The sequence below is a fragment of the Phascolarctos cinereus genome, unplaced genomic scaffold (assembly GCF_003287225.1).
Source record: "Phascolarctos cinereus isolate Bilbo 61053 unplaced genomic scaffold, phaCin_HiC Scaffold_2;HRSCAF=192, whole genome shotgun sequence".
NCBI lineage: Eukaryota > Metazoa > Chordata > Mammalia > Diprotodontia > Phascolarctidae > Phascolarctos > Phascolarctos cinereus.
The window spans coordinates 24,287,475-24,343,538 of NW_027555625.1; the positions used below are offsets into that span (position 1 = coordinate 24,287,475).

The 56,064-nt window shown below is 41.0% G+C and overlaps 2 protein-coding genes across 2 annotated transcripts in view; one reads left to right on the forward strand and one right to left on the reverse strand.

Moving 5' to 3' along the window:
* The first annotated feature begins 12,053 nt into the window (after positions 1-12,053).
* On the forward strand, positions 12,054-30,401 carry LOC110218378 (zinc-alpha-2-glycoprotein-like). Its single transcript, XM_078149109.1, has 6 exons — positions 12,054-12,346; positions 26,473-26,733; positions 27,486-27,740; positions 28,694-28,972; positions 29,680-29,794; positions 30,344-30,401. Exons 1-6 carry the CDS (start codon positions 12,265-12,267, stop codon positions 30,399-30,401), a joined length of 1,050 nt encoding a protein of 349 aa, XP_078005235.1. The 5' UTR covers positions 12,054-12,264.
* Positions 30,402-52,492: 22,091 nt separating this feature from the next.
* The window catches only part of LOC110218350 (zinc-alpha-2-glycoprotein-like), a 7,683-nt gene continuing 4,111 nt past the window's right edge, over positions 52,493-56,064 (reverse strand). Inside the window, exons 4-6 of the mRNA XM_021001006.2 lie at positions 54,270-54,548; positions 53,060-53,179; positions 52,493-52,604 (exon numbers count right to left, since the gene is read on the reverse strand). Of these exons, the coding sequence (XP_020856665.2) occupies positions 52,522-52,604; positions 53,060-53,179; positions 54,270-54,548 (482 nt within the window). The 3' untranslated portion in view covers positions 52,493-52,521. The remainder of the gene's footprint in view (positions 52,605-53,059; positions 53,180-54,269; positions 54,549-56,064) is intronic.

Sequence of the window (56,064 nt, forward strand, 5' to 3'; positions counted from 1 at the left end):
TTGGGTACAGGATTGAATAAGTAAATAATTTAGGTAGTATTGTCTTTTTTTTTTATCACATTGGCCTATTTTGTCCATGAAAAATTAATGTTTTTCCAGTTATTTAGCTATGTCTTTATTTCTTCAGAGTGTTTTATAGTTATATCCATATTGTGCCTGGAGAATCTTGGTAGTTACACTCCCAAATATTTTATTGCTTCTGTAATTGTTTTGAATGGGATTTCTCCTTCTAGTTCCTTTTGCTGGATTTTGTTGGTTATATTTAGAAATCTTAATGGTTTTGATGGATTTATCTTCATGATATCTGACAATTTTGCTAAAGTTCTTAATTATTTCAATTAATTTTTATTAGGTTCTCAGCATGTTGTCTGCAAAAAGCTACAGCTTTGTTTTGTCTCTGCTTTTGCTTATTCCATCCATTTCCTTTTCTTGACTTTTTGCTAAAGCTAACATTCCTAGCACTCTCAAATAGTAATGATGATAGTGAATATTCTTGATTTGTCTCTCATCTTATTGGAAAGGCATCTAACTTTTAATTTCACTTTAATTTTTATTTTTTTTAGGCAATTAGGGTTTAGTGACTTGCCCAGGGTCACATAGCTAGGAAGTGTCTGAGGTCACATTTGAACTCAGGTCCCCTTGATAGGGCTGGTGCTCTATCCACTGTGCCATCTAGCTGCCCCAGCACCTAACTTTTTTCAATTACATGAGTTTGCCCTTGCATTTAGATAATTGCTACTTACTATATTAAGGAAAGGTCCATTTAATCCTATGATTTCTGGATTTTAAATAAAAATGAGTGTCGGTTTTTGTCGAAAACCTTTTCAGCACCTATTGGTATAGTAATGTTTTGATTATTTATATTATTGACATAATTTCTTTTATTTGTATTCTTCCATATATTGAACTAACCCTCGATTCCTAGTATAAATCTACCACGGTAATAGCGTATGATCTTTTTAATATGTTGTTGTAGTTCACTTGCTAATATTTTAGTTTACAATTTTCAACCACCGTTCATTAAGGAGATTAGTCTGTATTTTCTTTTTGTAGTTTGTCACTTCCTGAAACAACTGAACAACAGCAGGTTTAGCTACCAGGACCACAGTTAACCATAAAAAGAGATTGGAACAATGATTAAAAATATTACTGCAAACAGCCTATTTATTACTGGAATTCATTGTTCTTTGAGTGTTTGATAGAATCAACTTGAGATACATCTGATCCTAGAGTTTTTTCCCTTTTGGGAGTTCATTTATGGCTTGTTCAATTAATTTTTATGATGCAGAGTTATTTAAAATATCTATTTACAGCTATTTTCTCAAAGTGAGCAGTCTTTTCAATTTGCTCACTAATAATTAACCTGAAAATGACCTTAGAAGAAGCTATAATGAAGAATGAAGGGAAGGTGGTTTCAATAAAGTTTCTTATTGAAATTATAAAGGGGAAAAATTCATGAAATGTTAGCATGCAAGTATGTGGTTATAGGTAGCTATACTTTAAAAGAAAACTATATTTAATTTGCTTTTGATTTTTAATGTCTTTTAAAATCCTTATACATTCTTTTCATCCTTAAGAAGGCATAAAACAAGCTATCCTTTATGGAAATGTTTCTTCTTTTTTGGAAAGAAATCTCTCCAAAAGGGGATTTCAGCATGCAATAAGTGATACATGGATCCTATCCCATCAAGGGTCTGGTTCATCACTTCTACAGGTAGAAATTTACACATCAATAGCACCTTGAACTGTGAACTTGAACCCTGAGCTGTGGATCATAGCAGTTGAATAAGGCATTGGCTAAAAGGTCAGTCGAGAGCACAACTTGGTCAAGGACCCAATCAGCATCATTTCATGACTTTCTCCAGTGGCACTGGATAGTCCCAGAGTAGGAACAGAGAGAGTAGGGGCTATCCAGTTTGGGGATTCTAAGGCAAGCTTAGTTGAAGGTCAAGGGAGAGAAAGTAGTGGAAAGAATCCTGAAATAATGATGGTCATAACCAACATGTTCCAGTCCTGGTTCTAACACCATATGACCGTGCCACGTGACCTTGACCAGGTGATTTGACCTCTTTGAACTTTAGTTTGCCAGTCTGTGGAATAGAGATGTTGATACTTATGCTATCTACCTTCCAAGGGTTGATGTGAGAAAAATGTGATGAAACTAAAGTAATCGTGCCTGTATTTGCCTCTCCAAGAAGAATCTTTCAGAGGTTTCTCCATTTAGCTATACCTTCTTTATGCTTTCTGGTTATGGAATTGTGATCAAGGAAAGATGAGAGGCAATTGCCATAGAGAAAAGGACACTGGTCATGGAGCCAGAGTCCTGACTATGTCACTTACCACACTTATGGCCCTGGTAAGTCCCTTACTATCTCTGAGTCCTCCTTGATACTTTCTCCTCTCTAGGTTTTCAGGACACTACTCTGCCTGGTTCTCTTCCTGCCTATTTGACCTCAGATTCTGGATTGCTGGATTCTTCTCCAGATTATGTGATCTAACATCAGGCATCCCACAGGGGTCTGTCCTGGGTCTTCTTCTCTTCTCCCTCTATGCTACTTCCCTTGGTGATCTCAGCAGCTCCCCTGGATTTAATTACCATCTCTATGCTGATGATTGTCAGATCTATCTTTCTTGCCCTAATCTCTCTACTGACCTCCAATCTCACGTCTCCAACTGTCTTTCAGACATTTAAAATTGGATGTCCAGTAGACATCTTCAACTCAATATGTCCCAAACAGAAGCCTGCTGATTTTACCTTTGTAATATCTTTTGAATATGTCCCCTTCTATCCTCTGGCACTGCCACCATTCACTAGAGTACAGGCCACTCCTGGATTATTTCAATAGGTGTTGGTGTCCACCTGCCCACCTCAGATTTCTCACTACTGCAATCCATACTTCATTCAGCCACTAACGCAGATCTGATCATATCATCTACTTCACTTAATAAACTCCAGCATCTTCCTATTGTACCCAAGAGCAAATACAAACTCCTTTGCTTGCATTCAAAACCTTTAATAACCCAGCCCCCTCCTACCTTTCCAGTCTTCTTACACCTTATTCCTCAACATATATTCTTTGATTCAGTGACACTGGCCTCCTGGCTGTCTGAAAACAAGACATTCCATTTTCTCTGGCTGTCCCTCATGCCTGGAACATACTCCCAAGTAGAGGAGCTACTGGATGGCAATTCAAGGGTGGTAGTAGAGACCAATGCTTCAGATCACAAACCAACTACCCATGTCTATTCCATGTAACTCTTATCCTTGCCCTTCTATAAATCCTACAAGGAATGTGCCGAAGGGGACCTTCCTTTACTTCTCTTGACAGCGGACACCATTGGATTACATAGTTAGCCATTTTATGTTCCTAACTGTTTGTATATCAAAGGATCTGGAGGTGGAAGTAACCTCAGAGTCCAACCCCCTCAGTTTACAGAGGAGGAAACTGAGGCCCAGGGGGGTTATATGATGGATTATTTTTTTGAATCACATACATCTTCAGTCAGATATGTTCTTAAAGACATTCCTTGTGTTGCTTCTCCTGCATAATCCTTCATTTCTAATGTGTTGCAATCTGTTCCTCCCAACCCATGAAACAGAGTGGCAAAGAATTATTACATATTTGGAAGGAAGGAGGGAAAGAAGCATTTATATGGCACCTGTTATGTGCCAGGCATCGTGCTAAGTGCTTTACAAATATTATCCCAGGGGCAGCTAGGTAGTTGAGTGGATAGAGCTCCAGTCTTGGAGTCAGGAGGACTTGAGTTCAAATCCGTCCTCAGACGCTTGATACTTACTGTGTGACCCTGGGCAAGTCACTTAATTCTGATTGCCTCACCAAAAAAAAAAAATAAATAAAAAAGCAAAACAAATAAATATTATCCCATTTAATCCTCACAACAGCCTTGGGAGGTAAGTGCTATGATTATTATCCCCATCTTACATTTGAGGAAACTGAGACAAACCAGAAGTTAAGTGTCTTGTTCAGGATCACACAGTTAGTGTCTTTGGCTACATTGGAACTCAGTTCTTCCTGACTCCAGGCTCGGCACTTTATCCACTGAATTAAAAGAAAATAATAAATTGCAAATGAGAAGGACAAAAACCCATCATTAAGTACTAATTTTTTTGGGAGGGGTAATATTGTATGGCAATGATCCATGGGATACCACTCTCTGAAGAACTGAAATTGAAGCTCACCCAGTGGGTAGTGGTTGGGATCTGGTTGCAGTACTCCCTCATGGACTCAGTATCCCACTCACCACAGCAAGTTTTTCACAAATTTTAATGTTTCTTCAAACCTTTCATGGCTCTCCCTCCTCTGATCCTCTCAGCTGAGAGAGAACCTTGCCTCATATTTTACAGAGAAAATAATTGAGACTATTTGTCCAAGCTCCCTTTTTTTCCTTCCTCCTCATCTTCTGGGTGACTTCCACCTATATCTCCTCCTTCATCCCTGTCTCACTGGAAGAGGTGGCCCTTCTCCTTGCCAACACAAACCCCTCCATACACAAGTGACCCCATTCTGTCTCACCTTCTCCAGCACATTTCCCCCTCTATCATCTGAACTCTCTTCAATTTCTCCCTGTCTGCTGGATGCTTCCCTCCTGCCCAGAAGCCCATATCTTTCCCATCTTCAAAAAACCCCCACTTGATCTGTCCATTCTCATTTGCTATCATCCTATACCTTTCTTCCCTTTCGTATTAGAAGAGTACTCACATCCAGTCCACTGGGAAATTCCAGATGTTTTCCTGAGGACTCAGCTGAAGGGAGGGAGTAGTAATTCATTTCTAATATTATTATCTTGACCAACACCAAGAACCTCCAAGTTGGCACAGTTTTCAATGTCCACAAGAGGAAAACTATGGCCCAGGGTGGCTGCCTCATTTATCTGACTGTACCATTATCTTCTGCATTTTCTGAGTCGCCTAAAAGTATGGGTGCCCCTTCAATATGATTGCTTTCTGTACCTCTAGAGTAGACATAATCTGAGAAGGGGAGGCAGGAAAAATCTAGAATGATTTTCTGTTAGGGACTAATAAAAAACCCCCTACATTTCATGCACATACACATATCACTACAAATATTATATGATGACACCCAGTTCTGCAACCTTTCCACCATTTTCCAGATATTAAACTTTCAATTTACTAAGTACTAAAGAGGGCTGATATACATGAGTGGCATGCTGATTTATGCTGCCTTGTCTCCATACTATAATCCATTTATTTGGTACAAATGGGGCAGGTGTACTCTGATTCAATTTAATTCAACACTTATTAAACACTTACCAGGCACATATTATGCAGAGAATACAAAAAAAAAATCCCCGTTTTTAAGGAGTTCCCATTCTACTGCATATTTGAGGCTGGAGAGAGATGAAAGAGAAGGAGCCCTGAAAGCTTCTCCTTCTTTGCAATTAAATATGCATCCACAGAGTTTGAAAGAGTTCTTGTAGGTGGTTGGTGCTTTGATTCACAAGAAATCAAAAACAGAAGTTAAGTGAGGAGAAGTGAGAACCGTGAAGCTCCAAATGGGAAAGAAGTAAAAATAGGCTAAAATAAAAGACATCCAAAGAAAGGGGAAAGTACCCACATGTACAAAATATTTGTAGCACCTCTTTTTTGTGGTGGCTAAGAACTGGAATACAAAGGGATGCCCATCAATTGGGGAATGGCTAAACAAGCTGTGGTATATGATTATGATGGAATATTATTATGCTGTAAGAAAAGACAGGCAGGGTGATTTCAGAAAAAGCTGGAAAACCTTACATGAACTGATGCATAGTGAAGTGAACAGAACCAGGAGAATGTTGTACATTGTAGTAGCAATATTGATCAATGAAGAAACGTGAATGACAGCTATTTTTAGCAATGCGATGATCCAAGACAACCCCAAAATACTAATGATGAAGCATACTATCAACCTCCAGAGAAAGAACTGATATTGATTGAATACAGACCAAAGCATGCTATTTTTCACTTTCTTTTTTTCCAATTTTTTCTTTTATTTAAGCCTTGTACAAAATGACTAATGTGAAAATGCACGTGTATAACTTTTATCTGATTGCTTACTGTCTCAGGGAGGGAGGAGAGGAAGGAGGGATAGAATTTGGAACTCAAAACTTTAAATGAAAATGTTTAAAAAATTAAAAATAAATAAACCTCTCTCTCTCTCTCTCTCTCTCTCTCTCTCTCTCTCTCTCTCTCTCTCTCTCTCTCTCCCTCTCTCTCCCTTGTACAAAAAAGCAATGTAAAATACCATCTGGAATCTTAGAAATGACAATGATATTTTTTCTGGGAGATGTTTGGAACCTTCTTATTACTCTCATATGCCCCTTTTTGTTTTTATACTTGTCTCCTCTAACTGTAAGGGCCCATGTGACCAGGTCAAATATTCAGTTAATGTTGTGGCTCCCTATTACCTTTAGGACCAAATACTATAAAGTCCTCTGTTTGTCTTTAAAATCCTTCCTAATTTTTTCAGTCTTCTTAAACTTTATACTCCCCATCCTTCAATCCATTGACACAAGCTACATTGCTGTTCTCCTACAGGACACTCCACTTCCAGACTTGAAATATTTTCCTGGCTTGTCTCCCATGCCTGGAACTCTATGACTCCCGATTTGTGTCCCGGTTTCCTTGGTTTCCTTCAAGTCCCAGATGAAATTCCACCTTCTACAAGACCCCTTTCCTGACCCCCCCCGCAATGCTCATGCCTTCTTTCTGTTGGTTCTCTCCAATTTATCCTGCATAGATTTTGTTTGCACTTTGTCTCCCCACTTAAACTGTGACCTCCCTGAAAGGAGGGATTGTCTTTGTCCTTTCTTTGTTTCCCTAATGCTTGGCACACAGTAGACATTTAATGCTCGTTGGCTTGACTTGACATTACATATGAGGAATTAGGCAGGGGAAGTGAAGTAGAGAATGTCATCAGAGAAATGTATGGTGGAATTGAAAAGGTGAACTGTCCATGAATAGAGAAGAAGGGTTAGCCAATGGACAACCCATGAATTCCATTGGTATACTTGGTAAAGGTAGGAGTCTATTAATTACACTAGCCCACTTCAAAGTAATTATCTTTGTCAGGTGAGAATACTTCTTGATCCGCCAACCAACCAATCAGAACAAGGCTTGGACTATCTTCTTGAATTAATTAAAGCTATTTGAACTAAGGCAGACTTGATAGCAACCTCATAAAACCAGATCCCTAAGATCCTTGGGGATTAGAATGGGTGCCAAACCATCAGGGGAGAACTCTCTAGGTGTCCCCATGTGAAGGAATCTCTTGGAGAGGATTAAAAGCAATGACTCAGCTTTGGCCAAGACCTTCCCTCCTACCCTTGGTTGGAGGATTTGAACTTTTAATTGGGCATTTCAACAGCATGCCCAGGATAACGGAAGTTGCAAGGACTATTTCAGGAGCTAAGGACAGAATGGGTTCAGATTCAAGGCTCTACAAAGAGCCAAATAGAAAAGCTACATCATACTTAAGGGAAATATCTTGAGTACTTTAGCAAAAAGACTTCCATGTGCTATAAATTAATCCTTTGCCACGTGTGTTCTCTGGGACTTGTGGGAGAACATATCACGGACTTCTGTTGGGTTGTTTTGTACTAGTCATTCTTACTACAAAACTATAGTAAATACTCCTTCCGAAAAGGTGATTAAGATTGACTAATTGATGTCAACTGATAGTCTTGGGAGAAGTACCCTCATGGGGGCCTATGTGCCATAGTATTAACAAGACAATTCCCCACTTCTTAGGGTGCTCTTAGGGTCCTGAGAGGACATAGTGGTGGTGCTCTGGGGACCTGAATCAGTGATAGTGGGGATTATAATAGTCACCCAATTATGTGCCACATATGGGAGCTTGTCTAGGGTAACTGTGGGACCTTTTGCACTTGTGAAAACCCACTGGAGAGGTTCTGTGCTTGGAAAGCTTTATTTTGAGATTCATTAGATAAAAATAGCATATTTTGCTTTCTTTTGTTGTAGAATGTAATTGAACAGTCTGTTTTCTGGTGTATTTCTATAGAAGTCAGAGCAGTTTCTTTGTCATAACTTTTACTTATTTGAATGAATAGGTTACTAATATTATATCGTATTACTGAATCTTTTAGAAGTATTGATTTTGAGGTTGAGATGAGAAGTATGGATTTTGAAATGATGATACACTAGAGTTGAAAGTGAGTTGGGATAGTTGCCTCAGACCCTGTGCTACACATGCAAACAAAAAGAAGAATATTAGAAGCACCTCTCTGCTGCCCCTTCCCTCTTCCAGCACAGTGATGGACTTTGATGATAGATTTATGAGATGAGTCCCATGTGATGGGCAACCATTGGCTGCAATCTGTACCACTGGAGGGAATACCAATGTTAATGATCAACTGGACCGATAGATTGGAGGAGGTTCTGGTCTTTGATTTACCACTTACTAGTTGTGTGACCTTGTATAAGTCCTTTAACTTTTGAGCCTCAGTTTCTTTTTCTGTAATAGTGGGACAATAATGCCCACCTCATCTACCTTATATGGATTTTTTGAGGATCAGATGAGGTAACAGATGAGCTAGGTCTTAGACAGCTCTTACATTTTATACAAATGGAAGGCATTATTTCTCACAAGGTGCCTGGGAGGTTTGCGTCACACTTTAAGAGTTTGTAGTTTCTGGTAACACCCACGTCCTTCCTTAGAGAGCTCTCCTAGGAGCTATCAAATGACCAGTGATGTGAGGATAGCCATCCTTTCTGGGAGATATGAGTCAAGGACATAGGCATGAAGGTCACAACCTGACCGCTGGTTGGTGGCTGACGGGAGGAGAACCACAGTGGGGGAGAATGATCTATTCAGAAATTGACAGAAAACTTCCAAGTAAGCAATGGCAATAGCTTATGAGAGGAAGTGGTTTAGCAGGGACAAACCCAGACATCCAGAGATGTGTGTGCTTTCAAGGAGGGCATGCACTAAGGGGCTGGCTCATGCCTCCTTCATCAGACTGGGAGCTCATTAAGGATGAGGACCATGACCTCATCATTATACCTGGAGATCTCCAAGAATGGGGGTTCTGTAACTCTTCCATCAGCCCAGCAGCTTTGACTATTTCTCTTCAGGTGAAATTGTAACACAGGGCAAAACATCAAATAGTTTCCTCAGGTTGCCTAACTTTGGCAGCATAGAAAACAAATAATACTGAATTTCGAATTAGTTGACCTGATTTCAAATTCAGCTCTAACATTTACTACTATGTAACCTTGGGCAAGTCACTTACCCTCTCTGGGCCTCAGTTTCCTTGTCTAGGAAATGAAATGATCAGGCTGGATGTTGTTTGAGGTAATTTCTAGCTCTAAAAGCTCTGATCCTTGGAAGGCTCACACCTCCATCTCTTTAGGGAGAATGCTTGGTATTATTCATATGAATAAAAGGAAAAGATGTAAATTCCAAGTTGGTAGCTCTTCACAGTTGCATCAGACTTTCAAAAACATATGTCTATAGAAAAAATGTGCCTATTTCTGAAAATTATCTCTGTTCTCTCTGTGTGTTTTTAGGTTTAAAGAAGATGGTGACTGGAACATAGCAGAACAGCTATTTCCTGCACCTCAAGTCTATTTCTATTTCTCAGAACTAAATGATGCCCCAAATAATTTCATTTTCTGAGGCAATGTGAAGAAATTTTATCTTTAGGTTTGACAACGAAAATATTGGCATGAAAGGGGACAGCAGCTGTTTTGAAATGCAAGGTTTATTTTTGCTCAGTTTAAAAGAACATATGGACCCACTAATCGTTGAAGGTTGGGGTTCTCAAGCACATATGAGTTAATAGCTCATCATATCAAAGAATCATAGAACAATTTGAGCTGGAAAGGTCTTCAGTAGCCACCCAGCCATGACCTCCAAAGAAATCATCACCACGATGAATCTGAAAAGTAGTTATCTAGCCAGCCTCTGCTAGAAGAGCACCATTGGAAGGGGAATCTACTCTCTCTTCTGGCAGTTCGTTCCAGAGAACTAGCATCGCTGTGGTGAGGGCTTGCAAAGCCCTTTTCAGGGCTGTGCATCCATCTTTGATGTCCACCCAATTAACCCAACTCTCACCTAGGGCTCCAAGAAGCTGTAGTATGCACAGCAGCTACACCCTGGTAAACTACCTCAGCACAGGGGCTAAACCAGGTTGAGAGTAACAGATAGGCCTCAAACCCATTTAGCAGGATGTCTACCTCAAACATGTGTAGACTTTCATCAATGAAATGGGCAGATAAGAGCAATTTGTTCCAATGGCCGTGAAGGCAGCTGAAGCAGGCTCTGTGGAGTGCTCAGGGCTTAGTCAGACATCAAAAATGTCAAGGTCATCTACTGCATCCTGTGTCATCACCAGTCATTTTGACTTTTGTCTTGCCACTGGACTTTGACGACTTGAGAAGAGAGAATGAACCTGACAACTTTGTGCAACACTGGTGTATGTTGGGATATTTACTGAAACGATACAACAAGAATAGAAGTGCAAATACATTCCTCTGAACCAGGGCACCTTCTCCCCTCTACCACCTTGGTCTCTGCTCACACTTAAAAAAGTTGTTACAAATATTTCCACCATTAGGTTCCTGCACAGGTGCAGTGTAACTGATGCCTGAGGACACAGGTCTTGGCTGTTGGATTGGTCCACTGTTGGCCTGGTCAAGGGAGTCACTCTTTCTTGGCCACTGGACCTCTGGTGGCTATTCCAATCTTTTAAAACTCACAAGATTACAATCTGGCCTACTCCATCTCAGATACATATTCATCTAAGACCAGGAAAGAAGAAACACAGCAGGAGCAGATGAAATAATAGTTCCATATGCTCAATGCCAATTGCTGGCTTGGGTGGAAAGAGTAGGCCCCTGGCATTGCTTCTCTGTTAGCCAGGAGGCTTACAGCTGTTTTTGGCTACCAGGGAAGAGAGAGCAATTTAACTTCTTTTCCAATGCATGCTTAGTTCTGGCTGAGCAGCCAGTTAAAAGGCTTTTCATCACCTTGCAGCAAACAGACAGCTAATAGTCACAGAATACCTGCAAATGTTATAAGGATGGGCATCCCCATGGGCTAGATCCCATTACAACAGTACACTTTTAAAGGCTGGAAGCAGCTGAGTGAGACCTTGGGTTTAAGATCTCTGACCTAGTCTAGCCCTTCTCTCCCTCCTCCCCTCCCTCTTTCTTTTCCTTTCTCCTTTCCTTCCTTCCTTCCTCCCTTCTTTGTTTCTTTCTCTTTCTTTTTTTCTCACTGGAAGTATAGTTGCCACTCATAGACCTGAAGCCACTGTTGACTCCCATAGAAACATTGACCTACTCTGTTTGTATACTGAAATGATTTGCCCCTTCTTAGGCAGCCAGGTGGCTCCCCTCCCCCTGCCCACTACTAGGAGGGTCACTATAATGGTACCAGGCTTATTGCAAGCATCGTATTGACTTTAGTCCTATTGTAGCTCAGAACTCCTGAGCTCAAGTGATCCACCAGCTTCATTGAGGATTACAACCATGTACCATGATATGCAGCCCTTCATTTTTAAGACAGGGAAATAAAAACCCAGAGAATTCAAGTGACATAGTCAAGGTTAATCAGCTTGGCAAAACCAAGCTACCTGACTTCCAATTCATGTGACTTTCACACAAGGACCATTTCCACCTACATCCTGACCTAGTCCTTCACTCTCCACTCCTTCTCCCATACTTGATACTTTCTCAATACATTGGAGTGAATCTGAATAAGTTGAGGGGAATCATAGTTCCTAGAAACAACTCTAAAAATGCCCACTCTTCACTCTGGGCCTCTCTAACAGTGGTTGCATAGAATTTTGGAGTTAAATATCCCTACCATGGAACTCCTTTCACTTCCACCTTCATGTCCTCTCGCTGAGGTACCAGTTCTGCTTGGCAACAGTGGCCTAGTTCATTAATGATTTGATGGCAAAGACCAGGATGAGCCAATGTCAGTTGGGGTGGGGGAGGTGATGGGAGTTCATGTGTGTATATAAGGACCTGTTTTCCATCAGGGCTTTGAGTAGGATACAAGGTATACTTTTTGGAGGAGAGCCTGGAACCTCTCACGCATTGATTTTTCTTTCTCAAACATAACTAGATCCCTCCTTTGCTTGCAAGGTAGGTATTGGCATTGCTGATTCTGGCTCCCATGGAGCCCTGGGTCTGGAGGGGGTCATAATCTCAGAAATGGAAATCTCTTGACAGGGGGCAAGTTCAGCAGCCTGGACGGAGGCTGGCGACCATTCAGGATGGAGACTCAATGGAAGAGGCAGTCCTTCTCATTCTGGCTGCTCATTCTGGGGATATTTGTTCCGACAAAGACCCAGGCAGGTGAGTCTGAAGGATTAGGGGTAAGAAGAGGGTTGAGAATGTGGAGCTCCCATTTTCTAGGCTTCTTAACTTTTTTTTTCCCTGGCTTTGATCCTTTCGGTGAAAGGTCTAGTGAAGTCTATAGACCTCTCTCAGAAGAATACTTTTAAATGCAAAAAGTAAAATGTATAGAACTACAAAGGAAACCCATTATACTGAAATTTAGTCATCAAAATATATAAAGAACAGGTTCACAAACCCCAGGTTAAGAACTCGTGGTAGAAGATAGAGTATAGGAAGTCCTGAGTACAAATTCTGCTGCAGACCCCTACTATCTGTGTGACCCTGGACAAGTCATGTAACACCTTAATCTCTTTGCTCATTTGTAAAATGGAGATGATAGAAAGCTGGCTTCAAAGTCAGGAAAATATGTCCCTTTGACACATACTGCCTGCATTATCCTGGTCAAGTCAGTTAACCTCTTAATGATCAGGTTACAAATGGTAGGTAGAGAATGTGCTGCTCTACATTAGTAGAGGGAGTTGTGAGTTCCCTATGTCAAAGAAATCATGAACTCACGATCTGGTACAAAAATTAAAAAAAAAAAGCAATAGGGAAAATAATATCTGGAGACCTTAACACAGTTGTTCGGAGGCCCAAATGAGAGAATTTTTGGAAAGTTCTTTCCCAACCTTAAAGCCCTCTATAAATATCAGTTGTTATTTTAATGCCCTGATCTATCCTCCAGTGCGAGATCTGTCTAGCCTGATTTCTGCTGTCTTCTCTCTGGCTCACTTTCCTTTACTACAAACTAATCAGTAAACTAGCATTTATTAAGCATTTACTTTGCCCTTCAGACCTGGTGCTTAGTGTTGGACCTGCAAACAAAGACAAAAAACTCAAAAATAGTCCCTGCCTTCAAGGGGCTTACATTCTGATCACCATTCTTCTTCAAAGTCTACCTCCATTGGATTCCTGACCTTTCTCCACTCTGTTCTCAGGTCTTTTTTCTTACCTATTCTCTTCCTGAAAATGCATCATGGGCATCTAATTCAAGGACACAAACTCTATTCTGGGGTGAGGGAAACTAAAGTTATAGTCTTTATATAGATGAGGTAAAGGCAGCATCATCATATAATTCCCATTCTCACTAACAGACTTTTCTTCTAGCCCTAGGCCTTGAGGTGACAGTCTTCTCTTTACTGGTTACTCTGTTTGCATCATCTAGGTTCTTTTCTTAGCTTCTGAGGTTCCTGGAGAAGCAATGTTCCCTTCTGTTTGGAGCCCAGATTCACTCTCTTAGCTTCAGGTCAAAACAGCTCTTTTTGAAGCCACTTGAGTCACAAATATCTTTAGACCCTGTCCCCTTACACTCCTTGAGCTGGCTCTTCTCTTTTCTCAGCATACAGTAACCACCAGCTCATTTCCCCTGAATTAAGCCTCCAGTCTCCATCAGTGCCTCCTTGGCTTTCCCCAGCTCTCCCATCTCTCTTCTCTCTGTTTTATAATTCCACAATAATTTCTTTTTCATCATAATTTAATTATTTTGTTCTTCTGCTTCCACTTCGTACCAGGAATCACTCTGGCCCCATTTCCTTCTTGTAAAGTTTCCCCAAACCCTTATCTGTTGGGCATATATTTCATTTAACTTTTCAGTACTCTGGACAACTCTCCAAGAATATGAGTTGAAGAGAAGGTGCTGACTTGCACTGGTAGAGGGTTATCCAGGTCAATGAAATCATAGGTCCAGGCTCTAGCCCCTATCTCAACTCCATTGGACAGTGCCCAGCACAGAGTAGAAGCTTCATAAATGATTGATTCTCATCATACTTGCTGAATGTTGTGGTTAAATGCTACATCATGACTTGGCAGCATTAACTTACTTAGATACTATACTGGCTTCCCCTTTTTCTTTTAATTGAATTTAATAAAATTTATAATAAAGAATAAATTTCAATCAGTCAACCAACCAATAAGCATTTAGTAAGCACCCACTATGTGCTAGATGCTGGGTATACAAGGACAAAATTTAAATAGTTCCTAACCTCAAGGGACTTATGTTCTAAAGGGGTATCAACTGTATAAAGATATAGGTCCCATGCAATGGCAGAGTAGATACAAGATCATCTCAGAGAGGAAGGAATTAGGAGCTAGGGTGTGGGGAAAGAAAGGAGAACTGAGAAATATCTCTTTTCCCAAAAGGGAGAAGCCCCAGAAGGGGCTGATTGAGTTGAGTCTAGAAGGACTTAAAATTAGAAAACAGATTTTAAGAGGAGATGAGAAAGGAGAGAAGTGGAATCAGAAGAAAGAGAAAGGAGAGGTAGCAAAGAGCTGGGGAAAGTCAAAGATGTACTAATGGAGACTGGGGGCTCAACTCAGAGAAAATGACTTGTAGGCATGGGGTACAGCCAATGCAAAGACATGGAGGTAGGAGATAGAACATTATGTGAAAACAAATTGGCAAGTATGGGTGGACCACAGACAGTAACAGATAAGAAGGCTGGGAAGGGGGCAGCTAGGTGGCACAGTAGAAAAGCACCAACCCTGGAATCAGGAGGACTTGACTTCAAATGTGGCCTCACATACTTACTAGCTATGTAACCCTGGACAAGCCACTTAACTGGATTGCCTCCAAAAAGAAGAAAAAAAAAAGATTGGGAAGACATGAAGGGGCTAAGTTGTGGAGATCTTTAAATGCCAAACAGAAGACTTCATATTTGAGCTTGAAGATAATAGGGGACCACTGGAGTTTATGGAGTGTGTGTGTGTGTGTGTGTGTGAGAGAGAGAGAGAGGCTTGTATTTTGGGAAAATCACTTTGGCAGCTATGTGGGGGATAGATTTGGAGTGGAGAGAGGTTAAAGGACAGGTGGCCAGTTAGAAGACTATTGGAATAGTCCAGATAAGAGGTGTTGAGGAGGTGCCCTGTACTAGGATTGTGTCTGTGTGGGTGGGGAGAAGGATACACACACACACACACACACACACACACACACACACACGCACGCACCACACACATATATACATATACATATTATATATATGTGTGTGTATGTATGTATGTATGTATGTATGTATGTATGTATGTATGTATTAGAGATGTTGTGGAGGTGAAAGCAGCATGACTTGACGAGATGGGATATGTGAGGTAACGGAGAATGAGGAGTCAGCATTTTCCTGAAGTTGCAGACCTAGGTGGTGGTGGTGCCCTGTATGGGAGTAGAGGTTCAGAAGAAGGGTGGGTTTTGTGGGAATGACAATGAGCTCTGTTTTGAAAGTTGAGTTTGAGATGCCTATGGGACCTGAGGACAGATAGCATGCCGAGCACATAGTAGGTGCTTAATAATGTTTGTTGAGTGACTGACTGTAAAGAGCACTGAATTTGGAAGTCTGGAATAAGGAAAGCAGTTTGGAGGTTTTGGAATTCCCCAAAGTCACTCACCTACTGACTGGCAGAAGGATCCTGCCTCTGAAACTTACCACATGTGTGATCTTAGGGGAGTAATTTCACCTTTTAGAGCCTTGATTTTCTTATCTGTAAAATGAGAGTTGGAAGAGGTGATGTGTAAGTTCCACCTTTGAGTCTATGATCTTTCAACTGCTTGTGATCCTTAAGGTACATTCAAATTGTACATTCAAATCTACACACACATGGTCTTTGCATTTATAGTCTCTTAATTTTTCTGTTTTCGCTTTGGATTGTTTCGTATAGACCAGTAATCTCTAAGCTTTTGAGTATTAGAACTCATTTTTTAAGGTAAATTCCCTTTCTTCTCTACTAAACATCATGATAGTAGATGTACTTTTAGTATTTACTGATTGAGAAAATCTATTTTTTTCAAAAGTGGCCATGAATTCAATACCAATCCTAAGTGAATCTTTAATCTATTAATTGCAACAGCATCTACCTACATAGGGAAAAGCATGTGGCATGTATTTGTATCATTAGTCTACCTAGAGTATGTTTGCTTATTTATCATACAGAGTTCTTCAATGAAAAGGACCCTTGCAACAATTCTGTCAGAGCTGGGAGTCCTGAGACACACAGATTGGGAGCCACCAACACGGACTTTTCCATGTTTTTTACATTCTTCCTGTTAATCATTCTTTGTGGCCTGCTTCCATAGATTTTCTGCAGCCTGGCTATTCCCTGATTGTTGGGCCTTCAAGGTTGTTTCCAGTTTTTCACTATTACAATACAGTTGGTACGGAAGGAAGTTGGTATGGGAGGTAGGAGATGTGGGTTCTTTATTGGTTCTTCCATTAATGGGTCAGGTGATTTTGGGCAAGTCCCGTCCCCTCTTTTGAGTTTAGTTTTCTTATCTTCAAGGTGAGGGATTGGGCTGGACAGTACCCAAGGTCACTTTCTACTCTGACATTCTATGTTTTGCCATCCTTCCAGTTATAATATTTTATATTTTATTAGTCTGTACAGCTTTGACAGTCTTAAATTTTTTTAATTTATGCGTTAAAATAAGCAGTTCCATGACATATGGAAAATATGTCCATAATAAAAAAAAAGATTGCACATGAAACTGAAAATCTTTTATGTACAACTTGATACCATTTACATATATAATAAATTTCTTTTTTCCTTTTTTTCTTCTCTCCCCCCTCCTTTCTCTCTCTCTCTCCCCAAATGGCTATCATTAGAAACAGATAGGTATATATATGTAAAATAATTCTATACATACTTCTGTTTTATCAGTTCTTTCTCTGGATATTGATAGCATCTTTCTTCATATGTGCTTTGTAGCTAATTTAGGTATTTATAATAGTCAAAATGACAGTCACTCAAAGTTGTTCTTAAAATAATACTGCTGTTACTGTGTACAATGTTTTCTTGGTTTTGTACTCTTCATTATTTTGTGCAAGTCCTCCATGTTTTTCTAAAATCATTGAGGCCATCATTTCTTATAGCACAGTAGTAATCCATTACAATGATATACCACAGTTTTTTTTTTAATAAAGTTCCCTCCCACATCTAATATTCTAAGGTCACCCCTGGTTCTCATATACTATGTTCTATGTTGCTTCAGCTCCAGTCTATGAGCAAATTATCCTTTTAATATATTTTCTATTTCTTGGGATATTGTTTCTATATAAACCAGTTTTGTTACTCTTTTTGCTAGTGGCCAGATTTTTCTGGAAAGACTGCAGCAATTTGAGTTGCCCCAGCAAAGCATGAATATGCTCCCCCACCCCACAGTCCCACTGACACTGAGTTTGATAATATACATATACTTTTGATTCAATAATTCAATAGGAATTGTTTTATTTAGTCTATGCCACACATGGTAGCATGGGAGGAAGGAATTTGGTAATATCCCCTGGACAGAGAACAGAGAGGCACTGTTAGTTTCTCTCCACCTGTAACCCCAGCTCTGCCCTGCCTCCTCTCTAGTCCCTCTAGATTAGTATGGTAACATGAGGAACCCATGACTCCCAGCATCACAGAGAATAGGTGAAGTGCGTCTTAAGTTATTTCATCATCATTTGGACATTTGGATGTAACATTTAATTGGAATTTTTAAGGATTAGAAAAGGTGATACCTATTTACAATGGAAGGCTTTAGAAGAAAAAAACAATATATAGTACAGTGATCCTGGTCTTGGGATGGGGAAACCTGGTTTGTCTTCTGAAGGTAAAAGGGAAACTGGAGAGGATGAGAGGGAGAGAGGGAAAGAGAGGGAAGGTACAAGGAGGGAGATGGAGAGAGGAAAGGAGGAGGGAGAGAGAGAAGAAGGGAAACGGAGAGAGAGAGAGAGAAGAGAAAAACAGAGAGGAGAGAGAGAGAGAGAGAGAGAGAGAGAGAGAGAGAGAGAGAGAGAGAGAGAGAGAGAGAGAGAGAGAGAGAATGTGCTGATTTGCCAGCTTGTTTTTGCAAATGACAAAAGTGGGGCAGCTCCTTTGGCAACAGTCCATCCTCTGAAATCCTGCTTAGTCAGTCATTAGGATTTCCTCATATTCTTTCGGCAAGGGGACAGTGCCTACGCTATACTCCTATAGTGCCATAATCTCACTAAATCAATTGTGGAAATTCCTCAAATGGGTCCAGACTTTTTGTGACCAACTCCTTTTACATGTAGAGCAGACAGATTGGATTAGCTGACCACTCAGGTTCCTTCCAGATCTAAATCCTGTGATCCTTCCTCCAGGAGGTCACCAAAGTGGATCAACTTTGTCTTCCTATTTCTAAGCACAATTAAAGGAGTTGTTCATTCTCTAATCATGGATTTTTTACTGAGATTTAAAACAAAGCCACTGGACTGAAGATAAGAAAGGCACAGAAAGGAATAGAGTCTCTTTGGTAGAAGGACCTGTAAACATCATCTGGTTCAAACTGCTCCCTGAGGGCTAAATCCCTTCGCTAGTGTGTCCAACCATTCACTCTCTACTTGAAGACCACCAGTGACGGTGAACTCATTACCTTTTTTCCCTCCATTGGCCACAATCAACACATTTATTAACGTATTATAGCTAAATGCTCCTGTAGCATCAAGGAATCATCCTCCACACAGTTGCCAACATGATCTTCCCAAAGCACAGATCAAACTCTGTCCTTCCCCTCCTCCAGAAGCTTCAGTGACTTTCTTCCCTCCTAGAATAACATATAGTCTCCTTTGTTTGATCTTTAAAACCCTTTACAGCCTGGTTCTGGCCTAACTTTCTTTAAAAAATATTCTTTCCCCCTGAACCAAAATTCACTTTTTCTTCCTCTCACCCCACAACTGAAAATGAAAGAAAAACAAAAGCCTTGCACCAAATAGGTATAATCAAACAAACTAAATTTCCACACTGTCCACATCCCCAAACTACATATGCTTTAATCTGCCCTCTGAGTCCCTTGTCATTCTATTTGGTGGTGGACAGCATGTTTCATCTTGAATTCCAATTCTCTAGAATTCTGGTTGGTCATCAGAGCTCCTAAATCTATCAAAGTTTTTTTCTTACAGTATTGTTTTTATTGCATAAATTGTTTGATTCGGCTCACTTCATTATGTATCCATTAGAACTCATTACCTTTCAAAGCAACAGGATTCACTATTATACAACTCCAATTGCTAGAAAATCTTCCTTTTCTTGAGCTGCAATCGGCCTTCTCTTTGTGAGTTGCTAGGTGGAGCCAGAGTGGCTTGGAGTCAGGAAGACTCCTTTTTCTGAGTGTAAATCTGGCCTCTGACACTTACTAGCTGTGTGACCCTGGGCAAGTCACTTAATCCTATTTGCCTCATTTTCTTCATGGTGAACCATTCCCAGTATCTTTGCCAAGAAAACCCCAAATGGGGTCATGAAGAGTTGGACGCAACTGAACAACAATAACCACAACAATCTGCCTTCTCTTAACTTCTATTCATTTCGTTTTAGTGCTGCCTTCAGGAGCCACCTACAATAATAATGATGCTAGTAATTCCCATTTCTATAGCACAGTATGGTTTAGAAAGTACTTTCTCCATAATCTTCTGCCATGAAAAGTAGTGGAAAGTATTATCCCCATTTTACAGATGAGGAAATTGAGACAAGCAGTTTAGGAGTGCTGACATGGTTCTGGGGTGCTGGGACCCCCAAAATGTCAGAGTATGGGGCAGCTGATGTCACCTGGAATGAATTCATGCACTAAAGCGGCCTTCCAATCAAGTGGCAAAGTTTGTTGTGACACCAATAGAAGCAGGCGAAGTTCCTTAGGGAACTTGCAACCTGATGAATATGATACTAAAGCTCACATGGAAAAAGGACAGGGAAAGGAAAGACAAGTATGCTAATTAGGTGATTCAGGGGCAGGATTAGGGAGTGGTCAGTATATTCAAGTAGTCTGGGAGGGATGGGAAAATCCAGGGAGTCAACAGGGATGCTCCTTTGAAGGGATGAGATATAAAGGTTGTCAGAGACAGAGTCCTTGGGCAGGCACCAGAGACAGTCCAGCGGCCTGCACTGAAAGCTTTTATCTGAGGAATTACAGGGTCAGGTCTATATCTGTAACAAGAAAAGAATTTTCTCACAGGGGCATACTGAAATTATGGGTTGCTTCCAGAGACATGATCTCTTTCCTTTTGGGGTCCAGGTCTTATCCCCTCATCAAGACTGCAACTTAGAATGTGACTTACCCGAAGTCACATGGGCAGCAAGTGATAGAGCTTCACATTACTCCTTTCATTGAATTTACTGTTCCCTATACAGCTAGTTCTCCCTTAACAGACTGTTCTGAAGACTGTCTCCTCCCCTCGAGGGGCATTTTGTGGTCTTATCCTCCCCTCCTGCCCCAGCCTCTTCAATCTGGCTCAGGACTTTGGGGTCCTGTGTACCTCCTGGGGAGTCAAATTTTCATAATGGGAATATTTTCATAAAGCACAGGCTGTACCCCCATGCTCCCACTCCTCATCTCCTCCCATAGGAATCCCTAATTCCTAATTTCAGATCAAAGGCTTTTCTACCTGAGGCCTTCCAGCAGCCTCCCTGTCACTACTTCCCTCCTTCTCAAATGCCATTAATGGACTTGGTATATATTTTTTCAAGATGACTGGTAATGACCCAGGATGCAGGGGGTGACCCTGGCCTTTCTAAATTGTCATCAGCCTCACTCTCTCCTCCAGAGCCATTGAAGTCCAGCAGTAAGACATAAGTCAAGGCATCACAGCTCTGCCTCACTTAAATCAAATTCACCCACAATTCAAGACTTCACCCTTGTGATGTCTTCGGTCCTCTTTGAGAATGAAGGACCTAGGGGCAGCTAGGTGGTGCAGTGGATAGAGCACCGGCCCTCGATTCAGGACGACTTGAGTTCAAATGTGACTTCAGACACATAACATTTACTAGTTGTTTGACCCTGGGTAAGTCACTTAACCCCATTGCCTAGCCCCCCCCAAAAAAAAAATAAAACAAGGTTAAAAAAAAAGAGAATGAAGGACCCATAAGAACAGCAGAAGCAGTAGCAACAACATATTTTGTATCTCCTTGTCTGCTGTATGCCAATGAGACAGCAGGGCTTAACGGATACAGAGTTGCCCTTGAAGCTAGGAAGACCTCAGTTCATATCCTGGGCTGGAATCTCACCCCTGCTACATACTGACTGTGAATCCCTGGGCAAGTTTACCTTTCAAGGCTCTCAACAGTCTCTAGCTCTATAAGCTGCAGAGAAGATGCCAGCCTATATTAGTAGAAGCACTTTCCTCAATACTAATGAAATTATACCTCAGACCCTATCCCTACTTGTGTGTATTTTATTCCTCCTAAACTCTATGAAGGCAGGGACTGGTTCTTCCCCTTTATTATCTACAGCACCTGTGTTATCACAAGGGCTTAAATGCTTGTTTGAATGAGTGCTTGTGGAACTGAACCCTAGAATCTCTCAGTGAGAGGGAATTAAGAAACCATCTGGTCCAAATTATATTTTGAAAAGGCTCTCCTCTACAACCCACTGGACACATGGGCATCTACCTTCTGTTGGAGTCCCCAGGGAAGGGACAACTCACTGTCTGTGGAATCCAGGTCCTCTTGCCTGAAATCTAGAGCCCTTTCCATTTCTCTGTGTTGTCTTCAAAATGTACGGTTCTTTTCCATGCAACAGACTTTCCCATTTTTGAAGACAGTGACTGTGGTTCTGCTAAGTTTCTCCCTCTCTGTGATGAACATTCTTCTTTCTCCAATGCACAGATTTTCTAAAGCCTGTTATTCTTCAAAATTCCTTCCTTTGCCTCAATGTCCTCCCGTCTCTTATCGGAGACCCCCTTTGAGAGGTAACCTAATGAAGAGGAAGGAATACAAGATTTAGAGTGAGAGGAGTCAGAAGACCTCACTTTAAATCTAGGCGGGTCCCTTGACCTCTTTGGGACTCAGTTTCTTCAACTGTAAAATGAGTGATTGGAGTAGATGACTTCTAAGGTCCCTCTGTCTTCCAATCAGAGAAAAGTTACAGAATATGGGTTTCAGACTTGTCCAGATTTTAATCAAAATGATGTTCAAATCTAGCTTCCTGTTTAGTGGTTGGAAAAACCCTTTATCCACCCTAGAGCACAGAGGAGAGAGGCAATGAATCGATGGGTGGAGAAAGGCATAGCTGCAGTTGAGTAAAAAATAACCCTGAGTCTTGTGTATGAGATTTTCCTAGCCCCTAATCACACTTGTGGTTTAGTCTTTTTTTTCAGTTATTCCTGACTCTTCATTGATCCTATTTTGGGTTTTCTTGGCAAAAATACTGGAGTGGTTTGCCATTTCCTTCTCCAGCTCACTTTACAGATGAGGAAACTAAGGCAAACAGGGTTAAATTTGTTCAGGGTCACACAGCTTATAAGTGTCTGAAGCTAGATTTGAATTCAGGAAAATGAGTCATCCTGACTCAAGGCCTGGTTATCTATCCATTATACCACTTAGCTGGCCCCCTCATCACACTACCTCTATTCATAATGCACCATTCTGTAAGTACAAGAGGAGGTATCCAGTGTCTAGCTAAGAATCCTGGGAGTTGTAGTTTTCATAGCTTTGGGAAGAGATCAAACTATGTAGACTCTAAGCTGAAGGGCAGGGCTTTCACTCCCACCCCTTTAACTAAGCTGGAGATTCTAAAGTGCTCAAAAGTGGGAGACACAAGGGTAGATGAGTAGAGCATAAGTAGAGATGGACAGACAAGTGAACACTAAAACAAATGGGAAGTCTGAGATGGAACTAAGAGAGAGGATAATAAGACTTAAAAGCCATCTTTCTCTAGATATGATCAATTTTTATTGGGTTTTAAAAATTTTAAAAAAATTTTTATTGGTTTTGAGCATAAGTCTTAATCATGTCTAGAGAGAGACAATGTAGAGGGGAAACCAGTGGCCAGCTTGTGTACACAGAGTTTTTTTTTCTTTAAATACGTCAGAGATTTCAATCTGTGGACATAATTAGGAACCTGTCCTAACACTGGCCCCAGGGTATTTGTGACTTTATCCAGACCTGCTAATGAGGTCCTGAAAAAATCAAAGACGGAGAAGAATGGGACCTGAGGTTAATGAGGTGTGATTGGTTAAACATGGGCACTTTAAGCAATCTCCATCCTCTGATGTAGAGAAGGAGGTTGGGGAGAGGAAAGGGCCTTAGCCAAAAGAAGGTTATGCCCTGGCTGAGCTGATGGTAGTGACAGAGAAATAGATGTGGTTTGGAAAGAAACAGGTCCTCCCTTTTTCAGAGAGGAGGGGGGCTGGCTCTTCTCAACCAAACTTTTCCTCCACAGCAGCACTTGCTGTAAGTAGTTGTTTCTGTGTGTGTGTGTATATGTATGTGTGTGTGTGTGTGTGTGTGTGTACATGTTTGCTCATATATGTGTGTGTATATGAGAGTGTGTGTGTATATGTGAGTGAGTGTATGTATGTGTAATGTCTATGGGAGTATGTGTGTGTGTGTGTGTGTGCGCGTGCGTGCACATGCGTTTCCAGTGTGGTGAACATCTAAGCAGGTATCAGGGGTCAGATTTGGTGTGTTCCACCTTGTACTGTCAGAAGTCTCATCTCAAGCCTACAATTTGTTCAAACCAAAGGGCATTTCTTTCTTCCAGCCTTCCTCCCCAGAGAAGGGCCACACAGATGGAGTAGGGAAAGAGTGGAATTCAAATCCCATTTCTGACATTTGCTAACTGTGTGACCAGGGGCAAGTCACTTAACTTCTGAGTTTTATTTTCCTCTTCAGTAAAATAGATAACATTATCCTATTCCTCAGAGAGAGAGAGAGGCATTGTTGCGTCCCCTTTTGAACTGTTCCTTTGGGTTGAAGCCTTTTAGGACACACACTAGGGATATAGGATAGTACAGACATACCTCAGAGAGATTTCGAGTTTTGTTCCAGACCATCTCAATAAAGCCAATATGACAATAAAGTGAATCACACTAGGTTTTTGGTTTCCCAGTGCTATAAAAGTTATGTTTACAGTACACTGTCATCTATTAAGTGTGCAACAGTATCATGCCTAAATACATATATATCTATATCTATATATCTATATATATATAAAACCTTAATTAAATTATTATTAGTTAAATTAAATTAATTAAAAAATAATTAAATAAAAAATATATAAAACCTTAATTAAAATACTTTATTGCTAAAAATTGTTAACCATCACCTGATCCTTCAGCAAGTCATAATCTTTTTTTTTTTTTTTCTGGTGAAGGTCTTGTCTTAGTGTTGATGGCTGCTGGCTGATCAGGGTGATGGTTGCTGAAGGTTGGGGCAGCTGTGGCAATTTCTTAAAATAAGATGACATGAAATTTGCTACATCCATTGACTCTTCCTTTTACAAAAGATTTTTCTGTAGCATCTGACGCTGTTTGATGATATTTTACCCACAGGAGAACTTCTTTCAAAATTGGGGTCAATCCTCTCAAGCTCTGCTGCTTCTTTATTAACTAAGTTTATGTAAATATTTTTCAATATTGTCATGTCGCAGGGAATAGGGAGGCTTGAAGAGAGGGAGGGAGATGGGGGATATGATTGGTCGTTGGATTAGTCAGAACATACATAACATCATTTAAGTTCACTGTCTTATAAGGGTGCATTTTGCAGTGCCTCAAAATAACTGTGATTGTAACACCAGAGATCACTCACTGATCACAGATCACCGTAATAGATATGATGATAACAAAAAAGTTTGAAATATTGTGAGAATTACCAAAATTTGTGACAGAGACATGATGTGAGCATATGCTGTTGGAAAAATGGTGCCAATGGACTTGCTTGGTGAAGGGTTGCCACAAATTTTCCATTTGTAAGAAATGCAATATCTGTAAACAGCAATAAAGTTAGGCACAATAAAATGAGATATGCCTGTATGGTGAAAAGAGAGCAAGACCTGGAGACCAAAGTCTGGGCTCCAAACCCTTCCTCAGATACCTGATAGTCCTGTGACCCGAGGCAAGTCATTGAACCTCTTCGAGCCCCACTTTCCCCATGTGGAGAATGGAGTTAGTGATATTGGCACCACCAACTTCTCAGGGTGCCTGTGAGGAAAGTGTTTTGTAAACCCGAAAATGGTATGGAAATGAGAGTTGTTAATAGAGTGTAAGCTTCTTGAGGGCAGGACATGTGTCGCTTTTGCATTTTTGAAGTCCCAGTGATTCTGCCAGAAGCTTTGCCCCATCCTCCTTAGTGCCATCTCTGTTGATTAGCTCCAATTTATACTGCATATTTCTTGTTTGCACATTGTCTTCCGCCTTAGTAAACTCCTTGAGAGCAGGGACTGTCTTTTACCTTTCTTTGTACCCCCAGTGCTTAGCACAGTGCCTGGTACTAGTTTCGTGACCCTGGGCAAGTCACATAACTTCCTACAGCTCTAAGCAGCTCAAGAAGACCAAGCATTTCAGAGAAGGTGCCAACCCGCATTGGTCTCTATCAATGAGTTTCCTCATTAAAAGTGGGGTGGAAGGGAGATGTCTCAACCTGCAGGAAGCTTTCATTGTCCCCTTCCTTGTTAGTTCTCTCTCCTTGTTGTATTTCTCAGTAAGAATACAGGCTCCTGGAAGTTGGGGACTGCTATTTTCGTCCTTGTTTTCTTAGCATCTAGCAAAGCGCCTGGCACATAGATATTATTTTTAACTGCACCTCTGATTTCATTAGTCTGAATTCCCAGTGAAGAAACTCCCTTTGCTAACACCTGCTCTTTAATATAAATCTTCAGAATAGCCTGGGGGCTCTGAAAGTTTAACTGTATGAGGCTCAGGCTCATGGAGCTAGTGCATATTTTGAATCCAGGTGTTTCTGACTCTGAGGCTAGCTCTCTTTCCACTATGTTAGGTGCCATGGTGGATTGGAGAAAAAACAAAACCAGGAAATCCTGAGTTCAAATCCAGCCTCGGACACTTTCTAGCTGTGTGACTCTGAACAAGGCACTTAACCTGTCTTTGCTTAAGTTTCGTCATCTGTAAAATGGGGATAATAATAGCAACTACCTCCCAGGGTTGTTGTGAAGATCAAATGAGATTCTGTAAATCACACTGAAAACATTAAAGAGCTATATACATGCTAGTTATCATTATGACATGTTGCTTCTAACTTTGCCTTTTAAAAAAATCTCTTTAACATTCTGGCACATAGTAGATTTTTAATAAATGTTGGTTGAATTAAAACGAACTTTTATATTCGCCCTAACCAAATACCACCCTCCTCTGCCCCTCCCCCTTCAGAGCTTCACAGCCTGGAGATACAGTTAACTGTGATGGCCTCTCCTGGGAGCCCTCCAGACATCTTACTCAATGCCTGCTTGGATGACCATCTGATAGTCTCCTATGACAGCCTTAGTAAGGATCTGATCTTTAAGCTGGATAGAGTCAGTGCACCCATGCAGAACTTTCTGGTTCAGCAGAACCGAGAAGAACTGATGCGATTAGAGGCAGAGGTCCATCAGATGCTCAAGGACAAGATGAAGTATTACAACTGGACCGAGGGTGAGTTAGCTCTGCTGGCCATTCTGCCTTTGGTTGCCTTGGTCCCTTCTCCTGTTTGCTCTTCTCTTCCCAGATTCATTCCCAGGAGATCAGGCCATGGGACTGAGTGCCCACTGTATCAGGCCACTGTTATTTACTCTTGCCACCCTGGCAAAGAAGAAACAAGACTGGTTCCCTCCTCCTCCTACCCTTAACCTTGTTGATTGAGTGAAGTTTAAACTTTCCCCCCTGGAATTCAGAGCCCTCCGCATTCTGGTGGCCACTTACCTTTGCAATCCTGCCCCATTTTACTTCTTTCAGCTCTGTTCTCCAGCCTGATGGGACTAGGCTTTGTCCCCTGAACACAGACTGTGCTTTCTTATCTCTATACCTTGTAATGTCCTACTTCCCCTTCTTTTCTTGTTGAATTCCTACCCATCCTTTAAAGCCCAAATGAAATGTCACCATGTCTAGGAAGTCTTTCCTGATCCTGTAAGTTGGTAGCAGCCTCTATTTTCTGATCTCACATAAAACATCATCATCATCATCTCTCTCTCATAATTATCTTTGATTGTTGTATATAATAATTATCCTCTTCTTAGACAGTGGGCTCTAAGAGGGTAGGAATGGTGCTCTGTATTTCCCCTGGCACCTAGAATAGGGTTCTACCCACAGCAACTGCTTAAAAATGCTTGTTGAATGAATGGCTGAATGGCTGAATGCATGAAGCCCAGTCCCGTCTCTTCCCTCTTCCCTTCCCTTATCCCTAACAGGGTCCCACACAGGGCAGGCCCTTATGAGCTGTGAGACTGACGGGGGCATCCTTGTGAATGGTCAATTGGGTATTGCCTTTGATGGTGAAGATATCTGCCAACTGGATATGAAGCAAGGACAATGGATAGTCATAAAGAAAGAGGCTGAGGATTTCTGTCCATATCGGAAAGATGCCTTCTGGGACAAGGCAATGAAAGTGGATTGTCCCTTTTTCCTAAAGATTCTCTTGCAGATTGTGCACCTGAAGGAAAAAAGTAAGTCCTTGGTACCTTCTTACATTTCTCCTTTGGAGCCATCACAACTCCAAGGTGGGAGTCAAGAGTCCTGGGTTCTGGTCTTGCAGATGACAGCTAGCTGTGTACCTTTGAACAAGTTACAGAAAGTCACTGAGTCTTAGCACCCAAATTTTAAAAATGGGACAATTGTTGTAGGTACTGAAGTGGAGAAAGTGCTGAACAAGGTGATGTATTCAGGAAGACCTGAGTCTGAATCCTGCCTCAGACCCTTACTAGGGATGAGTCTTTAAGAGTCAGTTTACTCATCTGTAAAATGGGGATAAAAATAGCACTTAACAGGGTTATTGTGAGGATCAAATGACATAATACATATAAAGCACTGCTAAATAAAAGATACTATAATTGTAATACTAATAATCATTCTGATCATACCTCTTCTATAAACCTAGGGATGACATGGGGATTGAAGGGCCCATTGGAGTCATATGAGTAAGAGTAATACATATGAAAACAGGAACATGTCTGGGGAATAGCAGAAGGCTAGGTGTGTAGCCTAGGGAAAACTCTGAGGGAAGAAGATCTGGATGCCATTTTAGGAGAAATTAGATTTGAATTTGAAGTGAGAGGGAGGGAGAAATAGATTCTGTACATGAATGGACTAAGTTTGAGGTTCTTCTTATGAGTTGCCAGAGGTGGGATAAATGTATGATAATCATAATGGAGATGTTTGAAATGCCCATGAAATCTAGGTGAAATGATATATGATCTTGAACATGACCCTATGGCTGCCCTGTTAACTCCTTCTGTGGGGTGGATGGTAAACGGTGAACTTCTATAGCCCAGGCCCTGTGGTATTCTTACGGACTGTCCCAGTTGTCTATGGCAGTGAGAATGAGGAGCAAGGATGGTGGGGAAGGAGAAGGCAGTGAAGCAAAGAGAATAGCAGACCATTCTTGCATTTCTGTTCCCAGCACCCCCTGAAGTGTCTGTATCCCGCCATCACACTTCCGATGGCAGCATCATCTTCTCCTGCTTGGCCACGGGTTTCTACCCTCGTTCCATCCTTCTGCGCTGGGAGAAGGATGGGCAGCTGGGTGTGTGGGGGCAGGAGAGCTCCAGTGGCACCTTACCCAATGCTGATGCCACCTACTACCTCCATGTTACTTTGGAACTGCCACCAGGGGATACAGGAAAAGGTTATGCCTGCCTGGTTGAGCACAGTGAGCTGGAGAAGCCAACCGTGTACCCTGGTGAGTTTTCCTCCGGAGGGGTGGGGGAACACCCAGAATTCCTTGAATTCCATGCAGACAACCCTATTCCTTTTGAACACCAGAAGGATTAAGTGCAGCAACTGACTCAAAATTTTATTATAATTTTCCTTTGAAATAAAAAAAAATATCCTACAAGTAGGTTACAATTAGTGTGAATAAGAAATCTCCCGAAGTGGTTGCATAATTTGAATTTGTACCACATGTTTCTATTGGGCTGGAACCAATGACCATATCTTTCACAATTATAACTTCCAATAGTTTGAATTTGGATACATGGGTCACCTCAGAGGATTCATTGCTCATGCGGATCAGGAACTATCTGTATCTCTATTTTCTTTGCCTTATGGATGGTAAAAATCATTGTCAACTGATGCAGTTTGCTCCTTCACGGTATTCTTAAACTCTGGTCCTTCTAGTATTGAATCTGGGGTTGAGATCCAACATGGGACAATCCCTCAAAAGCAATCCAGAACTATATCCAGGCCATGAGACCACTGTAGAGGGATTAAGGACACAGTTCTCCTCCCTCCAACTTTCCTGAAAGGGATAATGGGAGGACATGTTGGACCGTAAGCTGTCAGTGGACAGAGTTCCCCATGGTGTCACCTATCAATTCCATGGAGGATCTCCTTCATCCTTCCATTTCCTCTTCCTACCATTTACCTAGTACCTTTTACCCCCTATAGTTCCTGGAGAGACAAGCAGGGGAAGTCTCTGGGCCACAGCCCTGGTTTCCACAGCAGCTGCTATCCTTGTGCTGAGCTCATTGGCAGCTTTTATCACATGGAAAAAGAAGACAGCGTGGGGTGGCCAGGGAACAGGGAGGGCAGGTGGTGAATGGGAAGGAGAGGTTATTGGTCCTGACAGGGGTCAAAGAGTTGAGGGAACTTTTGGAGAGGGTTCTCAGGGAAGTTTTCTGGAAACTGAGTTCTCTTGACCTACTTGCTATGTACAGAGTGATCTTTACTGGCAGAGAGGAGAGAGATTACAGAAAAACATCATTGCTAAAGGCAGGAGGCTGGATGAGATGGCCTCTCAACATTTTCCTCAAATTGATTGTCTTTTCTTATTTTCCTCCTTTTGACTTAAATGTTATATGAGCTGGTGAATATGGGGAAGGAGAGGTCACTCTCTGAGGAGAACAGATGGCAGGGGTGTGTGCATGTGTTTTTATGAAATTCTCAAACCCTACTCTCACATTCCTTCCAACTTCTCCTTTCAGATGTTAGGAAATTGGTGTGGGGAGAAGGCTTTGGCTAAACTAAATATCATTTTTTCCCCACAGGGAGGACCCCACTAAGTCAACTGGAGTGTTCATTCTGACCTCTTTCTTCATCTACTGCTCTGTAGGAGAAGACTGAGGGAGGCCCTCACCATACGCTCTGAGCCAAGCATGGGTTGCCGATAGATGCTTCCCACGTACTAATGATAACAATGACAGCACACATCTCTCTGGTGCTTTATGGTTTTTAAAACAATTTCCCCACATGGCACACAGTGCAACAAGCATTCTCTTCCTTTTACAGATGAGGAAACTGAGGCCGGAAAGGTGAAATGACTTGCCAAAGGCAATTAGAATTACAACTTGGGCCTAGGTCTTCTGGTTCTAGGTCTGGTGATTTCCCCCCATCATAACAAGTCCTGTCTCATCCCCTGGTAGTGGGGAAGGACTTAGGGAAGAGAGAAAGAAGTTACAGCCCTCTCCTTCATCCTCACCATCACCATCCTCCTCACCATAATCCAATCTGGGGCTCTGTCTGTGAAGGATATCCATTTACCCGAGGGACATATCCTATCCTCTGAACACAAAGCATCTCCTTTAAGTACTGGACAAATATTTGTAGCTGTGTATAACACTTGCATCTCACCTTCCATGGGCAATAGAATATTTAATTCCAATCTAGAGGTGGCAGAATTAGAGAGAAAGAGGACCTGGAGGAGGGCCGAGGATATGAAGCAGCTTTCCATTATGGAATGGAATCACTGAATCGTTGTGACTGTCTTCCATTACTGTCTAACCTTTGAGAACAAGGAGAATGAGACATAGCTGTAGTATGTAACAAGATTAGCTATTCATCAGGCCAATAGGAAGATGAAGAAAGAGAAGCAGGCTGGTGCATTGAGAAGCTGGTTTATAGTAGTCTGTGCTGTGTTGACAGTATGATGCTATTATGTGATAGATACATACAACTCCAAGTGTTACAGTAAATTAGGAACTTTTTACTTGGTGGTCATGCTTTTTTGTTGCTATTTAAAAATTGATCATTTGATTATTTTAGTTTTCAACATTCACTTTGATAAGATTTTGAGTTCCTCCCTCCTTCCCCTTTCCCCTCCCCAGGATGGCAATCTGATGTACAATGTACATGTACAATCATATTAAACATATTTCCACATGAGTCATGTTGTAAAAGAAGAATCAGAACAAAAGGGAAAAACCACAAGAAAGAAAATGACTTTGATTTGTGCTCAGACTCCATAGTTCTTTCTCTGGATGTGGATAGCATTTTCCATCCTGAGCCTTTTGGAATTATCTTAGATCATTGTATTGCTGTGAAGAGTCACGTTTATCAATGTTGATCATCACACAGTGTTGCTGTTACTGTGTACAATGTATTCCTGGTTCTGCTGATTTCACTTAACATCAGTTCATGTAGGTCTTTCCAGGTTTTTCTGCAATTTTCCTGCTCATTGTTTCTTATAGCACAAGAGTATTCCATTGCACTCATTTACTACAATTTGCTCAGCTATTCCCCAGTTGATGGGCATCCCCTCAATTTCCAATTCTTGGCCACCACAAAAAGAGCTGCTAGAAATATTTTTGCACATATGGATCCTTTTCCCTTTTTTATGATCTCTTTGGGATATAGACCTAGAAATGGTGTTGCTGGATCAAAGGGTATGCCCAGCTTTATAGCCCTTTGGGAATAGTTCCAACTTGCTCTTCAGAATGGTTGGATCAGTTCACAACTGGTGGTTATGCTTTTTGGCATACAAGGCAGGCTGTTTGGGAGAGGGGTAAATGCAAAGAAATCTTTTTTTCACAAAGCTGTGAATGTCTAATGAGTAGTCTGCAAAGCTTTTCTTGATAAGAATTAGATATATACATAGAACCACACCTCACTCCATTCTATCCTCCATTAAGCTGCCAAAGTGATTTTTCTTAAAGCACAGGTCTATCCATGTCACCCCCTCCCCACTCAATAAATTTCAATAGCTCCTTATGACCTCCAGGATCAAATATAAAACCCTCAAACCCTCTGTTTGAAGCTCAAAGCCCTTTAGAATCTACTCTTCTGTGCCACCTCCCTCCCTCAACCTCCTCTCCTTTCCAGTCTTCTTCACCATATGCCCTTCCACATATCTTTGATCCAGTGACACTGGTCTCCTGGCTGTTGCATGACCAAGACACCCCATCTCTTGGCTCCAGCCATTTTCTCTGACAGTTCCCCATGCCTGGAAAGCTCTTCCTCCTCATCTCTGCCTCCTGGCTTTTCTGATTTCCTTCAAGTTCCAGCTAAAATCAGGTCTTCTACAGGAAGGCTGTTCTAATTCCTCTTAGTTCTAGTGCCTTCCCTCTGTTAATTGTTTCCTATTTGTCTTTTATAAAGCTTGTTTGTATATATTTGTTTGCCTGTTGTCTCCCCCATTAGATAGTGAATTCTTTTGCCTCTTTTTGTATCCCCAGCACTTTGTGCGGTGACTTGCACATAGTAGGCACTTAATGCTTATTGAATAATTGAAATAATTTTTTTTAAAAGAAAAAAGGGGGAAAAAGGAAGAGGAAAAAATCAGCCAAACCAATTAATGCACCTAAAAATTCTGAAAATATAGGCAATGTTCTCTGCTCATGGACCTCTCACTTATGCTATGGAGTAGGATGAGGCTATCTTCTCGTATCTCTTCTTTGGAGCCATGAACTTCGAATACTGGACCTAGAGACAGGACAGATGAGTTTAAATCTGGCCTCAGATACTTATCTGGCTTTAGACAATTATTATTACCTGAAGAAATCATAGTCTCTCTCTGCTTCAGTTTTCTCATCTGTAAAATACAAATAATAATTGCATCTACCTCCCAAGATTGTTGTAAAGAAAAAATGAGATAATCTTTAGAAAGCATTTTGCAAAGTTTAAAGTGCTTCATAAAGGCTCTTTTATTATTAAGTAAATCCTATGCTTTTGGCACTGGGAATATAAGTACAAAGACTGAAATTATACCTACTTGCAGGGATTACATTTTAATGGGTAAGCCAAGAACACAGTACAAATGTGAGTGTGTGTGTGTGTGTGTGTGTGTGTGTGTGTGTGTATGGCACACATAGAAAGTATATAACTCTGTGAGGATACAAATAGAAAAAGGAAAAAGATCCCTGTTTGTTCTTCAGGAGCTCACATATGAATAGGGAGAGACAACATATTTGGGAAGGTTCACCTGTAGGGTGTATGGAAAAGCCTAGTGGTGATTGATGAAGGGGGACAATCAACATCACTTCCTTCATAATAGATCAGGAGACACTTTTGGTACAATGAGAAAACCTTTCTTTCCTTTTGGGAATGTGCTTTTCAGTAGACCCCAGGTGAATAGATTGACCTTTCAAAACTTAATGCTTTAAATCAAGTCTAGAAACCCTGGAAGAGAATGGGTCCAGGAGGGCCAAGGGTGGAAGTTACATTTGCTTCTTGGCTGTGCCAGCTGGATAAACAGAAGAGGATTCTGTCAGTGTGCACAATCCTCCCTTCATCACTTCTTAGGTATAGATAGCATCTTTTGCATAGTTGGCAGGATATGAGCTTCCTACTGAATCAGGGTAAGAATCTCTGATCTGGTATGACCACCTCAGAATACAAGCGAATATTTATTTATTTGTTTGTTTGTTTGTTTGTTTGTTTGTTTATTTGAGCGAGGCAATTGGGGTTAAGTGACTTGCCCAGAGTCACACAGCTAGTAAGTATTATATGTTTGAAGCTGGATTTGAACTCAGGTCCTCCTAACTCCAGGGCTGGTACACCTTCCACTGCACCACCTAGCTGCCCCTGTGAATATTTTTTAAGATACATATTCTGGGATTTCTGATGTACTAATAATTAAGTGAATTAATCAGCAGCATGAGTGTGAACATACTTAATTTTGCTTTCATATGTAAGGTAGAACTAAGATTGGAGTTATCTATTTATTCAGAGAAGAGCTGACTAGGTCATATCTGGAGCAAGATTTCACAAACAATGGGTCTCTCTAGTATAACTAACTGGATTGCATCAGTTTCCCAAGTTTTCTCAGTCCCTCTTACTGCTGAAAGATAGACATAGACCAATAAGTTGCCTTCCAAGGGGTCCTCATTGTCAAGGGATACATAATTTAAATAGAGCTCCCTGGGCACTGACCTGAATGGGTACATTCCAAGGAAGACCTACCCAGTTATACAGTCATACCAAAAGGGACAGAATCCCAACACTTTGGGTAAAGAGGTTCCTTGTTCAAATGGTCCTTTGGAAATTCTCCCCATGGCTCACACGTGAGATTTGTTTAACTATATCCCTGCCCAATGGCCAGACCAAATACAGTGAGTAAGCTGGGCCTGCTGATGATCATTATTGGCTTATAGGAGTGTGAAGAGTTGACTGATAATCATAGATCTGGATCTGGAAGGAACCTCAGAGGTCATATGCTACAACTCCCTCATTTTACAGATGAAGAAACTAAGGCAAGTTAAGGGGATTTGCCCATGGTCCTGCGGGTAGTAAGCTTTAGAGGTAGGATTTGAATTTAGGTCCTGACTCCACAGCCAGTATTCTTTCTACTGGACCACACTGCCTCTGATGAGAGTCAATTTCATCTATGTAATTCTGCTCCTCTTTATTCCGCAAGTGTGTGTTTGTGTTTTTTTTTCCATCCTGTCTTGACTGCATTGCCCCTGACATACTCTTGGTGGGGCTATGGCTCTCATACAGTACATGTGGTTGTGCTTCAGTACTTCAAGGGACAGCTTGGTGGTGCAGTGGATATGGTGATGAGCATGGAATCAGGAAGACTCATCTCTCTCAGTTCAAGTCTGGCCTCAGACACTGACTGGCTCTATGACTCTGGTCAAGTCACTTAACCCTGTTTGCTTCAGTTTCCACATCTGTAAAATGAGCTAGAGAAGGAGATGGCAAACCACTCCAGTATCTTTGCCAAGAAAACCCTGAAGGGTCTCATGAAGAGTCAGACACAACTGAAAACCAACCAAACAACAAACAACAGTACTTCAAGGATCCCTGATTTCATGGGTGTGGCTGCTCCCTCTATCATTGTGGGTCACAACCTTATATGCCTTAACAGGCTATCCTCTTGAATTGCTGTAGCAAAAAAAAAATCTCCAAACTTAGGAATGTGGGTTCTGAGATACAGATACAGTTCATCACTGGGCTCAATTAAAATCTTTCCACTTTGATAGAAACTGCCGGAACATTCTATCACTAGTATATTTTCATTTACATGCCATGATGAGAGAGCAAGGTTTTATCGACCACTTAATTACTATCCAGGCATCTGTTTTAGGAAGCTATCCACTTCCACTTCTGAGAGAGAGAGAGAGAGAGAGAGAGAGAGAGAGAGAGAGAGAGAGAGAGAGAGAGAGAGAGACCAAGTCTTTCATCCATCTGTAAGTTCCCACAAAATAATTTGGTCCCTTTTTCCTTCTTATTCTATCTTCTTTTACTCCTTTGGATGATTTCCAGATTTTATCACAGAACCATGGAATTTGAGAGCTGGATGGGATCTCAGAAGTCATGTAATCCAATCCAGACTTACAAGGATTTCCCCATCATAGTGTAGCACACCTTCATTCACTTTGGCTGCTACCTGCTATGTTTTAGGTTCTCAAAACCACCATTGAATTTGATGGGTGTCATACTAGAGTTATCATCTGGACTGCCTTAGGAAGGCTTTCTCATCAAAGACTCACCTAATATGGGAAGATTGATCTCCATCCATTGGGGAGATATTAAGCACAATTACAGCATATAAAATGATCCAGGGACAAGAAAATATACACATATACTTTCCCTGTTCATTTCATCAAGGGTCAGCACCCCAGGAGAGGTACACAAAGATGTGCTATGAGATATAGTGCTCTGTTACTTATGTCACCCAGTAGAACTTTTACTCAAAGTCCAGTTTGGATTGGAGTTGAGGAAGGAGTCCAAACTCACCACTTGGTGAGCACCACATAAGGCAGAGTAGGTATTACATCTGGGCTTGTGATGGGGTGAGTAGAGGCCTTTTATAGATAATATAGGAGATGTAAGCACAAGAAAGGAACAATTTCAAGAAATGACAGGGTAGCTGACCATGACGGAAGCTATACTAAGTCTCAAAAAAAGAAGTAATTTATTGAATTGACCTGCCTGAAATGACCCACCTCCCTATTTTCCTCCCCCCTCCCCTATGCCCACAGCAGAGAAATATACTGGGAAACTTGACGGTATAGTTTCATATCATGCCACAAGAATGTGGGAAGATTGTGACTCTAATACAATATTTAGAGTCTGAAAGAGTTGGATTAGAATCTCTATTGTCACCTATTTTCTGTGTGACTTTGGGTAAATCACTTCTCTTCTCCGAGATTCAATTTTCTCAGTTGAACTAAGTGACCTTTGATGTACCTCCCAGCTATAACTATGATTGAAAAGTACTGCCCACAAATCACTACTAGATTTGAATCATTGCCCAGAAAAAGAAAGGAAGCTGCTGCCACACCCCATAATTGTGGCTGGTCTGTTGCCACCAGCCATAAAATCCACTCTTCCTCCTTCTTATATCACTTCTAATATGTTGCCCCATAAAGCCCATAAATGGTAGAACAAGCAACTGAATGCTTCTGGGTTTGGTGCTGTCCATTGCTGTAGTGCTGACAGATTGTTTCTCTCAGCTTTGCTGCCGACTTCTCTTCCCCGCCTCCCACACCAGGCAATAGCACCACCATTATTTACTTCTGACAAGAATTTCTTTCATCTCTGCATTACTGAGGAAAAGGAACATAACTTTTTGCATATCACATCTCATCCTTTTCTCATTAAAAGCAGAACAATGCCCTTTGAGTTTATCTAAGGTAGGAGGACAGGTATGAAAACAAACAAGAGAAAATTAGAGCCTCAAAGAAGTTTCAAGCATCTCCAAGAAAAGATGTCTCTGTTGTTACTGGGATTCCAGATGGTGTTTTGCCCCATTTCTGCTTTATTCCTGCTTGGAGCTTTTAGGTTCTTAGTGCCCCTTATCTACTTTCTCTCTTGGATTTCTTTCTTTTCTTTTCTCTCTTGGATTTCTTGTGAGCTCCTAGGCCAACCTCAAGAACTTTAAAAACTTCAAGATGTACATTTCTCTGAAAAGGAGAGATAACTTCTAGTGCTGCTTCCTTTTCTTATCCTTTTGCCTCAGATATCTGGTAGAATTCAAGCTTTTAGAGGACATTTTTTTTTATCCTCTGCATCTAGCACACTGCTTGAAGCAGAATCGGTGCTTGATAAGTTTTGAAGTAAATTGGATTGTAATTGCTGCTCTTAGAGTCATGCCAGCACAGTTTGTACTAAATTATATCTTGTGGGTAGTCTGCAGAATAGATCAGGGTGGGGGGCATTCAGGTATATCACTCCCTCTCTACTACTTTAGGTCTCAGGAGATTGTATTAGTGAATTGCCCAAAGTGGCAGAAAGCCAGCAGAGCTGAATGTTGTCACACATTACTTATACTGGCTCGTTTCATTCTTCATAACTTTATAAAAGCCTTTAAAATTGTTAGATATGCTCTTGATATTATTGTATAAATAATTCTTCGAAGTCTGCTTACTTTGCTTTGCATCAGTTCATACAAACCTTTCCATGTCTCTCTGAAATAGTCTATTTACTCCTTTCTATTTCATATTCTGTTTCTACATAGTAACATTCCATCATATTCACACACTACTGTTTGTTCAACTGTTCTCTGTTTGATGGGCATCCTTTGTTTTCTTACAGTTTATACTATGATAAGGATTGAAATGGATACATAACCTAAATATAAAAGCTCATATCATGAATAAATTAGAAAAACATGGAAGAACTTATCTATCAGATCTGTGGATGGAAGAAAAGTTCATGAATAAAAAAAGATAGTGAGGATCACAGATGATAAAATGGATAATTTTGATTATACAAAATTTGAAATGTTTGCACAAATCCAATAAATCTAAGATGAAAAGAGAAATTATTGAGAAAAATCTTTGTAGGTAATTTCTCTGACAAAGTTTCTTTTCCAAAATATATAAGGAAACCCCAAGTTTTAAAGACAAATGTTAAAAATTGTTTTCACGGGTGCAGCTGGGTGGCTTATCTCATGTGGTATGCAGTGCCTTCATGCTACCTCACCATAGTTCCCTGGGATGAAAAAGCTCACCAATTCTATGGCATTCTACAGAGAACCTGGGTTGGAATCTCTGCTCTATTTCATGCTACTCATGATCTCAGACAAGTCATTTCATTCAGTTCACTGCATCTCAGTTTCTTCCTATATAAAATGAGACAGTCAGACTCAATAATCATTAAATCCCCATCTATAATTCCTATTATTCTATGACACAGGTAAACAGATCCAAAATATATAGGATACTGATTCAAATTTATGATACTAAGAGTCCTTCCTCAATTGAAAAATGATCTCAGGATAAGAACACATAGTTCTCAAGGGAAAAAACAAAACAATGTTATTTCTAGCCATATGAGAAAATGCTCCAAATTGCAATTTTTAAAGTTAAAGCAATTTTTGAGGCTCTACCTCACATTAGTCAGGTTGATAAAGCTGACAAAAAAGAAAACCATAAATATTGGAAAAGCTGTGGAGAAACAGGCACATTGATGTATTGGTGGTGAAATGGATTGACTGCTAGACCTGGAGTCAGGAAGTTTTGAGTTCAAATCTGGCCTTAAACACTAGATATGTGACCCTGGGCAACTCATTTAAACTCTATCTGCCTCAGTTTCCTCATCTGTAAAATAGGGAATATTATAGCATCTATCTCCTGGAGTTATTATGAGGATCAAATGAAGTATTTGTAAAGGGTATCACAGTGCTTGGCATGGAGAAGATGCTAGATAAATGCTTATTATCTCCCCTTCCACCTGGTGGTATACCTGTTAGTGGCTACAATCATTATAGAAAGCAATTTGGAATTTTACACAAAAAATTATCAAATAATGCATACCTTTTGACATATAGATATGACTGCAAGTCCTATGCCCAAAAGAGATCCAAGAAAGAGGAAACAGTCTTATATGTACAAAAATGTTGACAATTCTTTTTGTGATTGCAGATGATTGTCCTCTGTATACGATGTTCATGTGAACTTTCTAAATATATAGACGTAGCTTGTGAGTGTTATGGTTAGATATAATCTGAGACATGGCCTGCTTTTGTGGAGAGGAGAACCAGAGGCCATGCCTGCACTGCCATTATGCTAGATGGGAACATAGACAGGGACAGTCCAGGTGGAATCCTGGAACACCTTGAGTCTGGGTTCTCTTTTATTTAGTCTCTAAGAGGGGTATCATTCTTTTTTTTTGTTTTTGTTTTTGTTTTTTTAAGGCAATTGGGGTTAAGTGACTTGCCCAGGGTCACACAGCTAGTAAGTGTCAAGTGTTTGGTCTGAGGCCGGATTTGAACTCAGGTCTTCCTGACTTCAGGGCCGGTGCTCTATCCACTGTGCCACCTAGCTGCCCCGAGGGGTATCATTCTTGAATTATGTCTATATGCCCCACTTTTCCCTCAGATAGCTTCAGTATAGGGTAGTGTGAGTCTACATTCACAAGAAAAGGTACTTCTCTGGTCACTTTTGAGGGGAAATGTAGCCCTTAGCTTGTACTCATCAATTTAGCTCTTTCCCACCACTGTTTATACAAAAAACCCATGATTCAAGGTAACACATGGGAATTTCCATACTACTGTTATTTTCTCTCTTACATGGAACAAGATCTGGGAGTTGGTCCTCAGCTTTACTGACCATGTCCACATCCATTCCAGTTAGTAGAGTTTGTGCTAGGATTAGGACGTGTTAGAGACAGAAGACCTAGATTCAAATGCTGCCTCTGATGTTTGCTGTCTGTGCAACCTTGGGAATGTGGGGACAAAAACACCTTGAATGACTAGAAGAGAAACTGAGGTAGAGTTATGAGCCAAAAGTACTTTATAAAGTGACCTGGGCCCCTCTAATGAAGTGAATCCTAGACCTTCCTCATGGTCTGAGGTACCCTTCCTTCCAGCACCTTATTTTTATAAGGCTTGATACCAGATTTAATACTTGAACATTCTAGAGAGGCTATACAAAATACAGAATCCCATTGGTTGATAGATCTTGCTTTGTGGGCCAAAAATGAGGCATCAGCTAAAATTGGTATGTCATTCGGGTGACGGATTGGACAAAGCAGGTCATAAGATGGATGGACTCCTCTTTATGTTGGGCAAAAGGAGATGGTATAAATCCTACATGTGTTTCAAAAGCAGATTGGACAGACTTTCCATACCATACCACCCATCCTTAGTTTGGTCATGGAATCTGAGCACAACAAGATGGAGATATTTGTATCAGCATTCTTGTGGTTATGCAAGTAAGCTTCATAGCTGGTAAACAAGTAGTGAACATAGCATTAAAGTTTGAGGCCTAGTGTAGGGCCCCTTCTATAAGAACCTATATTCCTATGTGATCTATACAAAATATAGATTAATACATTGTCTCTTATGCCTATTATTAGATGGCTGACTAAATATGTAGTACTAGATGAGTATAGTAAAAATAGTAAAACAATTGCTAACAATCATTATCTCTTATAGAATCATAATGAACTGACTAATACTGATTAGGGTTTGAGTAAGGGTCCTCAATGAATCATCTCTCACAGACACACCACATGCTGTTCATCTACCTCTTGACTCCATGACTCTGTGCTGGTTAAAACTCCTTCCTCAACTTTGCCTTCCGGCTTCCTTCTAGACTCTACCTAAATCCTACCTTTTGTAGGAGTCCTTTCCTGGTCTTCCCTGCTACTATTACGTTCCTTCTCAGGGCCATTGCCAGTCACTTTGGCTTTTGTTTTGCCACTGGACTTGGAGTGAGGCTGATGACTTTGTGAAGCTCTGCCTCACTTAAATCCAATTCACATGCAAGTCAAGACACCACCCTCCTGATGTCATTGGTCCTCTTTGAGAAGAAAGGATCACTATCACCACCGCCACCTTCCTTCAGAGATAACTTTCCATTTACACTGCATATATCTTGTATGTATATACTTATATGCTTGTGATCTTCCCCTTTTAGAGTGTGACCTCCTTGAGGACAGGGGCTATTTTTGTCTTTCTTTGTATTATCAGTGCTTAACAAATGCTTGCTCATTGACTCTTAGGGATTCCTTCATTAGTAGAGATGGAAGGAGAAGAAGGAAAAAGATGATAGAATAAAGAGGTGGATGAGATGGAAGAAGACGAATGAGGGAAAAAAGACAGGTAGGCTTGATTTCCCCATGAAGCAATGGAATATGGACTGAATAAGACCCAGATTCACACACATTAATATTTACCCTCTCCTATGGCCAAAAAGTTCAGATGGAGTGCTGTCGGGGAGTAAAACAAAGTAAAGGGAGTAAGCTAAGGTATCAATACAAGGACAAGATCTAACACCCCTAGGTAGGGGATACAATGCTCAGTCTTGATCTTTTTGGTCCCATCAACTCCCAAAGTTACCATGTGTCACTATGATGACTCTGTTGGCAGGGCCCTTCTCTCCTGCACTGCCGCAGGCTTCCATTTTACCTTCACGAATTGGGAGAAAGATGGATTGCAGAGAATATAGTGGAAGGAGAAATCCAGTGACACTCTGCCCAATATCAATGGCAGTTGTCAATCTGAACCACCGTGGAGCTCCAGCCAGGGTGTACTTGTATAGCTTATATTGGTGTGATGAGGGTATAGTGAGTTAAGTGTCTTGGTCAATGTCTGCTTATAGAGGAAGATTCATGCCCAATAGTCATTCAAGGGAAGGCCTATTCTTTTAAAAAGTTTTGGGATGAGAGCCAAGATGGGATAAGGTCATTGAAATATAACAACCCACTCCCACTGCATTCTTCTGGGATGGGAGCTGAGAACTGTTGCCAGAAAATCAAGTGTTCAGGGACTTGTGTCAGCCCTGATCCCTGCAACCTTTCAGGTTCCTAAGGGATGTGCTCTCTATTATCTCAGGATGAGTTTTTTTAAAAAAAATACATTCAATATTAGTTCATTCTTAAAGATAAGTCAAAGTATTTTACAGTTCCTGGCCCAACTCAGTCTTTTAAAAAATATTTAATTTTTAATTCATGAAACAAAACAAGCATTTCCATAACATAGTGTAACAAAGATGATTGCACATGAAACTGCAAATCTATTATGTACAACTTGCTATTCCTTTTAAACATATAATAAAGTTATTATGTAAATTTCTTTTTTTCTTCTCCCCCCTCCACCATCCTAGAGATGGCTACCATTAGATACAAATAGGTGTGTTTATATATATATATATATATATATATATATATATATATATATATATATATATATATATATATATATATACACACACACACATACATACGTATATATACATACATATATATATAATATACATACACATACATATTTATATACATATATGTAAAATTATTCTATACATACTTATATTTATCAGTTCTTTCTCTGGATGCAGATAGCATCTTTCTTCACATGTCCTTTATGATTAATTTGAATACTTATAGTAGTCAAAATAGCTTATTCACTCAAAGTTGTTCTTAAAACAATATTGCTGTTATTGTATACAATATTCTCTTGGCTTCGCTCATTTCACTCCATTATTTTGTGAAATCAATAATTTCATAAAAGAGAATGATGACAATGAGACAACATATTAAAACCTATGGGATACAGAAAAAGCAGTGATTAAAGGAAAATTTATGTCTCTAAATGTTTACATCAATAACATAGAGAAAGAGCAGACTAATGAATTGGGTACACAATAACAAAAAACAACTAGAAAAAGAACAAACTGAAATTCCCAATTAAAAACTAAACTGGAAATCCTAAAAATGAAACATTGAGTTCTTTTTAAGAATTTCATTTTTTCATTTAACAAGCATTTATTAGAGTTCTTCATTCCCTGTATAGTTAAACTGTACCTCTCATCCTTGCAGCCCCTCAAGAACCCATAAGGGTAACATTCTGGGCTTTAGCACTGGACATAATGATACCTGTTATTCTGGCATAGAACTCAGCTGTGGCCTTCAGTATATCATAGAAGACAAGTATGTAGAATGAGAATAGGGAGAGGAGACTAGATTGTGACTGGGAAAGAAATGTTGTTGATTCAGACAGGGGTTCAAAATTTTAGTGAACTTTTGGGAAAGTGTTCCAGGAAGGTGTATTTAGAACTAGTCAGTTCTATCCACAGTGTTTTTAGTGTGCCATTTTCTGTTGTGGGGACTTTGAGAATAAACAAGATCTAGGACAACTAGTTTCTTCTTCATCTAAGAGAAACGATATAGTCCGTATATCCTGAGAACTCCTGATCTGAAGGAAGAGACGTATTTCCTCCTTATTTATGTTCCCAATATAGCTGAATAGGCATGGTACACCACAAAGGTCTCCAAGTCCTTCCCAGACAGAGGGTTCTCCATGATTCTCAACAATTGTCTTTTGGACAGGAGGAACCATAAATATTTTACAGAGTAAGTAAGCAACCTTGGTCCTTGGGACATGGTGTAGGGCATAGCAGAGAATCGTGAAAAGACAAGAGAGAGTGACATGTGGTAGGGGAATATTTGAGAAATCTGATCTCCCTAGCACTTGTGCTTACAATTAATCTCTATCGAAATCTACCCTCTATCTTACCACTTCCTCATTCCTTCCTGTTTTTCTGTTGAGTGAAATATATTCATCCAATTCTATGTGTGCATTTTCCTCTTTGACCTTTGACCAAATCAGATGAAAGTGAAGTGTGATGTGGTTGCTTCTGATCCACTCTCTCAGGCATAGATAGATCTGTTACATTTTATCCCCTTAAAGTTTCTCTAGAACCATGGCTTAGGGAGTCTTTTTTCTCTGCCAACATCTCAAGTCCCCACTGGCTGTGTTGCCCCCATTTAAAGAGATTACTGACTAGCATTCCAGTTCCATTTAACCACTTAACATCTGATTATCTTTTACAAAGGGATATTGACTTTAAAGTTATAGCAACATCAAGCATTACCATATACCACCTATACCACTAAGTCTCTGGGTAGGGAGGGAATTAGGCTCACATACTAGCTAAGTTCCCCACATAGCACTAGTTCCACCAAATTCAAGTCCAAAGCCAATAGTACCTTTTTCTAGACTGACACTTGTTCCTCAGTGTTGGTGATAAGCTGGCAGCAACACCTGGCCTGGATTTCTGAACTTCTGGATCCCCATAGCTTGAGATCCTGGACTAGATTGAAGACTCCACTCCCTGTACCTAGAACAGAAAAGAATTAACAAAGAGGCCAAAGACTCAGACTTTTTCTTGGGGCCACATATCCTCAGAGTTGGAGTAGGGGGAGGAGAGTCTAGGGCTGTCCTCACTTTACCACATAGTTTCACTAACTTTGAGTAAAGGAGTCACTGCCATCCTCAGAAGCTTATTCATTAAAAAGCCTCCAGCAGATGCTGTCAGGCCACTTAAAAGTTATCTATAATTTTGGCCACATAACCAATGGAAAAGGCTACTCCAAACCATGTGGTAGACCAATGCAGAATAGCCGCTTGCTCCAGTACTTCTCCTGTATTCTCCAGTATTCTCCTGAAAGCAGGTCCCTACCATTTTCCTTGTGGATGATGCCATTTTAGCAAACTGATAGAGTCTGCACTTGCTCGTGACGCCCATTAAAGAGGTTTCCCATTCACCACACTCATTCCCTCTAGTTGCATAGGTTTCTTGTTGTATGCTCTAAATATGTGAGATAATTTTTCCCACCTTTCATTTTTCCTTTCCCCCTAGTGTATTCCTTTTATCCTTCTTTTCTTCTTTTAATATCACAAAACATAACAAAACCACTTCCAGTCCTTCTGTCTTATTTAACTCCCTCTATGAACCAGATGATACTGGCTTCTGAGGGGGAACTTGCATCCCTGTGTCTTTAGAATGTAAACACTTCATCCTTGTTGAGTCCCTCTTGATTGCTTGTGCATATGTACCTTTTCATGTTCTCTTGACTCCTGTGTTTCAATTTCCAAGTTTTTCTCAGCTTGGTCTTTTCATCAGGAATGCTTAGAAGTGCTCTATTTTATGAAAGACCCATTCACCCTACTATAGGATTATACTCAGTTTGGCTCAATAAGTTTATTCTTAGTTATAAATACATACCTTTTGCCTTTCAGGATACCATATTCCAAATTCTCCACTGCTTTATGGTGGTAGCTGCTAAACATTGTGTGATGCGATGTCTTCTTGGTATTTGAATTCTTTATTTATAGTTGCTTACGATATTTTTTCTTTGATATGAAAGCTCTAGATTTCAGCTCTGATGGTCCTGGGAATTTCCCCCCCCCTTTTTTTTTTCAGGAGGAGACCAGTGGATTCTTTCCTTTTCATTTTGCCATCTGGTTCTAAATAATCTAAGTTTTCTCATGATTTCTTGAAATATGATATTTAAGCTCTTCTTTGGTCATGACCTTTGGGTAGTCCTGTAATTCTTAAATTATCTTTCCTTGATCTGTTCTCCAGGTAGGTTATTTCTGATACACAGCTATTTTGAATTTTTCTATTTTTTAAAAATCTTTTGAGTTTGCTTTAATATTTCTTTTTGTCTCATGGAGTAATTAGCTTCTGTTTATTCCATCCAAATTTTCAGGTAATCTGTTGTTTGGGCTTGTTTTATACTTCTTGCGCTAATATGTTGATTTTTCTTCCAGTTTAGAATTGGAAGAAAGAGTAGGTTTTAAGTGATAAGGATAGAATAGCCATGTGTCTTCTGAGGGCAGAATGATAGAGACAAGGGACAAAGCCAGTCCTAAGGGTGAGGTTGATGGGAGTAGAGTGAATTCACCCAGGAGAGACTGCCAGTCTCCATGGTCAAATTAGGGCTACAGGTTGCTGAACTCTTTAGTTCAATAATTTTGTTTGTTAAGTTTTCATCTCTCTGAGTCTCTGTTCCTCAGCCATAAAATAAGTCATTGAATTAGATTTCCCTTTTAGTTCTAGATTCTAAAAGATGTTCCCTTAGGGGAATTTGATCATAGTAATTTGAGGATACTTGAGATCCAGAGGGGCTGGGCAGGGCTGGGCAGATAGACTCTAAGCTCTTCCACCTTAAGAGAAAGCCCCGATTCCCTCTCAGCCTTGCAGCTGCGACCACAGACTCTGTTGACAGTTGGCAGGGCTCTCACAAGCAAGTGATTATATCCTGTTTCTCCTTCCCCAAGGTCTTCTCTTTTCCCCCTTCAGTATGGTGGCTCTAGCATGTGGTTCTATTTGGGGAACCTAGTGAACTTCCTAGCTTCCAACTTTATAAGGGTCAAAGGCATGATCCAAAGCCTTCCCTGGTAACACCAAGGGCATCCCCTAGTTTCCAGGAACATGATTCACAAGCTGGCACATCTCCTTTGGTCCTTACCATCTCATCTGGAAATCATGTAGCTTGTGAATTTCCTTGTTATCCCCTGGGCTCCACAGTGATGAACTCACCACTCTCTGGACAAATTAAGAACTTTACAACACACTTTCTTCCAAACAACTCTTTGAGGCAGGGATACAAGAATCATTAACCCTGTTTTACAGATGGCGGAAAGGAGCCTCAGAGAAGGGAGGGGACTGGGGAGTAATTGGAAAAGCCGGGATCTTAACCTACCAGGTCTGTTGGGCATGTCTGCCACATCCAGAAATCTTTCCACTATGATGTGCTGCCTTTTTGAATTGAATTACAGTCACAAAAATGCAATTATTGAGTAACGGCCCAGAGCATCTCTAGTCCTTGAGGCCAAGACAGCCTATTAAACTTGATCACCGCATCCTTAACAGCTGGAGCTATGATCTTAGGGCTCCATTATGACGGCTAGGCCGTAGGAACATCAGCAGTCTTTACAAAAACAGAAACCTTTCTCTCTTCCTGCCCCTTCCCTATGATACACATAGTTCTCATACCAGATCGCTGCTTGCTACACAATCCTCTTTCCTACCCCTAAAAGTCCCTTGCCCACTAATCCCTGCTACAATACCATGACATCTCTAGCACCATACATCACATCAAACCCTAAGGTATGTTTTTCCAGCAATACATTTTGTAGTCAGACTTTCTCCCCTTGTGACCCAACTTTCCTTAGTTTAGAAAGGGAGGATGGTATCATGGAAAAGGCACTCAGTGTGGTGTCAGGAGATTTGGCTTCAAGCACCTCCTCTGATACACACTAACTACAGATAATTTCATGTCTCTGGGACTCAGTTTCCTCTTCTATAAAATCTGTATAATACTAGTCCTATTAACCTGATCAGATTGTTGTGACAAATACATATTATCAACTTTAAAGCATTAATTATATATGATTTTGGTCTAAAGCTCTGGGATTTCATCCACATGGGAGTTGCCAGCATGGAATCTCTTTCCACTTTTGCAGATGCAACTCTTCTATTACTTGTTTTGGAGAGTTGTCTGGGGCATTGAGTTCATTGGCTGTTCCGTGTTCACACAGCTAGGGACTCCTTTCAGGCATGGATTGGGCTATATGTCTGCTAACATCCCTTACAATTACAAAATTCTGTGATTAAGTGTGCCAGAGGCAGGGCTAGAAGCCAGGTCTTCCTAACTCCAAGGCCAGCCTTCTATCCACTATGATGCATTGCCACCCGGGAGCTCTGTAAATATAAGTAGCTACTATCTCTTCATCAGTGAGATGATGTATGTTAAGCATTTTGAAATCCTTAAGGTGCTATACAAATGTAAGCTATTGTTATGAATTTGCATAGGCTTATTTCCCTTCCATTCCCTAGCAAATCTTTCTCTTTTCTTCTCTAGCCCTGTCCACTACTCCCCAAGTGTCCAGTCCAGTCCGGCCTAGTCCCAGCTAATCAGTAGTCCTTGAAATGTTAGCTGGGCTTGGGGAAAAGTGGTGGTGGTCCAGGAGAGAGAGCTGCTCCCATGGATTCCCTATGCCCCAAGGTGTGTTTTCAGGCTTTATATCCTGTTGTCTTACCTTAGTCCTCTCTTGCCAGTTTAACCCCAACATCGTTGTCAAAAGTATGACCTGGGGCCAGATGTCTCCAGTGATCTCAGTCAGTCAAGAAGCATTTATTAAATATGCTAAGCATGGGGGATATATAAAAAAAAAGGGCAAAGACCAGTGTCTGCCCTCAAAGAGTTTACAGTCTAAAGGAAGAGACATCTTGCAAATAGCTATGTGTGCACAAGCTGTAGACAGGAAAAATATGGGAGAATCAATGGAGGGAAGGCACCAGCATAAGGGGGATTGGGAAGGGTTTCTGGAGGAAGATGGGACTCAAGAGGTGAAGATGAGGAGAGAGAACATTGCAGGCATGAGTGAACAGCACTGAAAATGCATGGAATCGGGAAATCTTTGGGGGAATCACTTATATTGCATGGCCCTGGTCAGTCATAAGATATGAAGGTCAAAGGGACCTTCCAAGTCATCTTGTTCTGCTTCTTCATTTTAAAGATGAAAGAAGTTAGGTCTTGAGAGGAGAAGTAGCTCAGCTAACATCACAGAGACATTGAGAGTGAGAGCCAGGACTAGAATCCATATCCTCTTAAGAACAAATTCAAGGCGTTCCCCCATATACCATGCCACTTCTTTTCTCAGATTTTCTCAGAACATTGTCAAGAGGGTTTCCAGAATCATGGCACCCTTTAATAGTCTACAAATAGGCTCCCACTTGAAGTGGCCACCAGATTCCCACACTCACAGCCTAGAGGCCGACACCATCTTGGTTCTAATTGTGGTTTCCATTCATCTCCCACTCCACTTTCCATTGGGTTTAATCAGGACAACTCAAATTCTTCTATAGTTTAATTATTTAAAAATTATAAACCCAAGTAACTTTATAGGAAAAAGAATGTATTGAATATTAAGTTCTAACTATTTGTATCCCCCTAATTTCTTGTATACTTTTCCGTGTCAAAAACCAGGATGAGTCACAGTCATGTAAGCCAAAAGATTTTTTTTGATTAAAGAAGGGGAAACAGAGTCAGATTGCTCTGAGTACTGCTTCAATTTCATAGGGAGCAACTTTACATTTGAAGGAAGGGATGATTAAGCAATAGTGGAAAAAATTCCAAGAATATTAAATATTTTGTGTGTGTGTTTTTTTTTGTTTTGTATTCTCACACCATGATATCCATGTTTTATATTCTTAAATATTTTGCCTTGTAAGCATTCTTGTGATTTCATAAAAATGTGCTTGTCATATCCATTGAATTATCAAAATGGCTCCAAGATGGAATGTCTTGTTCTTCCTTTTCAATGGACTCTTGCAGAATTGGAAGGCACCTTTGAGGCCACCTAGTTCGACTCTGTAATTTTACGGGTCAGGAAACAGGTCCAGAAGGAGAAGTGATGACCCTGAGGTTACACAGCTAATATGTAGCTGAAATGGGATTCAGGTCCAGCTCTCCCAAGTCCCCATTCAGTGTCCACAGCATGATTCCCCCCCCCCCCCAATTGTATACAGTACATTTGCATTTTTTTGTGTCCAGTTATTTTGAGACTTTATTTCATCGCATTTCCATGCATACTTACAGATTTCAGGCTTGCCCTTTTCACATCTGTACAAAATCCTATGGAGTTACTGCACCCATTTTACCAGTGGAAGTAAGAAGGGACAGAATTCTAGGCATAGGGATGAGCAAGTACACAGGCAAAGAGAGATAAGAGACAGAGGACTGGGTATGAAATAGGAGTAAGGTATACAAAGACTGGAAAGAAGAGTTTTAAGTGCTACACCAAAGGGGTTTATATTTGAGCCTAGAGTTAATAGGGAGCCACTAGGGTTGATTGAGTAGGTTGGACATGGTTGGATGTGTGCTTTGGGAATCACTTTGGCAGTTAAGTGGTGGATAGATTGGAGTGGGGAGAGCCTTGAGGTAGACTGAGTCATTAGGGGGTGATCGCAAAAGATCCTGGTGAGAGGTAATGAGAGCCTGAAGTAGTGAAGTGGCCATTTGAATAGAGAGAAGGGGCTGTATTGTAGAGACACTGTGGAAGTAGGGATGACAAGGTTTGGCCATTGATTGGACATGAGGGGTAAGTGAGAAGGAGGAGTAGATTTTGAACTTGGCAACTGGAACTATGGTTAAACTCAGGTCTTTCCGAGGCTTTCTGAAGCCAGTTATGCACCCATTGTGCCTTATTGCCACTCTGAATAAATATAATTCTATTTAATTTTGCTGGATTAACAGGTGTACAATGGTATATTAAAATTGTTGTAATTTGAATTTTTTTTCTTTATTAGAGTACATTTTTCCCTAAGGTCATCCATTGTCTGTAATTATCAGCTCATCTCTGTTGACTGCTTCTTAAAGGTACCTCAAAACTGACTGGGGAGTATTTATATCAAGCCTTTCTAATCTTGGATCAGTAAGCTTTCATCAGTTATATTGGTCACATCCATTGTTTCCCATTCTGCTATTTTTCTTTCGAGATTAATTTCTTAATGGTTCCTTGTGCAAAATCTTTTCAGATTTTTGTTTTGATCTTCTGATATATACATCTTATACCTGGTGATTTTCTCTATTTCCTCAAAAACAAGAAACTTACTTTATATCTGCCTTGCTGTTGTACCCTCAGGAATACTGGGTCTTATTATGTACTCTTCAGCGGAATCCTGTATAGGTTATCTCCCCCTATTAGAATGTAGTCTTGAGAGCAGGGACTGTCTCTCTTTTCTACTTTTATACCTAGCACTATGTTAAGTGCTAGGGACAAAGTTAATAAATGCTTTTTCAGTCATTCATTCACCATCCAGTCATTCTTAAATGAGTTACTCTGTTTTATTCCAGGTTTTTCTTTAAATAACATTTTTTGGGGCAGCAGGAGAAAATCAAGAAACTGTGCTGACTGGCCTACTACAAATTTATATTACACAATTCCAACTGGGCCTCATTGAAACAAGGCATTCCTTTAATACATCTGTAACTGAGTCCCTATACTACTCAAGACAGTTACTTTTCCAAACCTTTTAGTTAATTCTTAGACCTCCTATGAGTCCTCTTTCTTCTGCTCCCTCAGTGGAGAACCTTGCCTCATTTCATTGAAAAAATTAAGGCCATTTACTGAAAACTACGCTCATTCTTTCCTCCTAATTTCATATTGCTAAGATGCCTTCCCCTACCATCTCCTCCTTTACCCCATCTCATAGGAGCCCTTCTTACCAAAGTAAACGCTTTCATAAGCATGAATGATTCCATTCCATCCTGTCTTTTCCGGTGGGGATCCTTGCCCCTCTCTCCCAGTCTATTGGTGGCTTCCTTGATGTCTACAAACATGCCCATGTCTCCTCCGTGCTCAAAACCCTTGAATGGTTCTATTCATCCCTGCTAACTACCATCCTCTAGCTGTCATTCTTTTTATGACTAAGTTCCTTGTGAAGGCCTTCTACAATCAGTGCCTCAACTTCTTTTCCTTTCATTCTTTTCTAAAATCTCTGCTCTAGCTTCCAACCTCATTATCCAACTGACACTGACTTACTTGCCTGTAGTTCTTCATCCAAGACACTCTATTTCTTGCCTCCAAGCATTCTCACTGGGTATCTCCCAGCAGAGGGAGCCTGGTCCTTTTCATCTCTGCCTCCTGGCTTCCTTCAAGTCTCAGCTCAAGTCACACCTTTTGTAAAAAAGCCTAGAGCCTTCCTTCTTAGACTATCCCCAATTTACTCTCTCTGTCTATCTCTGTTGCTCTCACTTTATCTGTCTGTCTTTTTTCTCTCTCTCTCTGTTTGAAATCTGGCTTTATGTAGTTGTTTTCATGTTGTTTCCTCCATTAGAATGCAAGCTAATCGAGGTCATGGACTACTTTTGCCTTTCTTTGTGTCCCAGTGACTGGCATGTGGTAGGTGCTTAATAAACTCTTGTTGATTTGATCATCCAGAGTTTATGACTTTTTGTAATGTGAAGTATGCAAATAAGTGAATTTTATCGAAGTGTTCCTTCCCTGGAGTTTGGGGTTGGGGGACTCCCTAACTTCTGCATGATAGAAGAGAAGAAAGAAGAGAAGGAGAAGAGCAATTGGGAGAGGGAGAAAAGGAAGAAGGAGGAGAAAGTGCTCCTAACAAGATGATGTCCCTGTGGAAAGAGATGTTTGAAATATTTAGAATGTTTAGATGATTAGAAGCCTCTCATCTCCCCAGTATCTGTTGTCTAGCAGTTGAAAGTAAGGAAGAGACCAAGACTGTGGAATTCCTTCTACATACACACCTCCCTCTCCATTGCCTCACATCCCTACCACATTTTCCTTTCCTCAATAGACCTCCTGAAGTACTACTGTTGTAGCTTTCTTCCCTTGGCCCTCCCCTCTCCTTGTCTCTTACCTTCTTCTGTGTTGCGCTCTTGGGTCCTGTGGCCTATGGGATAGATGGAGAGAATTAAAGACCTGGAGAAAAATTATGAAGACCTTTGTCCTCTGTGTGGGGAGCTAGCCTTTCATTTCATATTGAGGACCATGCCACATGGTGCCAATTCCCCAATCTAGCAATTATCATATTGGAATCTCCTTGTGGGTGTAGAATAGGGGCTCCTCAAGACCTAGAACAGTCTCTCCCTCACCCCCAGCCAGCATGCGGCTGTCTCTTTTCCATTGCACATGAGGACTGGTCAGTGACTGGTGGTCCTCTGCTTTTGGTTTTTCCCCCAGTGTCCGGCAGAGGGTTCCATATGGCTGACTGCTCCCTTCCCCCCAGCAAAAAAGTTTGCCTGGAATATTGGCCTGGAAGTGTCCTCAGACCTTGGACTGCTGCTGGGAACAACACTTCTTCTTTACTTTTGTTCTTCCCTCCCTCTTCCCCTTCCTTGTTCCTACCCCATGCATCTTTTTTCCGCCATATGATGAAGGTCACAGCTGAGATCAGGACCAGAATGGTAGTGATTGAGATACTTGGAGACAGTTCCCAGGACTTTCCTCTGGTGACTTTCCTGGGTGCTACAGGTAAGGCAGAGGCAATAAACACAGCAGCATTGAATAATTCTTTTCTCTGCCAATGAGAAGAGTCTTATGCGATTCACCAAGGTTGAATTTCAAATTACACAAATAGCATGCAAGTGAACCCCTGTTCCCTTTTGAAAATGATGGGATAGTTGGGGGGGAAAAAGCCTTTTCAATGGTCTCAGATTTGCTACAGAAGGGGAAGTGGCTCATAGGGTAGAATGCCTGCGAGTTCCCAAAGGAGATAGTCCTACGGAGGACACCCCGCCCACTTTTGTGGGGAGGAGCTGGCATCAGAGCTTGGGGAAGGAAAGCTCTTCTAGCTTCCTGTTTCAAGAGAGTATACACATGTTTCCAGACCACCTTTGGGGAGAAAACCCAGAGATTGGGGGAAAAGACTTTGGGAAGTAGCAGACAAGTAGAGAAGTCAGGACCTTAACTTGTCTCTGATTTTCTGGCTTGCTTCCCTAGAGACTTGGGGGGATTTCCTCTTGCATGATATGGGAGGCATTATGGGTTGAGCTGAAATATTTTGCTCACAGTAGGAGAACTCAGTCATTCTGTGTATTGTCTGATATATTCTAAGCTGAATAACCTCTCTGAGCTTGTAGGCTTGACTAAATGGGTTTGTTCACCACTCACTATTTATGATGATTTTTTTTTTTGCAGTTAGCATTTACCTGGAAGGAATCAGCCTTTGTATATAATTAACACTCTTTTCTAATTTAGGGATAGTGATCAGGAAAATGTCCGGAACTTAAAAATCATTTCGTCTAGTCTAGTGATATATAGGGAGGCAGGTAGATATAAAAGTTCTGGTGCCCTCTTTCTGAGGAGAACAGAGTGGCCAGCCTCATGTCCCCTTCTCTTGGACCTCTCTAGGCAGGAATCAAAGGCTCCTTTGAAGAGGGGTGGGCAAGATTTCAGAAGTATCTCTTCATGATTTCCTATGAGCTGATTTTAGGCTAACCTATGCGGAGATGCATAATCTACACGGGCCCCCTCCCCACCCCCACACACATCCCATTTTCCAGACCTTTCATAATAAGCCTTTGGGCTCACTGCACACCTCCAAGAAGCCACTCACCTGGGTATATGGCAGGCGTCCCTAGCTGATGGTGCTCCACAGCACAGGCATAACCCTCTCCAGGATCCCTGGGCTGGAGCTCCACAATGACTTGGAGGTAGAAGGTAGCATCAGCATTGGGTAGGGTACCACTGGAGCTCTCTTTTCCCCATATGCCCATTTGCCCATTCTTTTCCCAGTGTAGCAGGATGGGACGGGGGTAGAAACCCCTGGCTGTGCAGAAGAGGGTGATCCTGCCATCTGGGGCATCTTGGCGAGACACGGTCACCTCAGGGGGCTCTGGGAGCAAATGAAAAGAAAGGCTGCCATTTTGAAAGATCAGTGGACACCTGCCATTTTCCTATTACTTCTAGCAACCAATAGAAAATTTTTTGTTTGGCCTTTGGAGATTTTCACATTAAGACACCTTTGCATATTTCCAGCCTTCTTACATTGGGCATAGAGAGATAAACATGGCATGATGTCTGCCTTCAAAGACCTTACATTTTCCTGGGAAGGTCAGAGGTGCAGACAAATAAGACAGAGATATAGATGAATAAGTATAATGTAATGAAAGATGTGACAGGAGCAAGGAAGAAGCCAAAGTGCTTTCGGAACTTTTGAGGAGGGAAACATCTTCACATTAGGAGAATCTTCACAGAGAAGGGGCCATCTCAGCTTGAAGAAAGACAAAGATTCTGAAGAGCAGAGATGAGGAAGGAGTTCATTCTAGGAAGGCAGGATGGGATGTGTGGAGAATAGAAAGTGAAAGATGACTGTTTTAGCTGAGTCAGTTTTTGTGTTGTCACATTTCATTGCCTATGGCTGGACATATTTTTCTTAGGGATGAAAAGACTGAGCTCAGTTGTGGAGGGTCTAGGCACATATCATTGCAAAGCTCTTCTCTGCTTCTGGAGTTTAGGACAGCAGATCACCTGACTGCAAATTCAAATGCAGATACTGGGGAATCTGAATGTAACCTGTGGCACAAAGCCCAGTGCGTGGAACTTTCCTCACTGGGGGAGACTGATCATTCAATGATCCACTTCTGTATGAGGGGCAAAGTTATCAAGAGCTTGGAAGAAGAGAGAGAGTGAGATCTGGGTCTTCTATCTTCCAGCATGGATAGGGAAGACACAGGTTCCAGAGTCTCTTCAGGTAGAGGTCCTTAAAGGGAAAGACACTAGCAAGAAGCTGACAGGAGAGGAGCTGATAGTCTCCATCATGTTCCTATCCCCAGCTTGCTGCACTTGAGACTTTGGAGAACTTCCCCTTTGGGTTGGATCTGGGACCCTCTGTCTCAGTTGAGCTGAGATTTCTCACTCCCAAAGGCAGAGTTCATTTACTCTGTGGATTATCTGGTATATATTCTCATCTGCATATATCTTCCTTCAGTAACCTGAAGACAGCCTGGAACTTTGAGTTTTTTCTTTCAAAGCTCTAAGCCAGGAGACCAGGATCTCTCTCTTCTCTCAAGCTCAACAACTCTGCCCCCCTCCACCCCCACCACCAAATGGGGTATTGAATAGTCATTCTTCACTATGAAGAAAATAGTATATAAATGGGCTCTGAGGCTCTAAACATACACATGAGCTCTGGATTGCCTTTCCTAGAGGATCAAAAGCCAGGACCAAACAGAAGAAAGCAGGAAGGAACCACCAAACTATTAGACTTGAGTTGTTGCATGGTCCTGAGTTCAAATCTGATCTCAGCTACTTACTAGCAGTGTGACCCTGGACAAGTCACTTAGCACAGTTTGCCTCAGTTTCTTTATCTGTAAAATGAGCTGTACTCCCAGTGTCTCTGCCAAGAAACA

Bases quoted from the DNA above. Each gene is read 5' to 3' on its own strand.
- LOC110218378 (XM_078149109.1), top strand. From the start codon at position 12,265: ATGGAGACTCAATGGAAGAGGCAGTCCTTCTCATTCTGGCTGCTCATT. The intron at 12,347-26,472 runs GTGAGTCTGAAG...CTCCCCCTTCAG, and splicing joins TCCGACAAAGACCCAGGCAG to AGCTTCACAGCCTGGAGATA. The intron at 26,734-27,485 runs GTGAGTTAGCTC...TATCCCTAACAG, and splicing joins GTATTACAACTGGACCGAGG to GGTCCCACACAGGGCAGGCC.